Raw genomic sequence first — 51,361 nt, 5'->3', positions numbered from 1 at the left:
TCAATGTACCTTAAGATGCGTTGCGCTTTCACGACAAGCAATGTCGCAGCAAGGGAAATGCAGCAAAGTTCCGGTGCAAAGAAATAAAGGCGTGAAGATCTTCCAGATGCGGCACGCTTCTCAGATGATGCGAGAAGTCTCGAATCGATGCATGAGCTGCAGCAGCGACACCCTTGTTCCGCGATGCCACGGCAACAGCTTCAGCTGCAACACTCTTCTTCGACATTGCAAGAAGCTTCCGCACGAAGCGACAACTACAGCACCGACATTCAAGATGGGACGGCAGCAGATCCGACTGCGATGCGCTTCTCTGGGGATGCGAGGCGCTTTCCTTGATGCGGTGCAATACAACAGCTACAGCTCCGACATTGAAGATGCGACGGCAGCAACAGCGACGGCGACACGCTTCTTCCTCGTTGCGAGACACTTATGCGGTGCAATACGACAGCTACAGCGGCGACACCCTCCTTCGGAGTTGCGACGGCAGCAGCAGCGACTGCGATGCGCTTCCTCTTCATTGCGAGACACTTCTCTCGATGCGGTGCAATACGACAGCTGTAGCGCAGACATTCATGATGCGACGACAGCAGCAGCGACGCACAGTCCCTCAGAAGACCCAAAACAGCAGCAGGCACTTCCAAAGAACTCTGGGGAGCTGGGGGTGAAGTCTGTTGTCCCTGAGACTTCAGCAGGAGGCAAGCTCTTTTCGAAGCCCTTGGAGATCCTTCACAAGTTGAAAGCAAAGTACACAAAGTTCCTTTCTCCTTCCTTTGGCAGTAAGGCAACCACTGCAGGCCAATCCCCTAAGCAGTACTTCAGCTTAGGAATAGTCTCTCCTCAGTTTCTTCAGGATCCTCTCCTCAGTAAAGGCTTCTTCTTGTAGTCCAAAAGTGATCTAATTTCTTGGGATTAGGGTCCCAACATTTATACCCCAAAATCCTTTCCTCTCTGAGGGGAGAGGGGCCTTTGCCTAGTCCAAACCAGTTCTGGAGCATCAGATGCCTCACAGGAGGTGGAGCCAGAATTGTGGAAGGCAAGTACAGTCCGGGACCACTTTGTTGACAGGACTCCTTCTCTTCTTTCTATTTGCAGGGCAGAGACATCAGCCACACCCCAGGGGGTGGGCCAGCATTGTGGAAGGCAGGCACATCCCTATTCAATGTTCAGGTGCAACTCCTCCCTCCCATCTAGATGCAGATCTCGCTATTCACCACTGGGCTGACTCATCCTGTCTCTTGGAATCCCCCAGCCCTGTCACTCACAGAAACCAGACAAAGGAATACACAACCTAGCAGAGGCAGGCTTGAAAGGTTAGGCAAGAAAATACCTACTGTCTAAAAGTGCCATTTTCAAACACAGAATGTTAAAACCAACTTCACTAAAAGCTGAATTTTATCATTCTGAGTTCAGGCATACTAAAACTCGAATTTCTACCATGTTCTATGAGTCAGTTTGGATTATAAGAATGCAATAATCTAACTGCCCATTCTGGCCTATGGAGAACAGGTAGCCTTGCAAAAGTGAAAAACGAAAATGGCTGTCATTCACTATTAGGACATGCCACACACACCATGGCATGTCTTACCTTATACTTACAATGCACCCTACCATTTGGTCTACCATAGGGATGTCTGATATGAAGAAAAGGGTAAGCATGGGCGGAAAATCCGTTACGCTCGCGGATTTTGCGGATTTTTGGTAAATTCGCAATCCGCGAGATTCGCGAATTTCCCGCAAAATCCGCTGCAGATTTTTTGCTTGTGTTCGCACTGCTCGCGGCCCGCGGCGCGGGCAGCAACAATCTCGCACTCGCGAAATTACAAAAATTAAAATTGGGGAGGGGTGAAGGAAGGAAGTGGCCCAGTCTCCAACTTCCTGTTCCTGTCTAGCAAGCTCCTCAACTTCCTGTTCCTGTTTCCTGGCCATTTTGGATTCGATCTTGACTGGGAAGGATTACTTTTTGTGGATGCTGCTGGATATTTGGATTTGAGGCCTTTTGGATTACTTTTGGATTCGAAATTTGATTTCACAAGTAAGTTGATAAGTTGATGTTGTTTGTGGTGATTTTTGTGTGTGTTTTTCGACTTTTGGGGTGGTGTTGGGGGTGGCTATGTTGGTGGGGGGCCATTTGGATTACTTTTGGATTCGAAATTTGATTTCACAATTAAGTTGATAAGTTGATTTTGTTTGTGGGGATTTTTGTGTGTGTTTTCCGACTTTTGGGGTGGTTTTGGGGATTTTGCGGGTTTTTCGCCACGTTCGCGCCGTGAAGCAACAATCTCGCACTCGCGAAATTGCAAAAAATTGCAATTCTGCGCCAGAAAACCACCAGCAGGCAGCATAAACCTTCTGAAACTTGATGGATGGCATTGGATTGTAGTGATTTGTGTTGTCTTTTTTGACTTTTTGGAGTAGGGGTTGGGGGCTGGCTATGTTGGTTGGGGCCATTTTGAGGCATGGTCCTCCTGGCCATGTGGATGGGGGTCAAGCGGCCATTTTGAAGGCAGGCAGTGAGCTTTGTGCCATAGGCCTGCACCCATTTTGCCTTGCTTTCACCCATTGTGCCCATGTTGAGTCAGTGGTACATGAAACTACAACCCTCTCTGTGGGCTCTCTTGGATCAATGTTAAATTCCTGTTTCCCAAAAATTTAGCAATTCTTATTTTTGATATTTCCATATTGTGGTGTGCACGTGTGTATTCGAAATTTGATTTCACAAGTAAGTTGATAAGTTGATTTTGTTTGTGGTGATTTTTGTGTGTGTTTTCCGACTTTTGGCGTGGTTTTGGGGGCTGGCTATGTTGGTGGTGGGGCCATTTTGAGGCATGGTCCTGCAGGTCCTGGCCATGTGGATGGGGTCAACCGGCCATTTTGAAGTCAGGCAGTGTGCTTTGTGCCATAGGCCCACCCAGTCTGCTCTGATTTCATTCATTATGCCCAGGGGCCCTAGAACTCCTGCGGATTGACCGAAAATCTGCAAGTTCGCGAGCTGCGGATTTTTTTGCTTGTGTTCGCACTGCTCGCGTCCCTCGCAGCAACAATCTCGTACTCGCGAAATTGCACAAATTACAATTCTGCACATGAATTGAAAACCATCAGCAGGCACCATAAGGAGTCCAGAATGGGGTGCCATAGGCCTGCACCCAGTGTGCTCTGATTTCATTCATTATGCCCAGGGGTCCCAGAATCGGTCTGTTCGCGGATTTTGCGGGTTTTTCGCCACGTTCGCGTCGTGAAGCAACAATCTCGCACTTGCGAAATTGCAAAAATTGCAATTCTGCACCAGAAAACCACCAGAAGGCAGCATAAACCTTCTGAAACTTGATGGATGGCATTGGATAGTGGTGATTTGTGTTGTTTTTTTTGACTTTTTGGAGTAGGGGTTGGGGGCTGGCTATGTTGGTTGGGGCCATTTTGAGGCATGGTCCTGGCCATGTGGATGGGGGTCAAGCGGCCATTTTGAAGGCAGGCAGTGAGCTTTGTGCCATAGGCCTGCACCCATTTTGCCTTGCTTTCACCCATTGTGCCCATGTTGAGTCAGTGGTACATGAAACTACAACCCTCTCTGTGGGCTCTCTTGGATCAATGTTAAATTCCTGTTTCCCAAAAATTTAGAAATTCTTATTTTTGATATTTCCATATTGTGGTGTGCACATGTATATTCATAAATGCCTACTTGCAAAATATTAATTGAAGCGCCACATATGCAACATATATTTAACTGATGTTCCTCTGTCTTCGTTTGCTTTTAGGTACACAAAGTCAAGAACTCCGCATCATCGTTGAGCATCAGTGCCAGGAAGAAGTCTTGCTGCGGCCTGCTGTTCCGACATCTGAAGAAGATGGGTCCGAAAAGAGGTGCCCGTAGCTCCTCTTGCAAGAAAGATGTCTCTACTAAGGAGAAGAAGAAGCAAGTGGCACCACTTACTAAGGAGTCTGGTGCCTCGACCACTAAATTTATGTGGAAAAAAGAACAAAAGTCCACCATGAGTGCTGCACAGGTAGCCTGTTTAGTGGTTCAATCACCAACGACCAGTGATGTTGGCTCAAGTACTATTCAACAACCAAAGCCGCAACAACAACTGCATGGGCTAACAGTACAAGCACAAGTACATGCGCAAGGAGCTGTCTGAGAAGGAGCTGGCCGAGAAGGAGCTGGCCGAGAAGGAGCTGGCCGAGAAGGAGCTGGCCGAGAAGGAGAAGGCCGAGAAGGAGAAGGCCGAGAAGGAGAAGGCCGTGAAGGAGAAGGCCGAGAAGGAGAAGACCGAGAAGGAGAAGGCCGAGAAGGAGAAGGCCGAGAAGGAGAAGGCCGAGCAGGAGAAGGCCGAGAAGGAGAAGGCCGAGAAGGAGAGGTCCATGGAGAGTTGCAAGTAGAGGTCAGTGAAGAGGCCCATGTAGCGGCGCATGGAGCGGTGCAAGTGGCCACAATGGTTGTTCTTCCAGAAGTAGGGGCACAGGAGGAAATTGACTTTGGAGCCGGGGTATCATGTCAGGAAGACGAAGCCACTCCTCTTGATGATTCATTTTCTCCCAGCTCCCCAGCAAGGAAAAGATCAAGGAGGGTGTGTAGAAGTTCCTCTTCAAGCCCCGCTCCATCAGATGATCTGGATCCAGATTGGCAACTATCTCCGACGTCTGAGAGGGAGGCACACCATGAGCTGAGAAAGGTATCAAATGTTAAAAGGAAGGGCTCCGGAAAGCTCATACTTATGGATCCGAACGTCGGACTTGATGAAGTGGTGCATTCTGATGTTGATGAATAGGATAACAGCAATGACCTAGTAATCACACACGTCATTCCAGCCACACCGGCCATGCAGCAGACAGACATTTATACCCTATCCCGACGTCATGCTGAGCGTGACCCTGGCGACGTGGCACTGGTAGCACCACCAACGCAGTCAAGTAGTACAAGTTCAACAAAACCTACAGCTCCCATATTTTCTCCCCAGAGGGGAACTCCATCCAGCTCGACTCCCTCAAGTAGGGTTGCTGCAATAATTGCACAACCCAGTAGATGTCTGCAAGGCTCATCCACCACTGCTTCATCTGGCATTGGCAGTATCACCTCGTGCGGCAAAACCAGAAGTTTCCAGTCCCCAGTTTGGAACTATTTTAGTGTCCATGCAAAGCATGATTACCTAGCTGTTTGTTCCATTTGTACGACTACAGTTAGCCGTGGTAAGATTGGTACCAACTATGGTACCGGAGGCCAGATAGGTCATCTTGAAAGAAGGCACGCTGTCGAATGGTTTGCGCACCTAGCAAACATCAAGGGAAAGCAATCCCAAAGGGCAAGTGGCCAAAATATACCCGTACTAGGTGTTTCATCTGAAGATGACGGGGAGGTAGAAGAAGCGTCAGACATTTGTCCGGCTGCACCCAGTACCCCTGGCAGCACCACACCCTCCGGAACACATAGGAGGCACACTGAGAGTCTGGGAGACACACCAATGTGGAAAATGTCAACACTGAGCAGAAGTGGGTCGAAGAAGGCATCAGCATCATCCATTAAATTTGTCCAGCGCACCATTTCAGACATGTTCTCCGCAGATGCGCCATTTCAACGCAACCACCCAATTGTGCGCCTGTATAACACTAAGCTGGCTAAAATGCTAGCGGTGGCCCTTCTCCCTTTTTCGTTTGTCGAAGGTGTGGGTTTTCTTGAACTCGTGGCAACACTGGCCCCTAAATGGAAGGTTCCTAGCCGGTTCTATTTTGCCAGGGTTGCTGTTCCAGCACTACATAAAGAGGTGCTTGAGTTGGTTGGGGCAGCTTTGCAGAAGAGTGCTGTTCACACTATACACCTGACAACAGACATGTGGACCAGTTGCCAAGCCCTTGATTACATGTGCATCACTGCACACTGGGTCTCTTTTTCAGGGGTTGCAAAACAGAGAAATGCAGGTGGTGACTTGGTCGAGATTTTCAAGGGTTCTCGTAAACATGCAACATTAGCCATGTTTGGCATGGAGAAAACTCATACTGCAGACAACATTTTGGATGACTTTAACAAAAAGGTCTTGAAATGGCTGCCCCCAAGAAATTGCAAGGTTGGTTATGTTTCTACTGATAATGGCAGCAATGTAGTTAAGGCCATGGCGGACGGTGACTATTTCAGAGTGCCGTGTTTGGCGAACTGTATGAACCTTGTCGTGCAAAAGTTCTTGAAAAAAGAACCTGCAGTCGACAAAATACTGACCATCTGCAGAAGAATATGCACACATTTCAACCATTCTTTTAAGGCCCGGAAGGAGCTGAGGCGCCAGCAAAATGTACGTAGAATGCCAGTGAAAGCACTTATCCAGGAGGTGGCAACACGTTGGAACTCAACCTTCTACATGCTTGAGCGTCTGCATGAGCTGTTTCCAGTAGTCAATGAGTATTTCTACAACCTGGGTGGTGATACGACAGAAATGATGATAGCGATGGAGCAATGGCAGCTAGTTAAAAGCCTGACAGACATGCTTCGTCCTTTTGAGGTCTTCACGCGTGAAGTCAGCAGGGAGGACTGTTCTTTGAGCAAAGCTATCCCATTGTTGCTGAAGCTCGAGCACCAAGTCAAGGTGGTGTCTTCAGAATTAAAGGATGCTGGAAAGAATGAAGCATATGAGTTGGCGCAGAGATTATTACAACGCCTAGTTAGCAATAAACGGCTTGTAAATATCAAGAAACAACAGCACTACATTTGTGCTACTATACTGGATCCACGTTACAGAAAGCCATTGTTAGGCAAAGTATTAATTCCTTTTGAAACTTCAGATGTTACAGAGTACAAAGGTTGGCTAGCTCAGTCAGCCATTCGTTTTGAAAGAGAGCGGAAGGAAACTGTAGGAGAAGACAGTACTAGTGAATCAGCAGGCCAACAGGCGTCCCAAAACAGCACGTCTGTGCCTGTGGCAGAAGTGAGTGTCTTTTCCTCTGAGCCGTTAACCACACCAGCAACCGTATCATCTGCACCAGGCACAGGCGATATGTCTGAAGAGGATTGGCTAAGTCAGCTAGGGTTTCCTTGTCCCAGAAAGGACACAGAAGTGCAAAGTACAGGAATGCGGGAGAACATTGTTTCAATGGTGCAGGCCTATCTGGATGACTCAACAGCGGTCAATATTACTGAGGACCCATTGGCGTATTGGCATGGGAAAAGAAACATATGGCGAAAGCTCACCAACCTGGCTATCAATTACTTGTCTTGCCCACTCGCAAGCGTGTCTTCAGAACGTGTTTTTAGTTCTGCTGGTGGCATTGTGACTTCCAAAAGGTCCCGCCTCTTGCCCGCAAATGTGGAGCGGCTCACCATGATAAAGATGAACCAGCACTTCATACCACCAGATTACAAAGTACGAGAATGCACGCAGGAAGAAGAGGACACCGACCTACCTGAGGAAAGTTCTCCTCAGTTACCAGAAGTACTACCGACTGAATTTGCAGAGTATGAGGACGAGTTCTGCTTCCCTGACAGCGAGTTCTGAATATGAGTCAAGGATTCATTAACTTTATTTTTCGTCCTTATTCACTTTTATTCCTGTGTGTCTGTTTTTCTTTGTTTAGCAAGTGCTTGATCCCATTCACAACAAAACTGTAATCACCCAATCAAACAACAAGCCCATCAGCAGAACTGTCCTGATTTTGATGCCGCAGCATTCCTCAGGTTCACAAGTTAGTTGCCAAGAACTCAGTCCTGGTCGTCTATCCTCCTCCTCCAGACTCACCCTATCCATTTCCCGTAATGCTGATGCCTGGATTCCGCACAATGAAGAAAATTACGTTGACGAGTCCCCTGCTGCAGAACGCTTTAGGACACTGTGAATTCCAGGTGGAGACAGCCCTCAAACACAAATTACAGGTAAGATAAGCGTTTGGATGGGAGGTAGTATAATGGAGTAATAGGAGAGGCGAGAGAGTGACAGTGGTACTGGTAAAGTCCTAGGACTCTTGATTTAAGAAACTCTGTGACAGGCATTTAACTTTGGAAAACATTTGGCCAATTACACGTGAACGTTTAGGCATTATTAATGCTCGCTTGCCTGTCTTAGGGGTGCTGTCTGTGGGGATTCTAGGGTTTTGGGGTCTGTGAGCACTGCTGCCACATTTCTAATGTTGATTGCTTTTATTTTGCAGAAAACCACGCCGGGAAACTCCAGTTGGGGCCCTGCTGCAGAACGCTTTAGGACACTGTGAATTCCAGGGGGAGACAGCCCTCAAACACAAATTACAGGTAAGATAAGCGTTTGGATGGGAGGTAGTATAATGGAGTAATAGGAGAGGCGAGAGAGTGACAGTGGTACTGGTAAAGTCCTAGGACTCTTGATTTAAGAAACTCTGTGACAGGCATTTAACTTTGGAAAACATTTGGCCAATTACACGTGAACCAACACGATGACAGTGTTCAGTAAAACGAACTTACTGCAAAACCACCACCCACCAGGCTCAAAAGTAGTAAAAAACAGTTATGCTCAGATAAAGTTTGAAAAAGTATATTTTTATATCTCTAACAAAATAATCTCACGCAAGACCCTCCCTAACCCCAACAAATAATTTTTAAATAGTCCTTCAAAAGTCCCCAAAAACCCCAACTCCCAATTCCCACCCCCCAAAAGTCTATAAAAAAGGGGCAAGGGACACTCTAGGGATGCATGGTGTTGACTTTGGCCTCCAGGGCATCATGCCTTAGGGCCAGGGCATCATACTGCTCCCGGAGGATGGCGTGGTCTAGGCGGAGGCCCTCCAACAGATTTTGGTATTCTTTTAACTTCCGGACCTCCGCCTCCAGGTCGGACACTCTGTGCATTGCACGGCGCAAGCGAGCCTTTAGAGTACTGTGAGGGGCAGCCTTTGCTGCTCGGCGGTGGCGTCTGCCAGCCCGGCTCCGTATCGCCGGAGCACTGCGCTGGCCGGCAGAACGTGGGGTCACGGAGGAGGATGCAGGTGTCTCATTTGATGTACTGGATTGCGTGTCCTCCCCCTCCAGTTCTACCAGCCGCCGATATTGGGCAACAGTAGCATCCAGCCTCCGTTGCCGGGCCAGTAGAGTCTTCATACTCCTTGGTGCTTTTGATGTTTTAGTATTACCAACTATATGAAGAAAGAAAGACATAATCTGTAACCAATGCTCTTTAAGAATATGATTAACACAAAATGATTCAGCAGAAAGTTGTGTCACAGTACAACTAGCAACTAGCCAGCGCAGTACAAAACTATTGAGGCCAGTATCATGGGCGTCCGCAGGGAGGGGCAAGGGGGGGCGCTTGCCCCCCCTCGGATTGCAGGTCCATCCAGTGCTGGCCCAGTGACAAATTACAATATGGTAATTACAGCAGGCTGGAACCGACAGACAGATAGAGGCAGAGACAGGGACAGAGAGATAGAGAGGGAGATGGCGAGGGAGAGAGAGAGAGGGATTGAGACTGAGGGTGATGGAGGGAGGGAGACAGAGAGGGAGACAGAGAGACGGAGACAGAGGGAGACAGAGAAACGGAGACAGAGGGAGACAGAGAGACAGAGGGAGACAGAGAGAGGGAGACGGACAGAGTGAGTGAGACAGAGGGAGAGAGAGAGAGGGGGAGAGAGAGCAAGAGAGGGAGACAGGCAGAGAGGGAGGGAGACAGAGAGAGAGAGGGAGGGAAACAGAGAGAGGGAGGGAGACAGAGAGAGAGGGAGGAGACAGAGAGAGAGGGAGGGAGACAGAGAAGGAGGGAGACAGAGAGAGAGAGGGAGACAGAGAGAGAGGGAGGGAGACAGAGAGAGAAGGAGGGAGAGAGACAGAGAGAGAGAGAAAGAAAGATGTGTGTAATGTGTATGCCAGGTCTGGTGGCTCAGTGGACGAAGGCTTCCGCTGCAGGGGCATGAGTTCAACCTCATGGTCATAGTTTTTTTGTTGCTCTAGATCCAACCCCCTCCCCCACTGACCCTGCCTCCTTCGGTGCGGCCCTTGGCCACAAACCACACTGTCAATTTGGCCCCGAGAGAAAGTTTGTGAGGACCCATGCTCTATAACCACATCCTCCTGATTTAGATTGAATTGTTTTTTTCTGGCATTTTTTGTTTTTCCCTGTTTTAATGTAGTTGCCAGGTCGTCTGCTGTGGTGCTGCACAAGATTTTTCTCTTCCCCCTATGGGGTTCTTTGTTTATTTAAGCTCTATGTCGTGTTAGATTTAAAAAAAATGTATGTAATACTTGTGCTCAATCATGTCAGGACTCAGGAGATGGTGATGATGTTGCCCCCCCCGGAAACATTTCATAGTATTTTTGTAGTTCATCCAGTGACCGTCTACTCTCTGTAGATACACATCATATGCTATCTAAGAGTCAGATAGTACCATGATCCAGCTTACCTCTACACTCCACCACCACTGTCTGTTTCCTCACAGTCTCTTGTTTGACCACTTGCGCCACCGCCGCCTCCTCCCCAGAGTTGTCCTCGGACCCGGAGTCTACCACCACCACCACATCCGAGCTGGCCCCGGCACCAGATGTTCCACCTACAAAGTAGATTTAAGAATGTTAGATTACACCACTCACTAGTATTTGGTCTAGGAATGAAGAAACGTGAAAACAACAGAAAAAGTAATTGACTGTCTACTCTAGTCTAAAGTAAAAATGTCCCTCCTTCCACGGAAGGCTGTTATCTTGCTGCACTTTTTTGTCACAATTGATGAATGCTTGCTTAATTTTAACACACACCATTTTTCTCTGAACAGACAGAAGTTGGACTTCTAAGGACAAGACCAACATCAACTTCAAACCAGGTGAAAGCTCGGCTCGACCACAAGAAATGTGTTCCATTACTCATCAACTCAGCACCAAGCACTTTTCCATTTCCAGCTAACTTAATTTTAATATATGTGTTTACTTTTACTTTTAATAAAGCTTTTAAACTTGAATAGACTCTGTGGTTTTTGGTCCTCCAGACTAGAGTGACTGAGCGAAAGGTTTTGCAATTTTTGCAAGGAGGAGTCCGTGCCTCTGACACTACCAGGTTTATACAGTGCGCCAAACACGCCACTCTGAAAATTTATTACTCTGGTGTTTAGTGTCCATAGTTCGGTTTGTGGAGAATTGTCCCTGCAACAGTAGTATTATGGATTGTGCTCCTATCTAAACACTATTTCGAAAAAATTAAATTAGGATCGCTTGGACAACAGTAGGTCCTCTATATTTAAATGAAAACTTACTGGGGCCAGCAAAGGAGCACTCGCCGCCCTGGCCTGCATCCTCCTCCTCTGGAGCCACAGCATCCTCCTGTTTCACTTCCGTCCGCTTGCCCCTGGGGGGACCTGACATACAACATGAAAGAAAGAACAGAAAACATTGATGATTGCTGCTTGTCGATGTCCTTGTCAACCAAATCAAACATTTAGAAAGAACAAGAACCAACTATTTCAGCCAAAAAGAGGGCTAGAAAGGAAGGACTGCACCTGAGCCTCTACTCTAGGGGCAGATTTACAAGCCCCTTGCAGATCTTTTGCTCTGTTCTTGCGTCACTTTTGTGATGCAGCGCCACAACAAGAGGCGCCATGATGTGGCGTATATTAACAACGTTACGCATATGGGAGATGCATCCCATTTCAAAGCCCTGCGCCATAAGGGAGCGTTCCAGCGCAAGGGAGGGCGTTCGTGCGCAGGAACGCATGCTAAAAGTGGCTATGGGGAATATATAAAATTTGAATCAGTCATTTAGGACAATGATGCGTCACTCAAACCCTGCACCTGCATGAAGCAGACGTACGGCTTGACGCAGCATTGCTGGAGCTGCGCCATCGTTGCGACGCAACTCCATCAATGAGCCGCCTTTACGGCACCGATGCGTAAACGCTTCGGTGACGTTTTGGGACCATGGTGTGCCGCATTGTAAATACGGCGCACCATGGGTGGTGCTGGCGTGTCGCACACTTTGCAGGGATGCGCAGGTAATTGCAAATCTGACACTTAGGGGCATACTTACGAGTTCTGGGCTGCACACCTCCAGAGGTGCACCAGAACAAATGCGTAACGCAAAACTAACCTTGCGTCACGGCAGATGCGCCGCAATTACAATGCGGTACACCCTGGCGCAAGGGTAGGCAGATGCGTGACGCATCTCGTGACGAAAGAGGGGCGCATCTCTAGAGTCGCGTCGCAGGCGCGATGCAACTCTAGCACTGCTCAGGGCTGCCCAATACTCAACATACCGCATCAGTCCTTACGCCTGTTTCAACCAAGCAGGCATAAAGAATTGACGTAGCAGCATCGCGGAAGTGCCTGCGTTAAATCTTGTAGATTTCACGCAGGCACTTTTGCGAGGCGCACAGCTGCCTGACCGCCCCCCCCCCCCCCACCCCCCCCCCCCCCCCCTGTGTGGGGACGCACCCATTGTGGCGCAGGCCCAGGCCTTAACGTGGCGCGTCTCCCTAGATGCATCACGTTGTACATGACTCGCAGGGATGCGTCACGTTTACGTCGCTGTTGCGTCAGGTAAGGCAGCGTAAACGTGGCGCAAGGGGCTTGTAAATCTGCCCCTTTGTGTCTAGCATTACGCAGTTCTGTAAGGTAGACTCATACATTACTCAGCCCAATTAAATGAACACAAAATAGAAAACAAATAAGCAGTGGCACCGCCACAGAGAAGGAGAGCAGTGCACCTGAAATGCACAGAAGATTTTGAAATATTAATTTACCTCTACTATCAATGTAATCGGCAGCATTATTGCTCTTTATAAAAAAGTTAAAACAAACATTTGCAATATAACACACAGAGCAGGGGAAAAAACAGAGTAGAGAGTGATGAAAAAATTGCTACTACTACTCACCAAGCCCGGGGACCTCCACTCCCAGCAGGCCGAGCAGGTCGCGCTCCCTGTCCAGGATATCCGTCCAGCGGTGGGTCACCTGGTTGTAGGTGCGCTGGACCCCCGAGATGTCAAACAGGGCCCGGCACACCTGATCCCACCGCTTCCGTCGCTCCTGGCAGTTGGTGTAGCCAGCAGCGATCCTGCCGCCTGCCGCGATGGTCTTGGGGAGAAGGCGCTGGACATAGAAAACCAGGTAGCCCACCTCCTCAGGGCTGAAGATCTCCCTGGGCACCACCATTTCCGCCCTTAAACGGCCACACGGGAGCCGGGCACGGGCTGCGGGGCCCGTCTTGGGCAGCTTCACTGCTGTCTTCACCATGGTCTGGGCAGGTGGTAGGAACAAGGAGAAAAAATGAAAAAGAATAAGACTAGGGAAGAAAATAAAAGTTTAAAAAAGTAGTTAAAAGTAAACAAAAGTAGCAAAAAACACAAAAATATAAAGCTAGAAAACTAGAGGGATAGATAATAATTTAAATAGATTCAAAAAATATTATAACAAGCAAAGGATGGCAGAGATATAGAGAGGATTAGAAACACCACCTAGCCCAGAGTCCAGACACAGGAATGAATGAAAAACAAGATGGCGGCCCGGTCACGTGAGCGTAAGTAAGTTCGAACTTGTATTCGCAACGCGCTCATTCCGCGAGATTACACTTCGCGGGCGGAAACGGAAATACGTCACGCAAACAAAATGGCGGCGCCTATACTCGACCTTGGGGTAATTCGCACGAGTTCACGGCTTCTACGGTCGATTTCGCACGACGTCGCGCCTCGTGAATAGCGCGAAATTACAGAAAAACGATTTTTGCAAAAGCTATGAGCAGGTGCAAAAGTTCAACCTCATCATTTGTAACCATTCCCTGTAGTGCTTCCTGAAGGGGCCCTCCAGAATTCGGTTAGGTTCCTGTTAAAAAAAAAAAAATTGCAACAAACAGGAAAAGGAAAGGAAAGGGAGCAGACAAGCAGATGCCAGCCTTCATTAATGTCAGTTGGGGCAGGGCAGGTGTTGTTGAAATTTAATTTTGCAAAACTTAAAGCACTTAGCAGGTGTGCTTTGCTTTGCCACAATAATGTACACTCACTGGTCAACCAGAGGGTGCTCCGATGACACCGAGGGTGGCATGGGTGTGCCAGCCAGAGGGTGGCATGGGTGAACCAGAGTGCCAGTGTTGACAGAGGATGGCAGTGCTTTGCCCCAATAATGTACCCTGGTGAACCAGAGGGTGCTGTGATGACACAGAGGGTGATATGGGTGAGCCAGAGGGTGACATGGGTGAACAAAGAGAGTGCCAGTGGTGACAGAGGGTGGCAGGGATGAAGAAAGGCTTGCAAACAGGCTGGGCACGTATAAACAACAAGTTTGCAAACCTGGCGACCTGACAAGTAAGTTCGCAATTTGCGAAATTGCACAAAACCCTCGCGAACTTGCAGAAACCCGTGCGAACACAAAAAAATAAAAAATCCGCAAAATCCGCGAGGATTCGCAGATTTTGCGGATTTTCGCAATCCGCAAATTCGCAAATCCGCAAATTCGCGGATTGCGAATCCGCAAAATCCGCCCATGCTTAGAAAAGGGAAGGTTTAGGGACTGGCAAGTGGGTGCACTTGCCCAGTCAGTGTGACAGTGCCAGACTGCACACAAGCTCTGCAATGGCAGACCTTAGATACATTTTACAAGGCTGCTTCTGTGGGTGGCACAACCAGTGCTGCAAGCCCATTAGCAGCATTTGGATTTACATGCCCTGGGCACTCTGGTGCACTGTACTAGGGTCTGACAGGTAAACCAAATAATCAATCATGGAATCAAAAATTAATACATTCATTTACAGTAGTGAACACGTTGGCACTGGACAGCAGTGGCACAGTGCCCAAAGCATCTAACACCAGCAAAAACACATGAGGCAACAAAAAAAAGGAAGGGAGACCAACGCCAATGGTGCCAGGTCTGACTAGAGGCAAGGGTCCCTATGTGTCACAAGTACCTACCTGTGCCAACTAGAGACCCCCAAATCTAACATTGTGTGATCAGCGGTGGGAATAGGACTTGTTTTTGCGCAGTACCACAGCGACAACTGGCTACATTACAAAACTCTGTATTTTAGATAGTCACATGGAAATGGATTATTGTTTCTAAGTTGGTTCTACAAGTCATTTCTTTGGAAATGTGTTTCTTGTGCACTATGAGTTGTGTGTCCAGCCAAGGACAGAAACCAGAGAATCTGGAGGAGAGACTGCCCTTGAGCCATTGCGCTGGTTCTTGGGTTTGCCTACAGTGGGGACTTAATTGGTATGGAGTCACTAGTACGGGAGGGTAGATCATCCCCTAAGTGCAGTGTGAGTTTTCTGGATTCACCAGTAAGGATGGGACCCAGCGGTGGCAGCAGAAGTGTGTCCAGTGCATGTATTCCCCGTCCCGTTCCCAGAGTATGATACCTGATGCTCAGTAAGAGGGGTGCAGATTGAGATTCAGGGGCAGTAGATACTGTCCCACCGGTCTGGGGGTGTGTGTGGATGAATGGTGTGTTGCACTGGACAAGTGAGTGTGAATTCTCTGGAATAATGAGCTTGCATGCTGGAGTAACCCTTGAGGGATGGTGAAGGTATCTTCCAACCCAGGGTGGTGAAAGATGTTCAGAGTTAGGTGCTGTTATAGTGAGGAGGTTGCAAGGCCTCACATCATGACCAGCGAGGAAGGTGTGAGACTGGGCCGTATTCCGAGCCTCAATCTGTCTCCAGTACTGGATGGTTCTTAGATGGAACACCAGGAAAGAAACCTAGTCTGTCCTGTTTGACTGTTCTGTGTGGGGGATCTCCCCGTATTAGAGCATCTGAAGAGGCATTTGAGAGTGATTCCAAAAGGAGTGGCTGCGGGGTCTTCCAGCCCAGAGTGGTGGAAGAGGTTCAGAGTAGCTCAGCTAGGTCCCGGTGTAGGGGCTGACATCCTGTCTCAGAGGAGAAAGAGTGGTGGGACTGTGTTTCTCCAGGTGCCTGAAACCCTGTCTCAGGGCCTGGATGGGTTTTTTAGGGAACACCAGGTTGGGAGCCTAGGCTGTACTTGTGGGCCATTTGAGGAGGATCTCCCAGTGTCTAGAGAAAGTGGAGCCTCTGTAAGCAAAGCTCCATTAGTTCTGGTACCTGGCAGTACCGCTCTAGTTGGGAGGGTGCAGAAGTCCAGATGAAGGAGTGAGAGGAGGAAAGAGTCCCTAGTGGGAACCAGTGGGTTACGGGCCAGCCAGAAAGGCTGTGTCGCCAATGATTGACCATGGTGACACCACCTCTGTCCTGGGGGATCTGCACGCACTGTCAGGTGGACAGGAGGTTGTGAGATCTGCGCCAGGCAGACTGTCACAGGACACAGTAGTTATGTGTCACCCTTGTGAAGTCCTGGTTCGCCAGGCATCTGACCAAAGGGTAGCAGCGTCCCTGGGTTGGGGAGCCAGGTTCAGGTCTTTGCCTGTCCTGGAAAGCAGGGCAACTGTAATCAGTGTCCTGGCCGGTTTGCCTTCTAGGGGTACCCCTGTGAACACAGGTGGGGCTCATCTTATGTGAAGAGACCCTGTGTTTCCCAGAAGGGGTGGTGCAGGCCTAGCAGGGATCTTTAGTGTCCTTAGCTGAGTGTTGTAGTACAACTCTGAGAGCAGGTGGGGCCTATCTTAAATGAAGCAATAAACGGACATTATACATTGATGCGTGAGGTTAAGGTGGTGTCATGGCATTGTATGTAAGGAGTTCCTAAACCTATGACACACCCTTTGGGAGCATACATGAAGAGCTGTATGGGCCACCTTAAATCAATCAATCAATCAATCCATTTGTAAAGCGCGCTACATACCCGTGAGGGTCTCAAGGCGCTGGGGGGATGCTACTGATCGATGAGCCAGGTCTTGAGAAGTCTTCTGAAGGCCAGCAGGTCCTGGGTCTGTCCTAGGCTGGTAGGGAGAGCGTTCCAGGTCTTGGCGGCGAGGTAGGAGAAGGATCTGCCACCGGCGGTGGTTTTCCGGATACGAGGAACTGTGGCGAGGGCGAGGGTGGCAGAGCGGAGGTTGCGGGTGGGGGTGTGGAAGCTGAGTCGGTTGTTGAGGTATGTTGGTCCAGTGTTGTGTAGTGGTTTGTGTGCGTGGGTGAGGAGTTTGAAGGTGATTATCTTGTTGACTGGGAGCCAGTGTAGGCTTCTCAGGTGGGGTGTGATGTGGCTGCATCGGGAGACGTCGAGGATCAGCCGTGCCGAGGCGTTCTGGATTTGTTGAAGTCGTCTCAGGAGCTTGGTTGTTGTTCCTGAGTAGAGGGCGTTCCCGTAGCTGAGTCTGCTGGTGATGAGGGCCTGGGAGACGATTTTTCTTGTTGTGGGAGGGATCCATTTGAAGATCCTGCGGAGCATCCGGAGGGTGTTGAAGCAGGACGCGGAGACGGTGTTGACTTGCTTGGTCATGGAGAGGGTGGAGTCGAGCATGAACCCCAGGTTGCTTGCGTGGTCGGTGGGTTCCGGGGCTGTGCCTAGCGATGTGGACCACCAGGAGTCGTCCCAGGCTGATGGGGTGGGTCCGAGGATGAGGACCTCCGTCTTGTCTGAATTCAGCTTCAGTCTGCTGTCCTTCATCCATTCAGCGATGGCCTTCATTCCTCTGTGGAGGTTGGCTTTGGAGGTGTGGAGGTCTTCGGTGAAGGATATGATCAGCTGGGTGTCGTCGGCGTAGGAGATGATGTTGAGGTTGTGCTGTGTGCGACGTGGGCGAGAGGTGCCATGTAGATGTTGAACAATCGTCGGGCTAAGGGATCCTTGTGGGACGCCGCAGATGATCTTGGTGGTTTTTGAGTGGAAGGGTGGGAGGCGGAAGCTCTGGGTTCTGCCAGAGAGGAAGGATGTGGTCCAGGCCAGGGCCTTCTCTTGAATTCCGGAGTCATGGAGGCGCGCTTTTAGGGTGCGGTGGCACACCGTGTCGAAGGCAGCTGACAGGTCCAGGAGGATGAGGGCGGCTGTTTCTCCTTTGTCCATAAGGATCCTGATGTCGTCGGTGGCGGCGATGAGGGCAGTCTCGGTGCTGTGGTTGCTGCAGAAGCCGGATTGAAGCTAATCGCATGATATAATAAACTTTAACTACAGAAAATATAGAAAAGAAAAAGAATACCATAATACAGATTATATATTGACAGTATGCATCTACTAATATTGTACAACAGCATTGTTCAGGTTCGTCCCCTTAAGGGATTATTTGTCCGAGCAGATATTACCATGATGTGGACAGGCGGTGGGCCTACCCCCCACTCTAAGATCCGTTGTTCATGGCCGCTTATGTGACTTGAAGTATAGATCAAGGCTGTCCCACATATGTCTGAGGGGGGGTTTCCATGGTGAATTTTGGAGAGCAATGTTGTCAGCACCCCTTAGATTGGAGACCCAGTTTAGCCAGCATTTAATAGGTCTAAGAGGGCACTGTCCTTATCGCTCAGTGAGTCTACCCTGAGGAAGCCAAATGTCAGCGTAGAAAGTTCCCTTTTGAGGGAACATGAAAATAGTTGAGAAATAAAATGTAATACCCTGTCCCAAAAAGGTACCACACAGTTGCAGAATAGTATCAGATGTGCAAGGTCCCCTCTCTCTTCCATACAATTCAAGCAGCTAGGGTCCTCACAAATCTTGAAAAAGTGTAGGCGGGCTGGTGTCCAATAAGCCTTATGTAGGAACCGGTATCTTGTTTGTGAAAGGGCTGGTGAAACTTTATTCCTGGAGACAGAACTCCATGTTTTTGTCCAGTCAGCTTCAGATATCAGGGAAGAAGAGTGTGAGTCCCAAAATGAGATAAGCTTCTTATTTAAGGCAGGTTGTTTTGGGCGGAGTAGCTTGTTGACCCATGAAACCTGGTGACCCAACTTATTTATCTTCTCTACATATTGTGGGAGGGAAGGGGGTGAGGGCAGTAGTTTAGCTTTCATTAGTGCTGCCTTTACTTTTGAAAATTTGTAAAACTCCAGGGAGTCCAGATTATATTTAGTATGTAGGCCTTTTAATGTAAAGGGGTATGCTGAGTGAAATGGTTGGTGTGGAAAGAAGATACCTCTAACAAACCAGGCCTCATTATGTAGAGTACTCCCTTTGTATATAGTAATATGGTTGTACCATAGTGACACAAGATTAGATCGTTTAATGCTGATGTCTAATTTTTTATCCAATTTCAGTAGGGCAGATTTTGTGTTCTTAAATATGGCTTTTGAACAGTTGACATTCGAGAAGTTAGGGGTAAGAAGGGCAGCTGGGGCAAGATTATTAAGCAAGGAGTTTTCAATTTCAAGCCAGACTGGTGTATACTCCGCGGGTGGTACAAGCCAGTACGAACCCTGTTTAGCTAAGAACGCTGCTTGGTAAAGTTTAAAGTCTTCTAGGTTGACCCACCTGCTCCCCCAATGGATTTATCCAATCTGAGTTTTTCAGACCAATTCTGGCATTTTTCCCTTGCCATAGAAATTTGAATATGAGGATGTCTAACTTATGGTAGAAATCCTCAGTCAATAGGAGAGGTAGCATTGTGATTAGGTAATTCACTATGGGCGTAATCATCATCTTGATGGTTTCGATTCTGCCCCACCACGTGATGAATTTTGGGGACCATGCATCTAGGAGATCTTCCATTTTCCCCAGAGTGATGGACTCATTCTGTTGAAGAGACTCTAAGATAGTGCTGCTGAATTCTATCCATAGATATTGGATAAATCCCGACTGCCATGCAAGGCTCGAGTCTCCCGGTATCTCCCTGGTACAGTGAATGTTCAAGGGCTTAACTTCGGATTTGTCTCTGTTTAGCTTATAACCAGAGTGAGATTGATAAACTTCTATGGATCGCATCAGGGCCTTAACAGAAGGGCTCGGATCCTCCGTAACAATGAGGATATCATCCGTATAGGCAGCCAGTTTCACCTGAGAGTCCTTAAAACTTACTCCTTTTATTTTGTTATTACACTTAATACCCTGAATAAATGGCTCAAGTGCTAGGAGAAAGAGGGAGGGAGAAAGAGGACAACCCTGCCTAGTTCCTTGCTCGAGTGTAAAGGCATTCAAGAGGGTTCTATTGATCTCTATGCAGGCTGTAGGTGCTTAATACATAGCCACCTCTCCTCTGTGTGGTAGGAAATTGCCCTTCCACCCGCATACATCAATCGCCCCTGCTTCTGCCGCCTCCTCTGTGTCCTGCCTGCTCCATCATGCAATGAATATGTCCAACGGCTCTCCCCACAGTGTGTGATCAGACGCCTTCTAGCCTCCCCTCTTCTCTCTGTGTAAAAGCTGCATGTGACAAAGATACAAGAGCGCATTGCTATTAGAAGTCAATACATTACAAACCTAATCAATGGACACACCTCACAAATAATATATAGAATTCAACACTCGGCCTCCAAGGTTCCAGGAAGGTTGGGACTCCCGCCTCCTTTAATGATACGAGGCAGCAGTCTGGGGTTAGTGAGGCTTCTGAACCCTCCCCACTATTTGATGAGGCGTCACTGATATGCCCTCAGCCCTGGGCACATCAGGATTTAAAACTGATGCACCCAAGTCAAATGCTATCCCCCTCGGCATGAGGGGGTGCACCCCACAGCACTTTGTTGGGTGAGAAGGTGATGCCCACAGAACAGTGACAACTTCAGCCCAGCACAATTAAGCTCAGACAGCCCGATGGCAAAGTAACTAGTGCATGTCTAACTCCTGGCTGTCTGACCTGAACAAAAAGAGCGTCTGTCAGACTGACAGTTGATCAGCCTGACGGACACTCTTTATGTCTGCTTAAAAGCTGGGAGTGTGGTGCAGGCCTCCACCCTTAAGGACGGGTCGCTGATGGTAAAGGCATACTCCTACTGCCAGCCCACTTCTCATCCATCTTACTCTGGTGCCTACGTCAGTGTACCTCCATCACTTTCCGAGCCACTGCGATGGCTCTCTTGGCCAGCAACATTGCCCAACTCACAAGCCACATCTAGCAGTGCTCTGTCTTATCCAGCCCTCTCCAGTGAACATGCCGGGACCCTCATCTCCTACCCCTTGCAGAATTATGCTACACCGGGCACACCCATGCCACATGTAAAACTCTGCTTCATCAGGTCCAGGTCTGGGCTGTGGGCACTTGGCTATTGTACTTTCTCTGTGTCAGACAGACTCCAAGCAGATATATATATATACAGAACAGAAATCCCTCACTAGATATTTGGAGGTGGGGAGAGTTCCGCGCGGCTTGCGGATTATGCTGGCCCCCAGCTTCGAGAACCCCGACCCGAAAATGCTCCATGAATGGGCGCAATGCAATCTGGACAATTCAAGTCGCCTAATTCGGATACTTGTACAGTATGCTGAAAGTGATGGTGCTAAACTCCAGATACAGATCAGAGAATTAAATGAACAAATCAAAGCACTGAATGAGGAGGATTTGGAGAAAAAACTAAGAGATGACATGACAATGAGACTGGCTAAGGAAGAAGATATAATTAAAAAGAGAAAAACTTTTAAATTCCAAAGGGACAAATTGGACTATCAAATGGGCGTATTTACACATTTTCAATGAAGTTTGATCCCCGGCAACGAATAAAATGCCGAAACAAGCACAGGCGACAACCAGTCAGAAACATCTTTCAATATCCTCCACAGACATCAGTACGGTTCCCAGCAGTGACCCCGAGGCAGAACAGAGATCAACATTGGAGCAGTTGGGGTTTACAAAGCGGTCGTTAGGTCAGGAGGTGGAGTGCCTGCAACACGACCGCAAGAAATCACTAAGATCCCATGCCTCCAACTCCGGCGCAACCAAAGGAACAATGCCAAGCGCAACCAACGGAGAAAATGCAGGACAGCCAAATCAAGGAGCAAAAAAGAAAACTTACAAAAGATGGAATCGCCGCTAAATTCACAAGTAAGTGAAAATATGACTATTGTGAATTTAACCAATATGCAATTAAGTCCCAAAGAACAGAGAATACTATCATTGGGGTTATCATTTTGTCCACCATGCACTTTTGACTACGCTAAGACCAGAATGGACATTTTTAAATTTGTTAGAACATTAAAACTCAGGAAGCTATTTCTGGTCAATAAACAAAAGACACGTAAGCCTCCAGATATAAATATAGTGGAGGGAACCAACTTGTCGGTAAGGGAATATGAGTTGCAATGCGACTTACAAGACCTTTTAAATGAAGGGGATCTGGATAATATTCAAGAAACGGTGAATACAACTGTAACGAACAATCCAGGGAACACCCCATTCAAGCCCAAATCAACATTTAACCTGGTGATGGCACATGATAATATTGATGTGTTCAGTGACATGATAACAACTGAGATTAAGAAACTACATAAAAAGACTATGATGGAAAACAAAAGAACAACAAAGTATAATAATTCCTTTGGCAGCCTAATGAAAAAACTTCAAGAGGATGAGAAGACAGTCATTAGGCAATCAGACAAAGGGGGCAACATTGTCCTCTGGCCAATGAACTTATATCTGGAGGAAGCACTTAAACAACTAAGTGACAGATTGTGCTATAGCAGGAGTGATGGACAGGCATTTAAACTAGCATGGGAAAAGCTCAATACAAAGCTTTACTCATGGAGAGGCCAAGGACTCTTGAGTGGAGATGAATTGAAATTTTTAAAGACTAACCATCCGATAATCCCGGTGTTCTATCTGATCCCAAAGATCCACAAGGATAGTATTAAACCACCGGGCAGGCCCATTATTTCGGCACGCGGTCGGACATTTGAAAATGTGTCCCGATACATTGATCATTTTCTCCAAGAATTTGTAAAATCCCTGCCGTCCTACATCAGAGACACTATGGACTTTTTGCAGAAAATTAAAACAATAGTGTGGAAAACTGAATATCTATTGATCACACTAGATGTAACTGCTCTCTATAGGAGCATTAACCATGTTGATGGGGTGAGGGCAGTTAAATACTTTCTCAGCAAAAGACCAGTGTGTATGTTGGAGCATAACAAAATGTTGTTAGAGATGCTGGAAATGTGTTTGAATAACAACTATTTTCTTTTCCAAAATCAAACGTTCCAGCAGTTGCGGGGAGTGGCAATGGGTGCCTGCTTCTCCCCCAGTTACTCATGTCTACACATGTCTACACATGGGGCTGAGGGAGGAGCAGGTCCTGGACAATGCATTTGAAGAGATCATGTCCAACAAAGTGGTAGCATGGTACAGATTCATAGACGATCTGTTTATAATATGGAAGGGGTCAACGAGTGAAGCAGAACAATTCATTAGTGACATCAACAATAATGAACTGAACTTAAACTTCACAGGGACTATAAGCAAGAACAAAGTCAATTTTCTAGACGTAGAGGTATATATAGAAGGAGGGGAACTGCAGACCAAATTACACCATAAGGAAACTGCGGGCAATACAATCCTCCATGCGTCTAGCCAGCACCCCAACCATTTAATCCGAAGCATCCCCTACGGGGAGATGCTGAGGATTAGAAGAATCTGTAGCACAGATGCGGCCTGCCTAATAGCACAAAATGAGAGCAAAACAAGGTTTTTACAAAGGGGCTATACAGAGAGTTTGGTGCTAAAAGCAATGGAAAGGGCTAACAAAGTAAGAATGACCCCTCCTGCGGAGGCAGGTGTGGAGGCAGAACATATAGCGACAAAAAATGCTGGGTGCCAGCCAAGACTCATTATAGAATATAGTCGCCAACACAGGCAATTACAAAATATTGTCAAGAAAAATTGGCGTATAATCACAGGGGACCCTGTGATTGGAAAAACAGTGGCGGATTATCCAGCAATAACATATAGTCGCGCCCGATCCATGAATGACATGTTGGTAAAGAGCAGTCCAGAAGTATCAATCAGGGATAACTGGCTAGGAAAAAGCAAGGGTTTCCTAAAGTGTGCCGTGTGCAAGGCGTGTACCATAGGAAAAAACAAAACAACATACAGCTCTCCATTTAGTGAGGCTGAAATTCCTATCACCAAAAAGATAACATGTAAATCAGATCATGTTATCTATGCATTGGAATGCGTTTGTGGGCTGTGTTACGTGGGTAGCACCAAGCTACAAGTTCATAAGCGTATATTGCAGCATATGAGAGCAGTAACCAACAAAGATGAAGCCTACCCTGTGGCGAGAAATGTGAACTTATGCCACAGGGGGGATGTGAACTGTCTCAAATATTATGCAATAGACATGGTACAGCCTTTACGAAGAGGGGGCAACATAGAAGCACGTTTGAGATTACTGGAAACCCGTTACATTTTGGAGCTCGACAGCAAGACACCATATGGCCTTAACGCGACGGAAGATTTATACACATGTCTGTAATTAGAAAAACATAATAAGACAAGTGTTATGAATCTGTCAAGAGTTGCATATGCCCAATAAGAAATTCTGGGGTATAAAAGTCGTCAAACGAATAAACCATCTAGTACTGCCAGGTTTTTAAAATTTATTAGTTTAATCACACATTATGGGTAAACCACATAATTTCTTTTTAGGGTGCAGGAATAACACAAAAATTCCCAAGCAGTATAAAAGCAGTAATCCTATAGTTAACAATGCCCACTGGGGCTATATATCTAAATCCTCTCACAGTACGAAATTCCACATTGAAGAGAGTTCAGTGGCCAAATATGCACTTTATCTTGCCAACTTTGCACAAAAATTACCCTTTCATATAAAATTAATTTTTGTAATATTTTAAAGGGTGTGTATATATATGATGAAATATTGAAATCGATGTTGATGTATATAGATGTCATAACCAGTACGTTGATAAATATTTTATGATTGCAACTTTGCACATATTTATACATATTTTAAATATTTATCCTATTTATTGTGTATTTTGCACATGTCTGTGGAGTAGTAATTAATGAGGAAATGGTTAAGAATGAAAATACAACTGTAAATAATTCTTTGAATGCTTGCGTTAAAAACTTTGGATTAGGCTGAAGTATTTTGTTTATTTCTATGGGCTTGGGAGCATGTGAGTTTTCCTGCACTACAAATCACGAGGTGAATTGCGACCATGTCATGTGATCAAGGGCTCCAGGGCCCGAAACGCGTCATGGCGGACAAGAGGGTGCACAAAAAATAAATAAGCGCTGAAACTAACCTGATTGGGTCCGTTTCGTTATTCTGGTTCCAGTTTTCTTGGGGCGGGCAACGAAGTTCTGGGCATATATATATACATATATATATATATATATGTATATATATATATATATATATATATATATATATATATATATATATATATATATATATATATATATATATATATATATATATATATATATATATATATATATATATATATATATATTAAGGTAGTTAGAGTTAGGACCTATTATCCATAGGAAATTCGTAACAATCTATTCCCAATAACTTTAGTGCCGGTTACTGAATCTTCGCAAAATTTTCAAAACTAGTGGGGCGCTGTGGTTTGCTCTTATCATGAAAGTTTCGGGATGATTCGGTAAGTGGGGGCAGAGAAAAAAAAATAATTAAAAAAAATAATAATAAATATATATATATGCTTTTTTTTGCCCTGGGGGTCCTTCTGGGACCCCCTTAGCAGACCTACGGGGTAAGGGTGTTTCAACCCTGCCCCCTCTTCTTGTTTTATGACTTCATTTTACTGCCATCTTGTGCCTCGCTTCTACCGAGGCACAAGATAGCTGCCAACAGTTCTTGGCTTAGAGTGTTCACAAACAATTACAATGCAGCTCGTAATCGGCAGGGTGTGCGGATCCTAATCTGTAGGGTGCGCGCATCCTAATCTGTAGGGTGCGTGGATCCACCGCGGCCATAGATATATATGTGTTTTTACTTTTAATTTTCTCAGCAACTACTGAATGGATTTACACCTTTTAACTAAAAGGCCTCTTTCTGAACCAAGGGCTACCTCTTTGCCAAATTTGGGGTAATTCCGTTCAGCAGTTCTGTAGTGTAGTTCCTATTTTTCCAATAGGCTCTGCACATTGGAATAACATAAACAGCAGTGTAGACGTAGAACTGAGGTCATCTAGGTCTCTACTGACTATGGTAAACTTAATTTAGGTTTGCGCCAGCTAGCTCAGAGGTCACTTGAAACTTTCTTGAATGAATAGGGAGGGACAAGCTCCCTTGGCTCAGACAAGAAGGGATTCAGTTTCCGACAACCGCATAAACATGACAACTTTGCTCCCTCAGAATAAGAGTATATCTCTAGAGTTGTGGGAAAACAATAGACAGCTATTTCACTCAGTCAGCAGTGCATACTTAGTTTCACCAGAATGCAGAGAAATAGAGAGACAGGTGTTTTCAATAAAAAGGTGTTATTTATTGAGCAGTCTTCCTTCTCATGCAAGAGAAATGAATTGCCACAATTGCAATACTTAAAGTAAAGTAAAGTGCGTACAGTAAAAGTAGTATTATGAAATAATACTGTAAAAGCATTGATATGGTTTCTTAGCCATATGATACTTTAAAATGGATATAATATATACATACTTAAATACATTGACTAACGTACTCAACTGGTGCTTCTAACTAAGCCTACCCCGGTGTACCTGACCTAAGCCTAATACGTGGGATGGGACGAGTGAGTAGCAGTTTTAAGTTAAGTTGGTTAAGATAATTTTGCCAAGAATCTGCATCAAGAATTCTCTTAAGGGTTTAGTCAGCTCTGTACCTTGGTAATAGAATGTGGGAGGTCTGGTATCTCTTTCCTCAGGACTTGATATCCCAGCAACCCGCAAGGGTAGGCTGGAAACACCGGAGCAGGATTTTCTCGGCTGGAGAAAAAGACAGCGTCTTTCTCGGTGCGTCAAACAGGAGGGGCGGCTTCCGTGGGCATTCGCATCAGCTGGGCTCTCGGGCAAGTAGATGGCCGCTCTGCTCCAAACCACTGTGTGTTTGCTTAAGGCAACTGTTGGTATTTTATACCTGGAAGGTGCCGAGTTTGACGTAAGGTTGGGCATAAGACGTCACTAAGAACTAACAGTTCTTTCTGGACTCCAGGAGTTCTTGTTCAAATCAAAACAAAAGCAGGGGGGGTTTCCCGGGTTGCTGGAGGCTTGGATTGTTTAAAGAACGTGTTGTGCTTTCTAGGAGTCGATGGGAGTAGCCGTGCTGTGCTTTGGATTGCATGGGCTATTACTGAATATGAATCTGATTCTTATGCCTTTATCAGGATATTATTGATTATAACCTCACAAAGACATAAATCGGGAATATAGAATTAGGGTCCTAGATATAAACACAACACCCACTCCATGGATTGATGTCCATCATTACTAAAAACTAAGCAATAGTAAACATTCAATGATGCATGTGTTTTTTCCGACCCACCCCAAAATACATATTTCGCATTTTGAAATGGTATAAGGTAAATACACGAAAAATGAGTGTTTGTACTGTACACTTATCAAGCAGTGTCATCATTCAGATAAATGCATATATATATCAGCTGAATGGATTGCGAAAATTACACATGAAATGGCTCTAAATACAGAAAAGAAGGTCGAGACCATTTCATCACATATTTATACAAATTGCTGTATATGTGCTAGAGGCTGAGGTAAAAAATTGTCTCTAGTATCCTAAAATAGAAGCTCTGTTCTCTAAGAATAGTTCTACTTTAAGTAGAGTACCATGTGCCAAAATAAAAGGTAAATATTTTGAAAATATGGGCAAAAATAATTTCGCTTTCAGGGGAAAAGTTCCAAATATTTTCTGTAGCTTTGTTTATCAAAAACTGAAGGCCGAATTCAAAGTTCAGAGAACGCTGTGTGCTCATTGTTTTTCTCCTTGATTGAAGAGAACATTATTTCAGACAGACCCGCAAAAAATTGTTCTACCACATCAGGTGAAAGTTCGACCAAGTTCGAAAATACTGCAACTGTGCAGTTCTCTGCGTGATTGCTATCATCAATGGTTGGATCAGCAATGCTCACAGAATGCTGTACCTGTTTGGTACTGCTTTCCTCTCGTACCTCACCGCCACCTACTGGTAGTGGTGAAGTCTCAACGAATGCTGTCATCAGAATCGGTAGCCGCTGGGGACAACACGATGCATGAGTCGTTACAGGACCTAGCAAAGTATTGTTATCCATTGGTACTGCTGATTGTAGTGTAAGACAGATGTCCAACACGCATTCTTCTCCGCATAGCAGACATCGAAGCACAGGAATGATGCAATCTTGCCAGATCGGTCTGAATGAAAGAAACCAGGTTGTATTCAGATCTCTTAGCCGGGCCAATCCGAGGACCTTAGTGATACGGTCTCTGTATCGTATTGCTAGGATCGTTTCTTCCATCGTTGCTAGAGTCTTGCCTGTGGATTGGCTTGCCATATCGGAGCAGAAGGAGCAAAAATAAAACTCCTGCCATGAGTCCCAAGATTAAGGGTAGGCCGCCGAAGACAGAATAGACAAAATTCGGGAAGATGCCCAGAACTGTTTCAAAGGGTGCTAACAGTCCCGAAAAAATTGTCTTAAATACATGTGTGATGCCACTGGTATCAGACATGTTTAAAATTTGGCTTAACACTTCTACGAAATGTACGGGGCAATTTGTTAATAAAAGGGTATGTATCTCTGCTGCTGTCCTTGCAACTTGAAGATCATATGTTTCTTTTGATGACGTTAAAGGCACAGTTGTTTGTAAAAGAATAGACTTCATTCTGCTTAAAGTATCAATTCGAATAGAAGAGATATTCAACCGAGGCCATAACGCAGCCCCCATATCTGGATTGCTGTGTGGATACAATACTTGCATACAGCAAATGGCCCTGGAAGTTACAGTTGTCAGATAGGCTTTTCCTGACAGCATGCCACAACAGCTGTGGTCACTTATTAAAATTTAACTACCGTTAGAAAGTGGTCTAAAAAATGGCTCTATCTGTTTTGCAGGCGTGCCATGCAGGTGACATGAAAGGTTGTTTGAAGACCCTTCGCAGGCCCCATGCAAATTAATTCCTTGACACAGAAGTGTACCGCTTAGTGATTTTTTACCAAGGTTGCCCACTGTCGCCGTTGCTCTTTAATCTATACATCGAACCATTGGCTACTTTGATCAGAGAACACCCACAGATTTCTGCTTTTAAATACCAAAACTGGGTAAAGAAAGTAGCATTATATGCTGATGACTTAATGGTTTTCACAACAAATTATGAAGGTGCCTATCAAGCATTAGATGAAATAATGAATGACTTTGGTAAAGTCTCGGGCTACTTAACAAACAAAGAAAAAACTGAAACAATGAGCTGGAACTGTAACCCAATTTCACCATACAGTAGGGACAAACTAAAATATCTAGGAATCACCTTGGTAAAAGAAATGGAGAAAGTTCTGCATCTAAATTTAATGATAATTGCTAAAGAAATGAGAAGGCTATTTAAATCATGGTCAGGTTTACCATTAACTTTCCTAGGACGATCCAACATAATAAAAATGTCTATTATCCCAAAATTCACATACCTTTTCAACACCATACCATTGGAATTTAAAAAAGAACTCATGAAGAAGATTCAGGGCGAAATTGCAAGTTTTATCTGGGCCTCCAAAGGAACGAGAATAGCCTGGAGTAAACTTAGGAGAAAGAAAGATCAAGGAGGAATAGCCAGTCCTGACTTATTTGAATATTACAGATCCTTCCAATTCAAGAATTTTAGATCATTATTGAGGAAATATCAAGAATATCCAAGTTTCTTACAAAATATGACCGAGGAAACTGACCATTACCTGTTTAAATTCGGACACCCGAAATTCTTCAAAAAAATAAAATTGAAGATTCTATGTAACGCTGCTAGACTCTGGTTCCAAATAAGAAGCACAGTAAAAATCCCGTATTATAGCACAAAAGCACCGATATGGGATTCTCTAGGGTTACCGGAATGTTTAAAAGATTCTTTAGCAGTGCCACTTAAAGTAGCAGGAATAGTAACATGGGGACAATTGCTAAAAGGAAATGAAATAATTCCATGGAATTCGTTATACGAACTTACAGACGGTAAAATATCGAAATTTAAATATTACCAACTAATAAACTGGGCAAAATCGTTACAGGAGAAAAATACGGGAAACGAGATACTTGAAAATGAAATGACAAGAACCACAGCTATAAAAAAAGAAATATCAAAGTGGTATTGGTCACTTATTGAATTAGGAGAGGAAGACTTTATAATCCCGGAAAAAATATGGAGGAAAGACATACCTGCTCAAGAGATAGATCTGCAACTGGTATGGCAAGAATCTATGAGAAAATGCTGGTCCTGTATAAAGTCAGCACCTTTAAGAAGGAACCATCTGTTTACAGTACATCGTGCTTATTGGACCCCAAAGAAATTGTCTAAATTCAAGGGATCCAATGCAAAGCTATGCCCCAAATGCGGAGAAACAAGAGCGGACGACATCCATATGTTTGAAAAATGCCCCGCAATAACAAAGTACTGGGAGGAGATTGGTAAGACAGTGAATATGATACTAGGAACCAACATAACTGTGAGTACTACTCTCATATTCTTTGGGATACAAAGCAGCATAGATGCTGATAGTAATAAATTAAATAAAAAACAGGAAAGTTTACTTTTTGTATTAATACTACTAGCCCGGAGAGAAATCTGCATTAATTGGGTGAAACCGGTTGCCCCAAGTTACACAAATTGGTTAAATTATGTCATTAAAATTAATAACTTTGATAGAAACATAGGATACTCGAAGAGAACAAACTTTTGGGAAATTTGGGAGCAATATTTTCAAAGTAACTAAAATCTTCTAATAGGTCATGAATAATAAATCCAATGATTAACGCGATAACCTTTAATACCAGGCAGAAATGGTTCTGCCGAGTAGTCAAGCTGGCTAGCTCACACCACACTAACCAATGGTATTATTGGAAAGGATAAAGGGTAAGTGGAGAAAAAATTGATGAATCTAAACAGCGAAAGGGATACTCCCCATAAAAGACAATTCCGAAAAGCGATGGGGCTGTGAAGGCAAAGTTTCCTAGAAAGATCATCAGTTTCTCCAGAAACCTCCTTATCTATACAATCGCAAAATGAGGATACAAAAAAAAAAAAAAAAAAAAAAAACTCCTGCCACGAGTCCCAAGATTAAGGGTAGGCCGCCGAAGACAGAATAGACAAAATTCGGGAAGATGCCCAGAACTGTTTCAAAGGGTGCTAACAGTCCCGAAAAAATTGTCTTAAATACATGTGCGATGCCACTGGTATCAGACATGTTTAAAATTTGGCTTAACACTTCTACGAAATGTACGGGGCAATTTGTTAATAAAAGGGTATGTATCTCTGCTGCTGTCCTTGCAACTTGAAGATCATATGTTTCTTTTGATGACGTTAAAGGCACAGTTGTTTGTAAAAGAATAGACTTCATTCTGCTTAAAGTATCAATTCGAATAGAAGAGATATTCAACCGAGGCCATAACGCAGCCCCCATATCTGGATTGCTGTGTGGATACAATACTTGCATACAGCAAATGGCCCTGGAAGTTACAGTTGTCAGATAGGCTTTTCCTGACAGCATGCCACAACAGCTGTGGTCACTTATTAAAATTTAACTACCGTTAGAAAGTGGTCTAAAAAATGGCTCTATCTGTTTTGCAGGCGTGCCATGCAGGTGACATGAAAGGTTGTTTGAAGACCCTTCGCAGGCCCCATGTAAATTAATTCCTTGACACAGAAGTGTACCGCTTAGTGATTTTTTACCACTAAGAAATACCTCATTGTTTCCTTCACTATAACATCTGTGTGTATAAGGTAAATTCCAGGTTGATTTGATGTATTCTTTACCCAACCTTTCATACTGGAATGCTGGTATATACTCTTGACAGTATTTAAACTGGAAAGTTGTTATCGGAATTGTAATCGTTCCATGTATTATCCATTCGATGACAGGTCTCTCTGACATTGTCAATGGTAATCTCTCGAGTTTTTCAATGCTCAGAATCGTATAGTCTGCTCCTTTTTGTGCCAAACTGATTTGTTTATCAGTAAGGTTAAAGATACCGAATAATGACGTTGTGTTGATTAAACGCCATGGTACGTAGCCTGAACGCAGATTTTGCAACGTCCATCCAAGCTGTACAATAGAACGTAATTGAGACTGACCATGTTGTAACATTAGTAAGTCCTTCTCTATTATATCAAACACAGACGACACAATGCTATCCAGTGAATGTATTCTGGAAGACAGAGTCGTTAACCCATTGTCCACAACAGAAAGTGATTTTTCCAAATGTATACGATCAATTTCTCGTATTTTTTCTGCTGTTGTATGAAACGTTTTTGACGCTGTTTGCGTGGTCCCATTATGAAATCACGCAAGTCAGCACCGTCTTTAAGTAAAATCAAGTGTTGCTTAATTTCAGCCAGTGTGGATTTCTGTAGCCACTCAAGGCATAGTTGCCCTACACTGTATGTTGTAACTATCCCTGGATGTTGTCTCTGGGAATATCTAGGGTCTGGTCTGGTCATTTTGAACTCCTGTGTTTTGTTCAGGAATCTATCTTGACAGTTATTTGTGTCTGTTGGCCAGATCAACCACTTTTTCCAATCAGTATGTGTTCTGTTTTGGTGTAAAATATTGGAAACGTCTATGTAATGGTGTCTTGTAATGTAATGGTGTCTTGTAAAGCGCATGTATCACCCCGCCATGGGGTATCTCAGCGCTGTAGACCGCTGGGTAACCCGTCCTGGCTTTCCCTGTGAGATGGTCCCTGCTGGGTACCTCCAAGGTGAAACCAGGCATCCCCGGTGTATGTGGGGGGCCGTTGTGGAGATAAGGCAAGCTAATGCCCAGAGTTGCCGAGTGTGATCCCTTGTTAGAGTAGGCACCGAGGCGAGAATTATCAAGTCCGCTGACCCTGGTCCACGACCCTGCCACGTCGGGAATTGAACCCTGGTCCCGGGCCGTCCTCTGATTCCGGGTCTGCCGCCTCTAACCAGTGAGCCACACCACTCCACGAGTCTATCTCCACATCAGTAGTGCTGTCACTATCAGGGATGGGTTTTGGAATAGACGGTGTATTCAAGTCTTTCATCTTAGCTAGGACAAGACAAGTAGTTTGTTGAATTTTTTCATCCAAGAATATTATTTGTTCTGGGATCATGCAAGCTCTAAACAGTGCTTCTAGGCCTTGTACTTGCCACTCTTTGGAACCCCAGATTGTTTTTGTTTCAATGGTGTTTTTCCAAAATTTGAAACCTAATGTAGACATCTTGTCATAAAAATGTTCTCAATAAATCAATTTAGTATTTGTCAACATTGTTTTCATTCCTGTTCTATTTAACATTTTAAAATAAAACGTTCTTGGATCACTGTTATTAAACCCTGAGAAGTATTTGAATTTCTCAAAAAATGTTTTCGAACTGCCTTTTGGTGGAGTTGGACAGTGTTCCCACTGGTTAAAAGATAAAACATTTCTAGGCTGAGCAGTTTTATGCAAATAGGGATCACCATAACGGTTGTAACAGTATAGCTCTTCATAATTGGATGAACCCTGCAAGTAATCATGTTCTGTAAATTTGGCTGACATTACTAAATCTGAAATCATATTATTAATGTTTTCAAAGTCCCAGTCATCAGAGAAGGTACTAGGTGTCACAAAATCACTTAATGAAATCTTTAACAGGTGAGGATACTTCAAGAGCTCGACCGGGCCGAAAATGTCATAATCAGTTCTGTCCCATGCTAACCCACCGGGTATTGGAATGGCTGTGATGTTCACTGATGACAGTTCTCTTTTCTTGATGTGAGAGGATGTGTGTGGCTTTAGGACTAAGTTGATGTTCTGACTTGCTGTGTCCATTGTACTATATTTCCCCTCAATGAATTTTCCCAAACATAGAACCATGATGAACCAAAGCAGGAGGAAAAGTACACCAAACACAATCCAAAATTCAATCCATGGTGAAATTAGATATGTCTCTTTCAGTTGGTGAAAAGGTTCAATGACTTTGTTTTTAAAACTTTTTGTTGGAGGCGTTTCTTCATGTTCGCTTGGGTCTTCAGAGAAATTGTCGAAGTTGACGAAGTAGCCTGATGCAGTTCTGTCAATTGTTGGAATTGCTTCCGGATTTTCATTTGCTTTTGCATTTTTCTTTGTTTCATTAGAATAGTCTGAGGCCACATCATTGTAGATTGGTGTTTCTTGACGAATTGGTATTATTTGGGTTTCAAGAGGCACTAGTTCCATGGCATTATTGCACAGTCCTTTTTTATTCATTGCAGATTTCTCAAATTTGATTAGTCTCTCAGCGTGAGCCTCTTGGATTGTAGCGAACTTTGGTATTCTGCTATTTCTTGGGAGTCCACTTGGCCTACTACTTATTATTGGCCACATGATTGTGGTTTTACCAGGTCGATGGATACAACTCGGTTCTCCTTTTTACCAGCAAGGTGCGGTACTACTACTGATCTTGTTCCGTTGATAGCAAAGACAGGTGCTGCTTTTCTGTATGAAGGCCCAATTTCCTTCTTTACCGCAATCTTTTCTGTGACCAGATCCCCAATCTTTGGAATCCAGACAGGTCTTGCTGGGACAGGTGGTTTTTCTTCAGTGGCTGTCGACTGTTGTTTCAACTTTATGTTACTCAGGTTTTTTCTTTTTTCATTTAAATCCTGTAAAACAGCCAAACGATCTTTGATATCAAAGGTTTTTTCTTCTACCACTGAAGTGTGACTATCAAGGTCCTTGTTAGAAAGGCGATCCTAGGGGAGAGGCAGAGGTTGTCTGGCCGACCACCCTGGGACCCACCTCTCCTTCTGGAGTTGGCCGAGCGCCATCGAGAGGCCTTCTGGCGAGGTTCCTCTCCTAGAATCGTACCAGCGAGCAATCACACCACTACAAATGGACACCACACAAGGATAGATTCTTAAAGTCTTTATCAGCAATCAAGGCAGGTTATCTCAGCAATTTATGTACAAATGGATCGAGGGATCCGTAAGGTCTCGGTAACTGTGGGAAGGGGGTAGCGGGACAGTCTTGGTACCAGCCTGGTACAGGGATACCCTGCGCTCAGCTCTCAATCCTCGAGCTGGGAGGTTCCTCGGGGTCGGGCCACGGCAGTGCCAGCAGGGCTCCGAAGATGGTTCAGCGAGGTCGGGCCGCGGCAGTGCCAGCAGGGCTCCGAAGATGGTTCAGCGAGGTCGGCCGCGGCAGTGCCAGCAGGGCTCCGAAGATGGTTCAGCGAGGTCGGGCCGCGGCAGGGCCAGCAGGGCTCCGAAGATGGTTCAGCGAGGTCAGGCCGCGGCAGCGCCAGCAGGGCTCCGAATAGGGTTCAGGCTTCCGTAGTGAGTTCGTCTCAGGGTCAGCCGCGGTTCAACCTGCAGGGCTCTCGACTCCAGGATACAACTGCCGACCTATTCCAGAGCTGCCCCAGATATAGGTCTGGAGTCCTTTGATATCCGGACCCTCGCACCTGGGGGTCAGAGGGGCCGGGATGAGAGTGTCCAGACACCCAGCAGGGGGGTGGAGCCAGCGCCCAGGGAGGCCAGAGGGCGATCGAAACCAGGCGTCCGGGGATGGCTGGAGGGCCATCAAAACTCTCCTCCTCCTTGATCCGTCAAGTGGTCGTTTTACCACCTGGTCGGATCTTGGTGCCTCGATGTCGGAGCTTCGCTGGGGCCGCGGCCGAGGTCGGGCCGAGGCCACGGGACCCGGACGTGGTAGGCCCAAGATGGAGTCGGGGCCTGAGAGGGTGGTCCGCCTAGGGGTCGGACAAGCAGCGTGGGGCGAGTAGGGGTCGCCATGTTCTGGAGGGGGAGAGCCAGGGGTCGCCATGAATGGTGGCTCTCGTGAAGGTTGGAGGGGGTAGCTTCAGGCCAGAGGACAGGGGACGATGTCCTCTAGGGCCCGCCATGCGGGAGGAGTGGGACCACGCCACGCGGCCGGGTCCAACAGTCCTGAATATGCATTCTAGTTCCGAACAATAGTTCGTATGGAGTGAGACCTTTTAGAGAGTTTCTTGGCAGATTATTAAGACTACGTTGGACACTTGTTAAATGTTTGACCCACCTATCACCCGAACCTAATACCCTCGCCGTTATAGATTGCTTTATGTCCCGGTTTTTTCTTTCCACAACCGCATTTCCCTCAGGATGGAAGGCAGAAGAATACCGCAATGCGATGCCCATACTGTTCATGGCCTCTTTGTAAGCTCGAGAGCTAAACGCAGGACCCTGATCAGAATGTAGCATGCCAATTGCGTATGTGCCGATAAAGACTCGCAAATCTTTTATAACAGTTCTGGCGTCAGCCGAGTGCAGTGGTCTACATTTTTAAGTGAATTCAGTCTTAATTATTATGGGGACGCATTTCTCAGACTGGATTTCTGCGTTATAGATAGCCTAATGCTATCTAACAGTGGTATCTGGGCTACAGGCCGGACCGGTTCACAACTGCGATCTCTGTTGCAATCCGTGCAAGTTTTTTGCAAAATAGTAGATATCTACGCTCATTCCCGGCCACCAGTACTCTGATTGTAGTTCCATCAGAGATTTCATGATCTCTTGGTGCCTCAGACCCAACCCCATATGTGCTTCTTGTAGTAAGAAGATTCTCCTGTTCGTGTTTGGAATTACCCTATCCCCCACTCCAGGGATTTGAGCAAATGGAACGGGGTTTGCATAAATTATGTATGTATTACTGAGTGGATAGTTGAGAGGTAATGCTGAATAATCGCCTTTTAACGAGGCTTTTACCGCTAGCATGGTTTCCCCATCTATGTGTTTTTCTGAACGCTTTTCAGTGGCTACGGAAGCCGGGTGAACAACTTCCGCTGTGGCTGTGTTAGCCAATAAATTCCCTGCAACGTGAACGCCATCACGTCGAGGACTCAATGCGTGTATCACGTGAGTCTTTCGTAGTTCTTTCTGCAAAATAACTACCTGTTCCCAAAGCCTTTTATGCTTTATTGTAGCACCTGTGTCATCTTTGTAACCGTTTTTGATCCATGTCTGCATGTCACTGTTATAGGATTTGACGCAGAAATACGAATCGCACACTATTATTGTGGAGAATCCGCGATCAGCATTTTCAAGCGCCATCTTTAAAGTTCTTATTTCAGCTCGCTGACTTGAACATTTCCTGAGTGATTCCGTTTTGGTAATCATTGGTTTGAATTTACCAGAGCGCCAGCGACCTTTAACAATCACGCACGCTGCATCATAGGATTTATTTTCTACATCATAGTGTTGTGCGAATCTGTCCATATAGATTACGCAGGTATATTTTTCTAGAGGCAGAATTTCAGCTGGCAGAGGATATTCGAGTTCATATACTAGATCATCTAGTTTTTTTAGTTTTGGGTCAAAATAGTATTTCACGTCTTCTGTAGCAAAATAATTTTCGCATGCTATCCATTGTGGATCTAATACCGCTTTAACCAGGTTACGAGGACTTGTTAACGCCTCAAGGGCTGATTCTGCTGAAAAAACAGATATACTTCTGCCTTGGGCTAGGGCTCTTTCTTTAGCTACAGCAGTTCTAACCGCAGTTAGAATTTTTTCTGTGGAGCTGAATTTCATTTCAGCTTGAGTGTACAAATGTGATTTATAAGCTATAGGTACCGTTTCTCCCTCATTAGAGGTCAGGTATGTGAATCCGCATCTTCCTGAGATGACTCGGATTACAAGATTGTGTGTGTTTTCACGTATTTGCAATTTTGTCTTAGTTAACATGTCTCTTTGTAGTGATCTCAAAATTTCTGTGTGTTTCCGAGTCCAATTGGTTTGTTTGAAATCTGGTCTTATTAATTCATAGAGAGGTTTAACCCTCTCAGCATAATTTAGAATGTATGTTCTTCCAAATTCAGGAAACCTAGTAGTGATTGTAAATTCTTCTGCGTTTTTGGTGCTTGGAGTACAGCATATTTCTCTAAGAAATTGTCTGCCAGGCTTTTGCCTTCACTTGATAATTCATATCCTAAAAATAGGACAGTTAAATGGGCAATTCGTGACTTTTTAAAGTTGAATTTGTAACCCTCTGAGGCGATTCCAAGTATTATGGTGTTCACCCTTTTTAAGTGAGTCTCCAGGTCATCATCTGTGAGATGGATGTCATCGACATATGATAATGCTTAATCATCATATATTTGTAGTAACTCTGTTACCCTTGCTGAGAATAATCCTGGGCTATTCTTGAATCCCTGTGGGAGTCGGCAAAATTGTTTTTGCGATCCATATATTGAGAAAGAGGTCAAATACCTGCTTTCAGGTGCAATGTTTTGACAGAAGAATCCATTAGAGATGTCTAATGTCGTTTTATATTTTTTGCGCACAATGTTATTCATTAGTGCTGCACTGTGTGAGTTTTGTACTGCAAATGTTTTACAAGAGGAGTTAAGGTGTCTATAGTCCAAAACTAGACAATATGAATCGTCTGGCTTGGAGACAGGAAACAAAGGATTGCTCATTTGAGAGGTGCATGTTTCGATCACCCCTTGGTATTCAAGTTGATCTAAGATCTCCCTGACTTGTTTTTTAGCTTCTTGTTTAACTGGGTACTGCCTTTGTGCAGTGGGCTGATTTTTTAACTGGATCTTGTGGTGAGCTGAGTCCTCATCCCATCCTACATGATTTTTGTACAAAGCAGGAGCTTGGGCTACTGCCCATTTTCTTGCCAATGTGTATTTTTTATGAATCAGGATGTGATTGGAGAAGGCAGGCATAATCATTTCTTCACCATGAGGGCACTCCCTGACAAACTCTGGTGGCCAGTCTTTTTCAGCTAACAGGATGTCATAGCCTTTTGAAAGTTTTTCCCAAAAGAGACCTTTTATTTTTCTAGTTTTATCTCCCTCTATACGTAATGTTATCTCATATAGTTTATGAGGCACACTAACTCATGTGTCTGCAGTTTCCACCTGAATGTACTCATTCGTGTCCACTGCCTCCAGAAGATTCATCAGGATCTTGCAAGCTATGCTCACTTCTGCTGTGCTGTCTAGCATTGTCTATGCCCACTCTCCATTTTTCAGCTGTGTCCTCAGAATCCTCGGCATGTTTAATCTTAATACTTGCTACCTTCTTTCTGGGAAATTGTAATGTTTTACTCTGTTGAGCAGGTTCCTTGTCTTTGGACTTGACGTGCTCTTCTCTGTGTTCTGACAGTCCTCTTCTTTCTGATTTCTGTGAGGAAGATCGAGAAAGTTTCAGTGAGAAGGATCGAGAGGGACGTGTATCAACATCTTGATATCTGTCTGGTTTTCTTATTTTATCCCTATCTCTAAGGTTGTATCTTTTTTCAGAGAGTTCCCTTTGGGGAGACTTGTCTTCTCAGCCTGGAGATGTCTCTCTACGCTGAGGAGACCTTCATCTGGACTGGAAACGTTTTTCCCTGGGAATGGTTTGTTTATTACCTTCCTAACTCTTTTTTGGAATTTTTAAATTATTTTTAATAAATGTTTTTTCAGGATTTTCAGTTAGTTGGGGTTTTACCGGTTTCCCACCCAAACTATCTCTTCCTAGCTCTTCATAGGATTTTTCTATGATTCTGGCAAGTTCCAATGGTTGGGCTGCTATATCTGTTTCCTTCAATTTCTGGAGGTTCTTTATATCATCCCTTGCCAATTGAACTAATTCTCTATATGGCTTTGTTAATTATTTTAGTTTAACTAGGAGTTGTTCGCTTGACATCATTTCGTAGTCTGGGTGTGTTGCATAGTTGCATAGGACCGGCCCCCATTTCTTCTGGTCTACCTAGTGGACCGAGCCTGGTGATGTGATCATTATGTTTTAGGGCGCCATTAAAGCAGAGCAGGTACTCTTGATATTTTTGTGGAATTTCACTCTCCTCGAAAGGAGTGTATTCATCCGGAGGTTCCTCTATTTTGTATTAGTGGAAGTCTTTTTTCGTAGCGTGTGTTGCTGGAAAATGTATCCATGAATAGAATACCTCTGTCTGCCGATATTCATGTGCCTCTATCACGAATATGACTGTACCACCTCGTGGTGTCAGTCCATTTTCTATAAGTTTTAGAGTTATATTTCTTCTTACATTGACCGGAATGATTGTAGCATCCGGTTCCGTTTCATAGAGACTTGCGTCTTCCTCTAAGAGCCGAGCTGCTAGTCTTACTCGCTCCCTTTCTTCGTCACTTTCTGACATTTTACTGACTGAAAGTCTTCTGTTGCAGACCGAGTTTCAAGGAAACAAAGATTAGGTGCACAATATTTTGGAGCACTGTATCCTTCAACGTTGATCAAACCAAAAACTAATACATAGGATTCTCATCCTACTAAGTTCCGGCGGATATTAACCTTTCACCCACTCCAGACGTCTATTGGAGTTTTTACGGGGAAAGGGTTCTGTGTGAAAAATCACGACTGAGTTACTCTAGTGTCTTGCGTTAGATTATCGCCTTACCAAACGTTGGGCGCCATGTAGTGTAGTTCCTATTTTCCCAATAGGCTCTGCGCATTGGAATAACATAAACAGCAGTGTAGACGTAGGACTGAGGTCATCTAGGTCTTAACTGACTATGTTAAACTTAATTTAGGTGTGCGCCAGCTAGCTCAGAGATCACTGGAAACTTTCTTGAATGAATAGGGAGGGACAAGCTCCCCTGGCTCAGACAAGAAGGGATTCAGTTCCCGACAACCGCATAAACATGACAACTTTGCTCCCTCAGATTAAGAGTATATCTCTAGAGTCGTGTGAAAACAATAGACAGGTATTTCACTCAGTCAGCAGTGCATACTTAGTTTCACCAGAATACAGAGAAATAGAGAGACAGGCGTTTTCAATAAAAAGGTGTTATTTATTGAGCAGTCTTCCTTCTCATGCAAGAGAAATGAATTGCCACAATTGCAATACTTAAGGTAAAGTAAAGTGCGTACAGTAAAAGTAGTATTATGAAATAATACTGTAAAAGCATTGATATGGTTTCTTAGCCATATGATACTTTAAAATGGATAAAAAATGTACATACATAAATACATTGACTAACGTACTCAACTGGTGCTTCTAACTAAGCCTACCCCGGTGTACCTGACCGAAGCCTAATACGTGGGATGGGACGAGTAAGTAGCAGTTTTAAGTTAAGTTGGTTAAGATAATTTTTCCAAGAATCTGCATCAGGAATTCTCTTAAGGGTTTAGTCAGCTCCGTAAATTGGTAATAGAATGTGGGAGGTCTGGTATCGCTTTCCTCCGGACTCGATATCCCAGCAACACGCAAGGGTAGGCTGGAAACACCGGAGCTGTATTTTCTCGGCTGGAGAAAAAGACAGCGTCTTTCTCAGTGCGTCAAACAGGAGGGGCGGCTTCCGTGGGCACTCGCATCTGCTGGGCTCTCGGGCAAGTAGATGGCCGCTCTGCTCCAAACCACTGTGTGTTTGCTTAAGGCAACTGTTGGTATTTTATACCTGGAAGGTGCCGAGTTTGACGTAAGGTTGGACATAAGACGTCACTAAGAACTAACAGTTCTTTCTGGACTTCAGGAGTTCTTGTTCAAATCAAAACAAATGCAGGGGGGTTTTCCCAGGCTGCTGGAGGCTTAGTTTGTTTAAAGAACGCGTTGTGCTTTCTAGGAGTCGATGGGAGTAGCCGTGCTGTGCTTTGGATTGCATGGGCTATTACTGAATATGAATCTGATTCTTATGCCTTTATCAGGATATTCTTGATTATAACCTGACAAGGGCATAAATCGGGAATATAGAATTAGGGTCCTAGATATGAACACGACAGTTCGGGCTGTAGCTGTATCTAAAGTTTCCTATGGAAAATTTCATGGGGAAAATACGTTTTGGGACCCCCTTTTTTCTTAGCCCCCACTTGTTGAATCACCCCGAAAGTTTCAGGATAGGAGCAGAACGGAGCGCCTCACTAGATTTTGAAAATTTTGCGAAGATTTATCAACCGGTGCCAAAGTTATTTGAAAAAGAATGTTGTGGATTTCCTATGGAAAATAGGTCCTAACTATAACTACCTACTGGTGACTGCCAGTAGGTAAGTAGGTAATATATATGTGTATATATATATATATATATATTCAATGAAAAAACCATAGGTTATAGGCCATATATAGTTAGGAATTAGCATTTACAAAACCTTATTTTACTCGCATAAAACCATTGAAATTCCATATATAGTTAGCTAACTATAAGCGCTAACTATATATCGCGCACCCGCAATCCACTGCTGATGATGTCACATATTACATCATTCATGACATGGTCAGTGACATCACTGATGACATCACTGATTACAACATCCAGTGACTGTATGTTTCTGTAAAGTTAAAATATGTTTCACATATTGAAGAATGAGTGGATGTATAAGTGTCTGGATGAAGAATTTAGTAGGTGCATGACTGACTGTATGAGTGAGTGATTAAATGTGTCTCACTGAGTACATGGGTTAGTGACTAAACTGTCTTAATTCGTGCATCAGTATGTTTGTTGTTGTGTAAGCTGCTGCATGTGTTGATCAGTAGCTATAAGAGTAGCCATATGGGTTATTGATTGGTTGCCCAAATATTTGAATGGGAGGCTGAGTGTGTGTGTGGGTGGCTGGGAGGTGCGTGACTCTGTGCATAGATGTGTAAGCAGTTGATTCACTAGGAGTATGAGTTCAAGAGTGCATGTGGAAACAGCTATATGAGCGGTTGACTGTGCATGGGTGTGTTGGTGAGTGAATGGATTTCTCATTGCTACATGTGCAAGTAAGTACGTATGTAAAACACAATACATGTGAGAGTTGAGATATATAAATAACTGAACATAAGAGCCAGTGAATGTGTGAGTGGCTGTATCGATCACTGTGAGCTTGTATCAGGGATTATATAAGAGAGTAAATATGTGTTATTATATGTTTGAATAAGTAAGATGTGTATAACTGTATAGTTGAGGAAATGGAGGTGTGATTGATTCTTTGCATGACTGACTAGGTGTGTGAGTAAGTCCATGGATGAGTGACAGTCTGTGAGTGTCTGTTTATACTGAGTGTATGTAAGGTTATATTAGAGTCTGAAGAGGTTCATTGTATTATCACATGAGTGATGTGATCAGTGATGACAAATGAGATGTCATCAGTGATGTCATTTGAGTTGTCATCAGTGATGTCATTTGAGATGTCATCATTGATATCATTTGAGTTGTCATCAGTGATGTCATTTGAGATGTCATCAGTGATGTCATCAGTGATGTCACTGACCATGTCATGAATGATGTAATATGTGACATCATCAGCAGTGGATTGCGGGTGCGCGATATATAGTTAGCGCTTATAGTTAGCTAACTATATATGGAATTTCAATGGTTTTATGCGAGTAAAATAAGGTTTTGTAAATGCTAATTCCTAACTATATATGGCCTATAACCTATGGTTTTTTCATTGAATTTTCAAGGTTTTGTAAATGCAAATTCCTAACTATATATCCACTATAACCTATGGTTTTTTCTGTGAATTTCATTGGTTTTTTAATAGCAAATATGAAAAGCTTTAAAATGTCAAGTACGTGATAGATAAAAACATTTTCGTATTTATGCACGCTGATGTGCTTTGAACGCTGCCCCCCCCCCCCTCCCCTCTTTTGCCTTTGTTAGTACTCTCTCTTTGCAGATACAGAAGAGTAGTTAACGCAGGCCTTTACCCCCGTTGTAATCCGTCGTACCTCCTTGTCTCTCCATTTGATTGATTGTTGTCCAAGCATTTACTGTTTTAGAATTGGTTCTCTTTGGATCATTCTCTATTTACAAACAAGCACAAAGTCGCAATACTCTGTTTAGTCTTTGCAGATAGTGAAAAATCGTGTAAAAAAATAAAAGTAATCGAGCAAAATCAGTAGGCCACTAATTGGATCTCTTTTTGACCTCGCTAAAATAGAAATATTAGGAACAACCCTTCTTGAGAAATACGAAAATAGTGAGATGAACTGAGCTCCACACCATGAGGGCTGCAAGACAGCTCGGCTCCATCACCCATCCCGCACAAAATAATGACAAACCCTATGCAAATATTAAAAATATAGACAACACACCAGCAAAGAAATAGGGTAAAACATTTTATTAAAAAACTATTTACATAACGTTGGTTTATAAGATGATGTCAGTAGTGGACCGATGTGTGAATAGATCGAAAACAGCACAAGGCTCCAAGATCCGGATAGCAAGCTCCTGGATGTTGGGTGCCATAGTTTAGAGTTCTGAATTTCAGCCTTTTTCAATGCCTGTGCTTTGTTGAATCAAAATGGCGGCTTGACACAAAGCTGACTCAAGCGTTGTTACTGATGCTATGCAGACCAAAACTGGTTTTCAGTTTGTACATTTTTCTAGATTTTTCAATCCAAGTTTGGTTGACTTTGTAGAACGATGGCTTCAGATTTTCAACATACGGTGTGGTGGCGCTGACTGGGAGGGGGCGCTTCGCTCCTGCCCCCTCCCCAAGTAAGATTTTCATACGTGAAAGTACGTTAATGGTTTTGGTCCCCGAGATGCTTCGATGTCACTACCATTCTCAAATAGCATAAGTTCTGGATGTTGGGTGCCATAGTTAAGAGTTCTGAGCAGCGCTTGTAACACTGTCTGAAGCTTATTTCCTCCTACTGCAGCTTCACTATTCTCAAAGTAAGTGAGTGTCGTTTGTGGACCTGACTGCATTAGAAAACAATATGATATGTTACCTTCCTAAACAGCTTGACGGAGGCCCCTGAGGGGCGCTGTGATGGCCATGGACTCGGAGAAGACGCTTGGCTCCGACACCCTCCCCAAGTCTTATAGCACTGGTGTAGCCTGAGATCGCCCCCGACATAGGCGGCCGGCTCCCGGGGTCCGGCGGTACTTTTTGCCTTTTGATGACTCTTCAATTCTGGACCTTGTCCCACAATCCGTTTGACCTGAAGACAAGCTGTAGTGAGGCGCCCCTTTATCGTTTTAGTTGCCATTCCGCCCGCTTTTGCTACACTGTGCCTCTTCCGCCATTCAGCTGTTTTCCGCCCGCTCTTGCGACTACAGCGTCTCGCTCACCATGTAGTTGAGATGCGCCCGCTCTAGCGGTGCAGCGATAGGCGGCTGCCACAGGACTCTCAAAATGGCGGCCGGCTCTTCGGTTTTGGGCCTGGTCCACTGAAATGGCCCTGGGACACCTTGGAAGTCGGACGCTTGTCTGCTAGGGCTTGGATCCCATTCTCGAAAAGCGTCCCCTCAGCCGTGAAGATTCTACAAAAGTCTTGGGGGCCTCCGACTCCCGCAGGCTTCTGGTGGGGAGCGGCTGCCATGATTGCTCGTGGAATGGCCACGACGGAGCTACGAGATGGTAGTGGTCTCATGCTGACGCCAGCTTTAGTCTGAAACATCCAGAAACACTGTAGACTACCAATTCGATCAGTTCCGGTAGCGCCCCAACATGACCCGGAAGAGAAGAACTTGCCCTCCCCTCTTTGACTGATGGTTCTTGTTGCCTGTCCCCTCTGTTGTCATTTAACAGAACTTTTTGGACTGCTGAAAGGGGTTGTGTTCTGAACGCTGGTTGGTGGAGACATTTAGACTATATTCTTGACCTACGTTGTCGCGTAATGCGTTTTATGACACGCCGCGTTAGCGCACCCGGAAGTGATCCGAGGCGCGGCGCGCAGCGCGTAACGTAAGCATAACAGGTCATGTGACTTGTTAATAAAACTTTTCATTGGTTCATTTTACTTTTGTTAATTTAATGATGAAAAGCTTGGTCATATGACCTAAAAATTACGCTTTTTATTATTTTCGAACAATATTTTTTTTTCAAACATATGTTATAATATTCCAGGCTAATGTACTTTCCCGGAAAATTTACAACTGTCTGGCAAGTAAAATATATTCCTTTTTCGAGAAAAAGGGCGTTTCTTCCTTCCATGACGGAGCCGTTGAGTAAAAGAGATTCGGCCTGCTGTCTTAGTCGCCGATACGCCTGATTATCAGATTCTTATCGATCACTTTATGTTGCAGACATGAAAAACACAACTGCCCTTGACCATTTATCTTTACTGCGTTCCTACATATTATACCTTTTATCCGTCATGTAATTGGACTGCTTTATTTCACTTGCCTTTTACTGATTCGAAAACAGTCACTAAAAGTAAAAACTTTACAAATGAAAATACTACTACCGTGTTTTGTTTTAAAAACCTTTATTGTGAAAATGTCAGTATACAAATACGGGCCTATAACCACGTGGGCCGGCCACGGAGCAAACTCAAATCGTATATGATGAGGAGACATTTACACTGTAGAAGAACGTAACGAGCGGGCCATTAGGTGACAAGAACAAAGGTGTCTAACAGTTGCGGTATCGGTGGACGTACATTTTGTAATTAAAATACGACAGGGCCACTTACAATAACATTTTCTAGATATACATTTGCGGGCAAAGAGTTACGAGTCCCATTTATACCGGCGCCATTTTGGGCGAGGCCGGGCAGGTCCAAGATATAGTCAAAATGTCTCCACCAACCATCGGCCAGACCAGAACCCCTTTCGGCCCTTTATGTTACAAGATGATGTCTTCCATTCAGAAAATATTGGTGGCAGCATTTTGAAAGGAAACAGAAACAGCCGTTCTCCTAGTGAGTTTCACATTGTTACATTTAGGAAGAATGTTGAAGAGTAGTATGTGGAAAATCTGAAGCCATTTTTCTACAAACTCTCAATCAGACTTGGATGGAAAAAAAAACCTGAAGAATGTACAAACTGAAAACCAATTTTTGTCTGTATAGCACCAACAGTAACGCTTGAGTCAGCTTTGTGTCAAGCCGCCATTTTCATTCAATCAATAGCGTCCCCCTGCACACATTCAGGGACCTGGTCGTGTCTTCAGATGAAACGCATTGTAGGAAAAGAAGCAGAAAGGAAAAGGAAAAAAGTTCCGCCGGACCTAGTGAAGCTGCAGCAGGTGCAAATAAGCTTCAGACAGTCTTACAAGCACTGCTCAGAACTCTCAACTGAGGCACTCAACATCCAGGACTTGCCATTCGGATCTTGGCGCCTTGTATTTTTGTTTTGTTTTTGATGGAAGGGAAAGAACAAAAAACAGACATTGAAAAAGGCTCAACAGTGCAGGGCGCCTTGTGCTGGTTCCGACCTATTCACACATCGGTCCGCTACTGACATCACCTCATAAACCAACGGGGCACCCCACGCCGACTTTCGGCGCAGCATTGTAGGATGGACACACCAGTGCGGCAATTTGATGGATACCACCTCGGTGCCATCCAGATCTCGGCGCGTTCATTCATTCAATAGCGTCCCCCTGCACACATTCAGGGACCTGGTCGTGTCTTCAGAAGAAACGCATTGTAGGAAAAGAAGCAGAAAGGAAAAAGCAACAAGTTCCGCCGGACCTAGTGAAGCTGCAGCAGGTGCAAATAAGCTTCAGACAGTTCTACAAGCACTGCTCAGAAATCTCAACTGAGGCACTCAACATCCAGGACTTGCCATTCGGATCTTGGCGCCTTGTGCTGGTTCCGACCTATTCACACATCAGTCCACTACTGACATCACCTCATAAGCCAACGGGGCACCCCACGCCGACTTCCGGCGCAGCATTGTAGGATGGCCACACCAGTGCAGCCACTTGCTGGACACCACCTCGGTGCCATCCGGATCTCAGCGCGTTCGAGTCACTGTGCCGGAAGAGTGACCGGAACTCAGCTGAACACGCCGTCTTTCGGCGCAGCATTGTAGGATGGCCACACCAGTACGGCAATTTGCTGGACACCACCTCGGCGCCATCCGGATCTCGGCGCGTTCGAGTCACTGTACCGCAACAGTGACCGCAATTCAGCTGGACACGCCGTCTTTCGGCGCAGCATTGTAGGATGGCCACACCAGTGCGGCAATTTGCTGGACACCACCTCGGTGCCATCCGGATCTCGGCGCGTTGTGCTGCCTTCGGCCTATTCGCACATCGGTCCGCTACTGACGCCGCCTCACGTGCCAACGGATTTTCTACGCTTTTTGTAGCCCTATGTCGCATAACAGGTCATGTGACTTGTTTATAAAACTTTTCATTGGTTCATTTTACTTTTGGTTTCCTAAAGATGGAAGGCTTGGTCATATGACCTAAAAATAACACTTTTCATTGGTTTAGAACATTTTTTTTTCCCAAACGATGAAAGCCCCACCTTGTTTCTGGATCATTCAGACTGAAGCTGGCGTCAGCATGAGAGCACCACCATCTCGTGGCTCCGTCGTGGTCATTCCGCGAGCAATCATGGCAGCCGCTCCCCACCGAAAGCCTGCGGGAGTCGGGAGCCCCCAAGACTTTTATACAATCTTCACGGCTGAGGGGACGCTTTTCGAGAATGGAGCCCAAGCCCTAGCAGGCAAGCATCCGACTTCCAAGGTGTCCCAGGGCCATTTCAGTGGACCAGGCCCAAAACCGAAGAGCCGTCCGCCATTTTAAGAGTCATGTGGCAGCCGCCTATCGCTGCACCGCAAGAGTGGGAACAACTCAACTACATGGTGAGCGAGACGCTGTAGTCGCAAGAGCGGGCGGTAAACAGCTGAATGGCCGCCACCTGGGGAGGCCCGTTCACGCCGCCTCCCCCCCCCCCCCCCGGGCCGCCGCACGCCAATTTTCGGAGCAGCATTGTAGGATACCAAAACCAGTGCGGCAGTTTACTGGACATCACCTGGGTGCCTGTCGTACATGTTGTGTCAGCCATGTGACACTGGACACAGACCGCTACTGACGAGGCCTCCCCCCGCACCACCCGGGACGCCCCACGCTGTTTTTCTGTGCTGCATTGTAGGATCCCTAAACCAGTGCGGCACCCAGGCGACATCACCTGGGTGCCGTCCAGAACTCTGCACGTTGTGCTGCCTTGGGACTATTCGCACAACAGACCGCTACTGACGAGGCCTCCCCCCGCCCCACCCGGGACGCCCCACGCCAATTTTCGGAGCAGCATTGTAGGATCCCTAAACCAGTGCGGCACCCAGGCGACATCACCTGGGTGCCGTCCAGAACTCTGCACGTTGTGCTGCCTTGGGACTATTCGCACAAAAGACAGCTTCTAACCATTGTTGCTTTTTGTGTTAATAAATGTTTAAATGTTTTTAGTTTTTGTTCTGTTCATTATCGTTAAAAGTTAATAAAGTTTTATAACCTTACTTTGTTGGAGTGTTATCTATTTTTTGAAAAACGGGTGAATGGGGCCTTGAATCGGGTTATTGTCATGTGTGGGCTTTGGAAGTGTGCTGCTGCAGGATCGGACATTTCAAACTCAAATGCACGTTCTTTTTCTTACCTTTCCGAAGCATGGAGCGCAATAGCAGGCAGAGAAAGGGTGATGCACGTGTTGAACACTACCTGACCTGGCAAGTTGCTGGCAGTGCCCCCCCGCCCGCTCCTGAAAGAGGGCACACACACACCGCCGCCCCGAGTACTTCAGAAATCTTTAAAAGACCATGCGCTTGTTCATGAGGCTTAAATGGTTTATCACCTCTTCTAGAACCCCTACATCGACCCTCTGACGTTTCATGGAAAAATTACCATGTAACACAATACCAAGCCCTATCAGCTGAAACCCCCAAGGAATCGTGGGGCATATTATCAAGGGGGTTTATCTCCGCTTTTTTGGCTTTAAAAACCATGAAAGCGGAGATAAAATTATTTCCCTATTATCAAGCTGTCGCTAACACCAGTTAGTGACACCTAAAAGGAGATAGCGACCATCTTGGGCCCGGCTTTGCATGTCAGTGATACTTATCACTAATGACATGCAAAGTGGCGTGCCAAGATGTTAGCGACTGGAAACAGTCCCTAACATCGCTACCTTCTATTACCAACTTTTGGAGATATTCGCACTAAGCGCGAATATCTCCAAAAGCTAACACCTGCCCTGAGCAGTTCTTAGCCATGTTATCCAATGGGAGGTGGATAACATGGCTAAGAGCATTAGGTCGATAATACATGAATATCGCTGACTTTTCTGCGATAATAGCAAGGTTTATCTGCGATAAAAATCGCCGATGTGCGGCGATAATTTTTGTCTCTAAACAAGTTATAGACAAAAATTATCGCTAGTTGTTAGTAATATGCCCCCGGGTTTTTGCTTGCAGAAATCGGGAGGCGGGAGACTAGCACTGAAATCAGTACTCACACGCCTGAATCAGGAGAATTGGCATGTCTGAATTCTCTACAGCTGGGGCCATAAACTACATCCGCAGGGGTAGGTGATAGCCTGGGACCAGCCTGGCATCTAAAATGGCTGCCGTGCACGACAAAATTGTGGCATTCGAAAAAAGGCAAGATGGCGCAGCCGCTGGAAGAGATATATCAACATATATCAGCCTCCTCAGCCACCCTCAGGAAACATAGGGGATTAGGATATGTCTCCCGCACCCCCTTATACCTAGTACTTTAATTAACGAAGCACAAAATGGCGAATTCCCGTTTCGCTACCAGTTTGCGGCCCAGTTCGCGGCCCGTGAAGCGCTTCTACCGTGAAAAATCATTTTTTTTTTATTTTCCCCACGGGACCCTTTAATAACCCCAACAACATTCCTAGGGGGTCAAGAGGGGGATACCTTGCCCCCTTTCATTAAATTCCCCCTTAGTTTTTCACCTTTTCTTCTCTCTCGATCCTACCGAGAGACAAGATGGCGGCCGCTCCGGACTGTCACGCAGCAAAAAAAAAAAAAAAGCTCACGCACAGCCGCTGGAAGAGATGTATCAACATATATCAGCCTCCTCACCCACCCTCAGGAAACATAGGGGATTAGGATACGTCTCCCGTACCCACTTATAACTAGTAATTTAATTTACGAAGCACAAAATGGCGAATTCCCGTTTCGCTACCAGTTCGCGGCCGCGCTTCTACCGTGAAAAATCATTTTTTCTTTATTTTCCCCACGGGACCCTTTAATAACCCCAACAACATTCCTAGGAGGTCAAGAGGGGGATACCTTGCCCCCTTTCATTAAATTCCCCCTTCGTTTTCCACCTCTTCTTCTCTCTCGATCCTACCGAGAGACAAGATGGCGTCCGCTCCGGACTGTTTAGAATGTTGACAGACACCGGAGAGCCAATCAGCTTTCTGCGCGCAAAGTTCCGATAAGCGAAAAGTAAGCGGACCGGATCGCTGCCCAGAGCGCTGTTACAGATATATATCTTGGTTTGAACGTTAATTTCTCAAAAACTACTGGAGCACATATATTGAGACCTAGCAAAGGCACATCGGGCTAACAGTCCCTACAATTTTGCCAAGTTTCGTGCAAATCCATTCAGCCGTTCGAGCTAAAAGTGAGTCCAACCGCCCTATGGAAAACTCAATGCAAAAAACGCGTTTTGGGACCCCCCTTTTTTCTCAGCCCCCCCTTGACGAAACCCCACCAAATTTTCAGGAGCTGCTCAGAAACAAAATGTGCCATTTTCCTGAAAATTTCAGCCGATTCCATCCACAAACGCCAAAGTTATTAGACATAGAATTTTCAAAAGTCCCATAGGGAAAAAATTCTAAATATATATACCTACTGGCGAACGCCAGTAGGTAATATATATATATGATATTTTAAAAATAAAAAAACATATACATTGAATTACAATATATATTT

The 51,361-nt window shown here is 45.1% G+C and overlaps 1 protein-coding gene across 1 annotated transcript; it reads right to left on the bottom strand.

Annotated features, from left to right (window-relative positions):
- Positions 1-8,621: 8,621 nt before the first annotated feature.
- On the bottom strand, positions 8,622-13,069 carry LOC147666418 (uncharacterized). Its single transcript, XM_086949076.1, has 4 exons — positions 12,790-13,069; positions 11,176-11,277; positions 10,336-10,482; positions 8,622-9,075 (listed from the first exon to the last, which is right to left on the bottom strand). Exons 1-4 carry the CDS (start codon positions 13,067-13,069, stop codon positions 8,627-8,629), a joined length of 978 nt encoding a protein of 325 aa, XP_086805202.1. The 3' UTR covers positions 8,622-8,626.
- Positions 13,070-51,361: the final 38,292 nt, after the last annotated feature.

The sequence above is a fragment of the Lissotriton vulgaris genome, unplaced genomic scaffold, assembly GCF_964263255.1.
Source record: "Lissotriton vulgaris unplaced genomic scaffold, aLisVul1.2 SCAFFOLD_11064, whole genome shotgun sequence".
Classification (NCBI taxonomy): domain Eukaryota; kingdom Metazoa; phylum Chordata; class Amphibia; order Caudata; family Salamandridae; genus Lissotriton; species Lissotriton vulgaris.
Note: the sequence above shows the minus strand (reverse complement) of the source record. Positions and strands in the feature narration are given on the sequence as shown.

What these genes read in the sequence shown, in the direction of transcription:
- LOC147666418 (XM_086949076.1), bottom strand. Translation starts at nt 13,069, where the DNA reads ATGGTGGTGCCCAGGGAGATCTTCAGCCCTGAGGAGGTGGGCTACCTG. An exon ending in GTGCTCCTTTGCTGGCCCCA is followed by an intron (nt 10,483 to 11,175) that starts GTAAGTTTTCAT and finishes TCTACTTTGTAG; the next exon opens with GTGGAACATCTGGTGCCGGG. An exon ending in AGTGGTGGTGGAGTGTAGAG is followed by an intron (nt 9,076 to 10,335) that starts GTAAGCTGGATC and finishes TTCTTCATATAG; the next exon opens with TTGGTAATACTAAAACATCA.